The following is a 71,249-nucleotide window of genomic DNA, read 5'->3' as shown; positions in this document are numbered from 1 at the left end:
TAATGAAGTGGCTGTTGGCAGCTTGGCAGTATCATTTCTCAGTCATCATTTCTTTCTCTGAAACCAGCTGGGCTCTATTCTGTTCTGAACATAATGGAAATGTTATCTCCCTTCAATTATATGCACCCCTATACGTGAATGATTCTCCTTTCAGTGTACTCCTCACACATTCACTTTCTTTAAACTAAAAAATGCAGGTGTAAAAGTCAGTTGCAACTTAAAGTAATAATGATGACCATTTTGTAGTGTAGAATTGGCATTTGATCGTGCACTTGATTTTTCTCAGGCCATGAATTCTATTCACAACTGGTTAATGTGCCCCAAACCACAACTAGCCAGACATTCCCTTTAGTGTCCACAATCAATCCATAGATGAGAGGAAGAAACTGTAGAAGACTGGACAGATAGCATAACATAATAAAGAACCTAAGGAAATTGCAATCGTCTCTGGGACAGTCCACAAATTGAAAAAGAAGCTAGATTTGCAGAATAAGTAATTCATTGCAAAGTTATTCACTGAGCTATTGGAATCAAATAAAAGGAGGGAGAAATGCCCAGAATATGCTAAGGTAATAGAAGTTATGATGCTATTGGCACGCGAGGAATACACTTCCTCGGAAGGATGACAAAGAGGATCTGGCTCTTTAATAGCATTTTTCAGAAGCAGAGCAAGAAGGAAGAAGCTAAAAGAAAAATAGAAGCAGTTTTTATCCACAGCCCATAGATCCTGGGGCCCCAGAGCTGAGCTGTCACTTCTTATTTTTATATCCTACTCCCTATGTGTGTGTTTTACCAAGATGTTTTTTTTTTTCTCCTATTTCGTATTTTCAGCAATTGCTATTGTTCTGCAGCCTACATGCTGGCTCTGGGAACCCAAGGACAGTATGAAAAGCTGAAGTACAGGAAGCATTATGCCAGGAAAGGGCAGAGCAAGAGGGCTGATAGGGGTGACATAGACTCCAAGGTCTTCTGGAAATGCGGCGCCTAACCATGTCTGGTGCAAGTGCTGTGCTCAGATGCACTTCAAAGCTTAGGTAGCAAGTTTAAAAAAATTTTATAACCCTCAGATGTTGAGTGTCAGTTGTTTCAAAAGACTGTAATAAGTGGTGCTAGACTGTAGTGAAAAGAGTTGTTTTGCTTTTTCATTTTTTTTTGACGGCTTCTGAGCACAAAGAGTTGACCGTTTCCACTGCTGTTCACTCCTACTCTGGCCATAAAGAGAGAGGGATATCAAGGCTGGAGCACCTCTCCTATGAAGAAGGTTGAAGGAAATGGGATTGTTTAACTTAGAAAAGAGAAGGCTTCAGGGAGACCTCACTGTGGTCTTCCAGTATTTGAAGGAAGCTTATAAAGAGGAGGGGAAACGGCTATTTGCAATGGTGGATAGTGATAGGACAAGGGGGAATGGTTTTAAACTGAGACAGGGGAGGTTTAGGTTAGAGATTAGGAGGAAGTTTTTCACACAGAGGTGGTGACACACTGGAACCACTGGTTGCCCAAGGATGCTGTGGATGCCCCATCCCTGGAGGCATTCAAGGCCAGGCTGGATGTGGCTCTGGGCAGCCTGGTCTGCTGGTTGGCAACCCTACACATAGCAGGGGGGTTGAAATTAGATGATCATTGTGGTCCTTTTCAACCCAGGCCATTCTGTGATTCTATGATTCTATGATCAGTAAACATAATAAACTGTGTTACCTATTGCAAAGGTTAACTGGAAAAGAGGAGATGATCAAGGTCACATTCATTTATGGATAACCCGGACAGTTTAAGAGGAAGACAACAATAACTTGGAATGAATTGGGCTGTCTTGGAAAAGTGTCTGTAAAGTTTCCACAAGAATGACATGTGATCATGTCTGCTCAAGACGGTGTGATATAAAAATATCAGGTAGCAAAATAAGATGATTGGAGCAATCTATTCTAATTGTGTTTCAGATTTGCAGTTATTTCCAAAACCTGATAATAATTACCAGAAAACAAAACAAAACTAAACTAAAAAGGTTGCTTCCTGTCAGCTGGTAATTAAAGCATCCTGATTTGAAACTAAATATAACCTTTCCACTACATTTAGTAACTTTTTGCTGGTTGGAGCTCTCTGTACATGTAAATAGAACAATCTAATCACTCCCATTTATTCAGATCCATAATTTGCATTTAGTTATGTTAGAAAGTAGTGAATGGCTTTGCTTATTTACATGATAATTATTTTTTTACTTTTGATTTGTGTCAGTCTATCTCTGGATGAGAATAGGAATTCAGTTAATGAGCAGAAAAGCAGCATTTAAATTCTGCTTTTCATTAGATAATGAAGCTGTACAGGAACTGTGCAGGATATGCAAGACAAGCTGATCAGAACATTAATTAATGAAAAGACATATTATTCATAGGTAGTGAATTCAATTGTTTGTTTTTGGTCAGTAAGTTCCACAAGATTTTTGAGCTAGAATAATTTTAAAAAAGTCTTCCTTAGAACTTCCAGAAGAGTCTATCAATTATACAGAAAGGAATCTTTTTTGACTTCAACAAACTTCTCCCAGACCCTGTACTAATGCCTCAATTCAGTGGTGAGGGTTTAGGCCTTAAAAATACCAACATTTCACATTCCTTTTTCAAACAGCTCCATGTTCTGAATGGAATATTCACTTCATTTAAAGGCCAAAAGCCACAGCTAAAAGGAAAGTTAGGCAGCTATGGTTCGTCCCTAGCAGTCCTCCCATTGCTCCTCCTCCATTTCAGTTCCAAACTACGGCTCCTGCAAGAGGCTCCTCCTGGAACAGAGTCCACCATACAGCTTCTCAAGGCAGGGTTTTGCCAGTGGTCGCTCAGATAATTAATTTCATCTCAGCAGCCCTCTTCTTGCCACCCTTGAGCTTCTCAGAATGTCATTAATTCATCTTCTTCCCCGGTCTTCCCAGCTGGTAAGTTTTTCTGCTTCCCATCCAGTTGGAGTTCAGGAGTTCCTCCACCTGGCCTTCCTGCCACAGATCACAAGAAGCAGTGTGTAATCTCCTTGATTTCAATCAATTCCTCTCTGGCTTGCTTGTAGGTAAGGGGCTGCAGCACTATCTTAGAGAAGTCAGAAGAGGGAAGTGGCTGCTGGCCAATCCCTCTTGCATCTCCTAAGCAACCACTAAAATAGATGAACGGTCTTTTCATAGTGGCATTGTGATAAAGTGATTTGGCAAAATGAGAATATAATTTCCTGTTGACTGTTGAGGCTCCACAAATGATCTTTAGTCACTGAGCACAGTGGACCTGTGTTCTGCAATAAATAGCAAGTATGAAATAAACTGCTTTATTACTGCAACATGAACTAAGAGGATCCCAGATTTCTCGACCAGACTGTGTGTACCAAATAAGGAGCTGCTATAGAGACAGGCCTTTGTTTTTTAGCTCGCTGTCCAAAATCTCCCAAGCTTTTCAAGTTTGTGTCTTCAAAATTTCCCTGTGCCCTGAAATTCTTGCAAGAAGTCCCAGGACTCCAAGAACTGGTACTTTAGCACAACTGCTATAGATGAAAATAAAATTGCCACCCAGAAAACCTGACATGTATAAAACTTCATTTCCCTCTTGAAAGGGCCATCCCCAAATGACTCCTTCAGTCTATTTTATTAGTGATGTTTTTCTGTTATTCAAGTGGTCTGCATTACTTTGAAGTGAAGCAGTGCCAGATCTTGTGTATTTTATCCCATAGATCCTGTCTGCTAAGGGTCAGTCTAAATGCAGCCTTTCATTGATGCACTAGCTTCTCCCTCTTACATGATTTGCCTGCTGTAATGCCTGAATTACTTTCTTTCCACTCTCAATTTCTGCCTAAAATTGCTGTCCTACAACACCTATCAACTTGTGCTGGGTGCCCATAGTGTTAAAATATTATTACCTACTTATTTTCTCCCCTAGCTGCATTTTTCCTGCCAGCATGCATTCTCCTAGGCAGTTCTTAGCGTTGGTTCCATTTTCAACTTGCAAATACTTGGCATGATTGCAAGAAAGATGCTACATGACTAGAACTCAAACCTTTGGATTTGTCCCAATGTCTCTTAAATTTGCCAGAGAAAAGTACATACATGGTGACTGGTTGGAGTGAAAGCACAGCATTCTGGCATTGGGGACACGTGCTCCCTCTGTCCCTCTTCTCAGGCAGGAGAACCAAATGCTTGTGTGGTTTGGGCAGATACCTTTTCAGCTGATCACTCTCTTGCCCTAAATTGTGCTCCAATACTCAGCAACTTTCTTCCCCTTCTGGAAATGTTGATTCTTGTTGGCATCTATTTTTTGCAAGCTTTGACCTCTCTGATGCTTTATGGGCCTAAAGGAAAACCCAAACCGCATCCAGCTGAAGGACGTTCCTGGAATTTCCCTCTGGGACACACATCCATTTCTGGTGAGAGAGGATTTGGCTTAGGAGGACAAAAGAAGCAACAAAATTGGAACCTAAGATAATGGAACAAAATCTACTTTGGATGGATATCTGCAATTTCCAAGCTCTCATCATTTAGGCTGCTGAGGATCAGGCAGACCCCTCCTCTTAAAGAAATCTCTGCTCATTCTCTTTTTTTCCCTGTCTGGTGTTTTTTTTTCTTTCCATTCTTCCTCACCCTCCTTTTTTTTTTTCTTTGGCTCCATTTGCTCAAAGCGAGCCGGAGGAATCTTAGCATGGCTCTTGCTCTGCTCACCAGTGGGGCTAGGGCTGCTTTTTTCCTCACCACCCAGTGCTAAGGTTGCAGAAAATGGTAGCCAAGCTCCACAAAAGCACAGAAAAGAAAGACAGAGTGGTGAGTGAGAATGACATCTGACCGAACCTGTAACCCTATATGTACACAAGCAGCTTCTGCTACAATCAAGGCAGATAGCAAAGGCTTTCCAGGAACAACTTGATGCTAAACCATGCACTGGCAGGAGTACAGGATTAGGGGTGAGAGAGAACAGAGAGCAGATCTTCCATTGCCCCTCACCACCTGGCTTTGTTTTCTCTTTGCCTTCACCCTCCCAGGCCTTCTAACACCCCTCAGAGATACGCTTGGGGCTGGACCATACCACAGAGCTCATAAGCCCATGCTAGACCTTGGAGCTAGAGGGACAATCGCTTCCCATTTCCCAGTACAGTACGTTACAAAGGGCTGTTGCAAAGCTTGGCTGCCTGACAGTTTCGTTTGCAAGAGCGCTGGCCCCTTTCCAAGCAATTCTTTCAGGTCTCATTGTTTGGTAGGAAACAAACAAGGGGAACAGCACTGGGTGGGCACACTAGAAGAAGGGTCTAAAAATAGCAGGGCAGCATTATGGAGCCAGGCTTCTTAGCCAAAGCTTATTCTAGAGATAACAAAGCCCCTCTGCTCTTCTGCAGAAAAGACAGCGGTCCTGCCACAGCTGCCCCAGTTACATGGGAGATGGCTCCTGCCCATATTGGCCTGCTACTGTGATGTTCAACTAGCCATAAAAGTTGAAAGCAGTCAATTAAGCTGTGTAAGTAATTGCAAAGTACTCAAAGCACGCTATTGGTTCCAGCCTGAAGTCTTCTGAGCACTTTCTGCTGTAACTTACACCCAATGTAACTTCAGAGTGAGTCGGGAAATAATCTGAACCACAGATTTAGACAATGTGAGGTGTCAGAGCCACGGCAAGCCAAGCACGTTTGGCCTGTGATGGAAAGATGATAAGTGTGCCATCTTTTTCTGGAGGTGTTGAGATCCTGTAGGATTCAAGCAACACAACGCTGCTGACAGCATGGCAGCTCTGGTGACATTTCCAACAGCAGAGAAAAAGAAAAAAGGAAGTGGGCCAAAGAAGTTTAATAAAACCAGAACAGCCTGGCATGTCACCCCAGAAAAAACCACCTGCTACAGTGGCCAGGTGAAGAAATGTTATAGGAGAGGTATAGCTTCCCTAAGGGAGAATATGGGGAGCTTTAACAATGTGTACATCCTGAGAGGAGGGCACTCAAACGTCAGGACTCTTCCCACATAGCTGATTTCTCTGCTCAGTAACATCAGCATCCGAGAGCAAAACAGAAGGGCAAGTTGTTTTTCCACTTAACTTAGGCACATGCCTGACCATACAGAGTGATGTGGTGCAAGGCAGGAAGGGAAAGCCTGGAAGGGAGAGAGGATATGGTCAGCCTTGTGGAGAAGACAATAGGAGATGACTTGTGCAGACCCACCACTACGCTCCCTACAGGGACGTAGCCCAGCACACAGAAACAAGAAACAATAAATGTACCAGAGCCACCACTTGCAGGAACACCTGGCCTTGCTGGCCACAGCTGCTAGCACTCTGCCCAACACAGCTGACATCCCTCTTGCAGAGTTGTTTGCAGAGGGTGCATGTGGCTTTTGCAAACTTGTATTTCCTCTCCTGCCACCAAACCCTATTTTGCCTTGCTAGAGACAGGGGGAGGGGGTGAAGTAACAGCCTGCCCTAGCTGCAGACCATCATCATAGGAGCTCTTCCCTGGTATGCTAGACATTCAAAGACAAAAGAGGAGTCATAGCTGAAAGCTGGTGCTAAAACAAGATGCAGCTCTGTCATGGAAAAGAAGTTTCTTGTATGTGATCAAGAGAAGGACCCAAAATAAAAGAAATCAGATTTTAATTGATTTCTTAAAAAAGCACATAACAGGCTAGCTTTTTTCCCTGAAATAATGAGCATCTTTTGAGCAATGTTTTTTCTTTTTTCCCAACAGATTATTACAAAATGGCTCTTCTCTTCTAGAGAAAGTGATCAGAACTGATTATTGCTTGAGTGAACACCTCTGTAAACCCATTCGTTCCTTCCATCCTATCTCTTACAATAGGGACTATTTCTCCATCCTTAGCCTAGCATCATCATTAAAATAAAGGAACTGTAATGAATTGCTGTTTTTGTGGTTAACCCACAACTTCTTTCTCCCAGTGCAACAGGCAGATCTGTTAATAAGAGGGTGGGAATACAGGCAGTGGAGAGGATGCTGGTGCCAGTGTTCCTCAGTGGCTGTAGCTGTGCTAACCAGAATTTCTAAGCATTGGGATCTCTGTTGTGTTCTAGCAGTGCTGTTGATTCTCAGAACTGAATGTAGGAGAGACTAAATAGTTTCTTTTTCAAATGGTATAGACCTCTAGTTCTACAGATTTCTCATTTCTGCTAGAACAGTGCCTATACGTAAACACTGGTGAAATTCCTAGAACCAGCAAGATACAAATGTGAAGGAAAAGATACTGAAAGTCATCTGCTCTCTTTTAGGCTGTAGTATAGCAGTTGGACACAATGATTAAGCAACAGATGTCTGAAGTGATAGACAGACAGGATTTTCTTTCCATGTTATGTTTTCTCAGCTCCTAGAGATGCTGGCTATGCTTGAGATCCTGGTTATCACCTGTACTCACAGGCTGGTAGCACATGAGGAGTGATGGGATTCCATTTAAAGTATTTTCCACATTCATAGATGCTGTCAATTGGCTTTTTGCTTTCCTGTAGACTCACACAGTAGCTTTAAGGAAGTTGTTCAATTACTGTAGGCCTCTTTGCTTACTTAATTGGGGAAAATTGGTATTATACAAAGTGGGGGATGATCTCCTTGAGACCAGCCCTTTGGAGAAGGACTTGGGGGCCCTGGTAGACGAGAAGCTGGACATGAGCCAGCAGTGTGCACATGCTGCCTGGAAAGCCAACTGTGTTCTGGGCTGCATTAAAAAAGGGGTGGCCAACAGGGAGAGGGAGGGGATTGTTCCCCGCTACTCAGCTCTTGTGAGGCCCCATCTGGAGTACTGCATCCAGGCCTGGGGCCTCCAGTATAAGAAGGACATGGAGCTCTTGGAGTGGGTCCAGAGGAGGGCCACTAAGATGATCAGAGGGCTGGAGCACCTCTCCTATGAGGAAAGGTTGAGGGAACTGGGATTGTTTAGCTTGGAAAAGAGATGGCTCCATGAAGACCTCACTGTGGCCTATTTGAAGGGAGCTTATAAACAGGAGGGGGAACGCCTGTTTACAGTGGTGGATAGTGATAGGACAGGGGGGAATGGTTTTAAACAGAGGCAGGGGAGGTTTAGGTTAGAAATTAGAAAGAAGTTTTTCTCACAGAGGGTGGTGATGCAATGGAACAGGTTGCCCAAGGAGGCCGTGGATGCCCCATCCCTGGAGGCATTCAAGGCCAGGCTGGATGTGGCTCTGGGCAGCCTGGTCTGGTGGTTGGTGACCCTGCACACAGCAGGAGGGTTGAAACTAGATGATCAATGGTCCTTTTCAACCCAGGCCATTCTATGATTCTGTGATTCTATGATTCTATGAAAAAAGGCGGCCAAAAAATTCCCATGTTGGTGGGAATGCTCATTTGCATTGAGGCAATGTGTTGAGGAATCACCTCTCTCCGTGACGTGCTGCTTTGCTTGTACCCAGCACAGGGCTGCCTCTTCCATGTTATCCAAAAACTGCTGGCAAGATTCTTATGAGAGGGCATGTGTGTTTGGAATGGCTCCATGGAATGAAGTTTGTTGCCTTCCTGCCTCACTGAACTTATCTTTGGTAAGATGCTTGGAGAAGGCTCAGAGCACATTTCTGAGAAAGAAGCCTTTGCTAGCTGTGTGTCTGGCCTGGTAGAGTTTTTCTCTGAACGTTTTCTGTATAATACTATTGCATATTATTGCACTATCAATGGAGTTTTGCACTGGGAAACATAAAGCTTTCTATAATGGTTTTCATATTGTTTAAGTAAAGAGCAATTAGAGTCCCCAGTCAAGAATTAGAGGTCCTCTGTGCTAGATGCTGTACAAACACAGAATGAAGCAACCATCACCGTTCAGGCAAGTTTATGGTCTGAGCAAGGGAGTAAAAAAGGTGAGTAGAACTAAGGGAATAGGAGGATTTAGGAATCAGAAGCGGTAGGTGCCCTGTGGCAAGGGGAGCCCCAAATCTGTGCTCTGATGGGCACCCAAAGAAACAAAAGCCTCCACACCAGCCTTTAGGCTTCACAATGTGATGGGAGTAGGCAGGAAATCCAGATGGAGAGGGGCAGGGGAGGAAAGAGTGTGCAGAGGGGAGGGGAGGGAGGTTGAACTGGCGTGTCAGGGTCTAACAATGACCCGTCTGTGTCAGGAAAACAGTCGTACTCAGCAAGGCTATTTTTAGGGGAATCCACCCCCTGGTCCTTCCATTCCCCCCCACCCCCAGCCACCCTTTTGTGCTGCGCGGCGCCTGGAAGGTTGGTGAAGATTTCAAAGCCATGGGTAGGAAAGAGCTCCACACGATGGAGGAAACGCAGTGGGGAGGGGAGAGGTGGGTGACCAGAAATAGCATTCGTGAGGCCTCTGCAACAGGCTGGGCCTGGAGGAGGAGAAGCCTCATGGCCAAGGCTGCTCCCCAGGCTCTCTGGCTGCTTCTGGGATTACAAACACCCCACCTGTGTGGATGAGGCAGAGCACAGTCATTACCCATGCCGTGTTAATCCGTACACACGTGGGGGCTTGCAGGCCAAAGGGTGAGCACACTGTTGGTAGGGAGGTGGCCCACCAGCCCACCTTCATGCCATCATGCTGTCTGTAAATTCCTATGAGAGCTCCTGCTTGGCTTGGTATTGTTTTTATTTGGCAGACTCACTTTTTTTTCCCCTTCTTTTTTTTTAAAGTGGGATAAAAATTCCCCCATTTTTTTGCCAGCTGTTTCAGCTTTGGACTCCTTTTTATCTTTCCATGCATCTGGCCCAAGCTCTTTTCCTCTCTGGCTTTACCATGTTTTCATCTGAGAAAGCTTTTCCAGGAGGGACACTGAACTATATCTTAACCCCACTGATCACCCCAGCTATTGCAGACTTCCCTGCCTCCCAGACTGCACAAATCCAGGCATCTTATTTTTTCCTCTGTGGAGGAGAACATTGCCTCTTTCCCTCAGAAAAATCCCCTGGCTCGGCACTGATTTCAGGCTGTGATATGAAATGCTTAGTTTGTAAAGCCTCCCTTGTTTGGTTCTCACTTACCTTGCCTGACCTCCTCTTCCCAGCCTGGGCTCTCCGGGCAATCCCTTCTGTCCTCGTGCTGAACCTTGTCCTGCTGCAACACAAGCCACACTCATGGCCCAGCCTCTTCTGGTGCTCCTCACATCGTGGCATGACTCTGCTTTCACACTGCCTACCCCCACAGCGTTTTGGACTTTGAAGAAGATGACATGGTGATTTCCAGTGGTGTAGCTGCTCTGGGTCTCAGCATCATGTGAGATGTCAGTGAGAGGATGTGCTTCCCACAAAAAGGGCAAGGAGATGGGTTTCTTTTCCTACAGAAGACGGCCAGGCGAGACACCCAGCTCTGAGTGTCCTGTTGTCTGTCTGACCCATTGGAAGCCTTGGCAGGCAGGCAGGATGTCCTGTGGCACGCAATGGGTTTGGCAGCATGTTGTTACAGGGAGAGATCCTGACATGAGGTGTTGGGAGAATCCCAGGATACATTCAAGGCATTTTGAAGTGTTGTGTGGGCTTGGAGGGTTCCTGAGAACAGCCATCGGGCTTGTGGAATGAACTCAGGAGCAGGAGGGTGGGAGCTGACAGGCAAGATACCTTCTCTCTGATACCCTTCTGCAAATCATCTTTCAGTCAGCCAGCTATAAAACAGGGATACTGGTGATAATTACAATGATAAGCTGCACAATAGGATTTATAATTGCTCAAGGTCCTTCACTAGGACTGGTGGAGTTTCTCCTCACATGCAATGTGATAACATTCAGCCTTTTTGAGGAATAATTAATAAAAAAAAAAAAAAAGTCACCACATAAAGGGACAGAAACTGAAAGGATTTTGGCAGCAGAAGGATTGCAATGGAAATTGGTTTATCTGAGAAACATTGTCAAAAGCTTGTCAGAAGGGGTGTGGGCCTGTGGGAGGAGGTGGGAGTTGAGGCAGGAGGGATTTTGAGGGAGTCCATTGCACTGTTTCCTGGCCAAATTTCCTTAAAAAAACAAACAAACAAAAACAAACAACAACAACCAAAACTTCTTGAACTGATTATAGCTGTTTTTTAGTGAAAAGCTGCAAGGAGCTGTTTTTATTGGTTCATTTTCCACCAAGATCCACAGAGTGTTCTATGGCATAGGGCAAGAAGGGGGCAGCGAAACTCTTGGAGAGCAAGTTTTGCCTCCCTTTATGGAGCATGCATCCCATTGGCATCCCCAGCCCTGGAAGGAGCTCTGAGTTTCTGGGAGAGAAAATACAGGAAAAGAGTAAGGGGCTGCTCTCACAAAATATGTGTAATGAAGAGAGGTGTTGGATGGGTGCAGGAGCTGGCGCAGATGGAAGAGCTGCCCCATTTTCCTTCTTGACACTCCTGGGTGATGCAGCTTCCTGGCTCTGAATCTCTTCTTCAGCAAAGGGCAGCTTTCTCTGAGAGCTGACTGTACAGCACAGGAACGGCATCTGTTTCTGCTTGCCGAGAGCCAGGGAGGAGGGAGGACGGTTCCCGCCTCTCCGTCTTTCGTTTCCCAACTTTATGCTCCCGTCTCATGCTTTGCCAATCCCAGCCCATGCCTCTAGAGAGGAAGGCATACCCTGAAGGGACAGAGCCACGGTGGAGGGATGCCTCAGAATGAAGGAACTGGCCAGAGGTGGCAGGGATTTCTTGGCCGCCCCTCCCAGGCCTTTTTGGTGCTGAGCCTCGGCAGCGCAGGAAGCGCCCGACCGCGGGCCTCAGCAGTGCCGAGGGAGCTGTGATTTCCTCCCTCAGCCCGTTATCTGCCCATGGCCAGGGCAGGCTTTCCCTCTTCCTCCCCCGTCCTCCAGCCCCTCGTTGCCTTTCCTCAGCCTCTCGCTCACAAACGCACTTTACTGCCAAAAAAACGTCCTCTGCATCCCTCCACCTCCCCCCCCCCGCTCCGCTCCTCCTCGGCGAACTTCCTTTCAGCATTTTTTTCAGCTGGATAATCCTAGGATTTGTCAAAGGCGGGAAAGGAGGGAGAGCGGGCGAGGGAGTCAGGACAGGAAGCTGGTTTCTCATTCCTCCCGCTGTCCGACGGCAGGAGGAGGGGAAGGGGGGGAGCCAGCGAGGAGCCTCGCACAGGCTCTTCCCCAGTCCCTTTCCATTAGCCCGCAGGAGGACCCGCTCTCCTCCAAAAGCTGGGAGAAGGAAGACCAGAGCGGGACGCTTGTGGCTGGCGGCAGCGACAGCCTGGCTGAGGAAACCCAGAAGGGTGACTGCAGAGCGTCCCAGGGCTGCTCTGAGGGACAGAAGTCCACACTGCCACCACTGCCTGCCCTCGTCTTCTCCAGCTCGGATGCGGGCACCCGTCCACCAGCCGCTTCCCCTCGATGCGAAGCCTTCCGGGAGTGAGCTATGATCGCTGCTGGGCAGCCTCCTTGCACCCTGACCTTCCCCTGCCACCGGAGCAGCCCAACATCTGGTGGGGATTAATGTTGATTTCTCTGTCCGGACGCCGTGTGGGACCCCTGATGCTACCTCCCAGGAGCGGGACGCGGGCGGTGGTCTGAGAAGAGCCAGTTTTTGTCACCCCGCACCAGGCCAGGGGCTGGGGGGGAAGGCAGGAGGGGGGTGAACCTCTTTTGGGACTAACCTCATGAAGAACAAGGGAGCCAAGCAGAAACTCAAGAGGAAGGGAGCCGCGAGCGCATTCGGCTGTGACCTGACGGAGCATCTGGAGAGCTCTGGGCAGGATGGTAAATGCCTCTTTATTCTTACTCTGGTTGTAGATGAGTAGAGTGCGCATCCACGGTTTTGGGATTTAGTTTTTATTGGCGGGACTGGAAACTGAACCTTTCCCAAAGGTGAGGGGTAAGCAACCTGGATCTGTTTTATCTGTGGGAAGTGGAGTCACTGCCCAGGCACTCACAATGAATGAACAAGTGGAAGATTGCTGTGGTGATGCGCCTGCATGGGTCTTGTTTGAGAAGCACGGTTTGTAGGGATGAGGGTGTGCCAGTGAGGACACAGATGGTCCATGCACATTGTGATGCCCTCTCCCATCCCCTTGGCCTTGGAGAAGGCAGGCATTAGGGAGCTGGACTTGCAGAGGAGTGTTGCCCCACTCAAATCCAGTATTCCTGAAGACTGTGGGACAAGAGCGCAGCAGGACCTGTGGAGGGGCTGGGGACTTCCCATCTACCCGTTCTTGGTTCCATATCCCGTATTGTCCTTTTCCTGGGGGACTGAGGCAGGACAGAAGCTGGAGGTGGTGCAGGGCTGGGTGTGAGGTGTGAGGGGCAGCTGAGCTAACATTTTCACTGCTCTGCTTCCCTCTTCTCCTCCTCCCCCTGACCGCTGTTTTTCCAGATATGAGATCGAAACATGGTAGTCAGATAAGAGGTAACTGTGATAAGAGGGTCCTCAGCTGGAAGCAGTCAGTCTTGGTTGTGGGAGGATGCACGGTGATTTTTCCAGGAGAAGGTTGGAGGACGAGAGAAGCAGCAGAGAGTTTGACTTATGGAATAAGGAAAGATAAATACACGCCTGTTCCCATCCCTGATGTTAGTACTCTGTGCCAGTTGGAGTCAGTTAACTTAACCGATGTCAGGCTGCTCCGAGCAGGAGAGCTTCCAACAGCAATGTCGGTGCTGTGCAAGCAGGGCTGTACAATCAGGTCTTTCATTTGCTGATGAGCATGGCTGATGGAGTGAGGGGAGGAATGGCACTGGCAGCGGGATGGACTATGTAGTGGATGTCCTTTCCACGGCACTGGGAAGAGGACAGAGCATATATCACTGAGATAAACCGTTATATACGTGCATTTATTCAGGTATGGGGGAAAGCCAGTCATTCAATTTCATTGTGAGCTGACAGTAACAATTACCGTATCCTTTAACTTATATAGCTCTTAATGGCCACTGAATCGAAACAGCCAGAATAACAGACTTAATGAACTGATATTGCTTTGGCAGTGGAAGATACAGCTAGATAAACCCCACTCAATGCTTATGTGAGCGGCAGTGGTGGAGGGACAATTTACAGCTGTTTACAGAAACACTGAGAAAGAGCATGGGGAAGGCAGGTACAGGCAGTATATTCAGCTGGAGCATCAAGGGGGATTTTTAAGGCTGAGACATAATTACTGCAGCTGAAATTATGCCAGAACAGCAAACTTTATTACCAGAAACTCTGCAGTTCTTTAAAATGGTTTGTTTGGGTGCAAGAAAGAAGGGCATTGTCTCATCTGTGGGATGGTTCACAGTGCCAACCTCCTTTTCCCTCAGAGTTGAGGAGAACCAGGGAGGACGTGAAGTTCCTTTCCCTTTGTACAGTGCTGCTATTTGCTGAATAGCACATCCCATGGCCCAGTGCTGTGGGATCCAGAAATGAAAGACTCGGTTGTTAGAAGTTTACTGAGAAGTAAGTTGTGTTGGATCGGTAGGAATGTGACCAAGAGTGCCAAGGTGGCCTTTTGGGAAGAAATGAACATTCAGATGTCACCAGCACGTCGTGAATTTGCAACCTGTACTTTATGAAGCAAAATCAGAAGAGCAATAGAGCATGAGAGATAGCTGGTTTGGGGATAGTTATATTGTCCTGCCTGTTCTCAGCGACAAGCCAGCACTTCTGCAGGCAGAGGTTTTGTCACAGATGCAAAACACTCTCTCTCTGCTTTACGTGTGTTTAATTGGTGGAAGCAGGCTCTGTTCGTTCCCTGCTTGGAGGCAGTTCTGGTACCTGTCTGCTCATGGAAGCTGGCAGCTGAGGATGGGGAGAGCATGTCGGCTGCTCTCCAGGAAAGGGTTTGCTGTGGATCTTTGTGAAAGCAGGTTCTAGCGCAGCCAATTCAATCTGGCTTTTTCCCTTGGGATTAGCTGTTACAGACAGGGGGTGCTGCATTGTACGCTTGATGCTCTGTGGAGGAAATGCACAACTTGAGCTCCTGCATGCTTGTGGTTGTTGAAGAGCGGCTTGTGCTTTCTGCAAGGACCTTAGTCCCTGTGTCCCTGCCAAATTCCAGTGGAGAGAGTTATGTTCTGCTTAAGGTATCAGCATTTCCTCTCCTGTCATTTAACTCTTTAATAACTAGTTGTGGTCTGCATCAGAGATGGCTGCATTTCAGTGGAAGGTGGTGAGATCCCACTGTTTCCTGATCAGATGAGCTGAGCCCAGTGTAGTGAGCCTAGTAATGAGCTTTATGATAATACAGTAAAAGCTGTGTCAGACTTACAAAGTATTTAAGAGTGGTGTAGAGGTAAATTCTTCAGCAGGTTCAGTGGAGTAGTTCAGGAGATTACAGACTGTTAGCCCTACAAAGACTCTTCAGACCTGACCCAGCTCAGTGATGTGGACAGATGTTGCTGTCTGGCGGCTGGTTTAAAGCTCGGCTGCCTTGAATTTACCACATTTCAAGTCAGTTCCTGTCACTGCTGCGTTTGACCCTACTTGGCCTTTTCCTGCCAGTGGTCTAGACACAGAGAGTTGTTGTGCTCCTTATGGGGGCCGGCTGTTATCAGTGCTCCCAAGCATCTGTAGTCATGAGTCAGACCACAAAAATCATGAGATGAAAAAAAAACAGTGCTGGACTTCTTAACTGCTTTCTGTTTTCTGAAACTTCAGTGCACATCTGAGTTATGTTTTCAGGTCTTTCTGTTGGCAAGAGGGCTAAATCTCTGCTGAAACATTTCATCGTGTCAGACTTTGTTAAAGTGCTGTACTGCTGCAATGGATCTAGCGAGTTATTAGCCCTGAAGGGTTAACATTAGAGCCTTATTTTGGCCTCTTGATAACCATCTAGGTGTCCAGCGGGCAAAAGTACATAGTGCTTCTGCTCAATTCAGTGGGAGCCACATGTTGGGACCCCAGTTTCCTTAATGACAACTATTTTATAGTGATGGGTGGGCCAGTAGAGAATAGGTGATGCAAAGCTGTGCACAAACCTTAACTGAGGCAAGACATTCTGATCTGCTTAAGAAAATAGTCAGAAACAATAGTCTTGCTTTTGGGCATATCACAGAATGTTTCAAGAGAGGGCTGAAAAGCTGTTAAAATAAGAGGAACTAAGAAAAACTGAGATTAATACTACCAGTACTTCTAATGTGGAAGACTCAAACTGGGTTACGAGGTACTCAATCAGGTACAACTTCCATTCTTTTTAAACAGCAACAACTGCAGCATCTATAAAAATAGGATTGTGCTGGTAAAAGACAGTCTGTTCTTTTGCATTGGAATCACTCCTGACTCAGATCTGCCTTTGCATCATTTGTTTAGAGCCACATAGATCTCAGAAAAAGGCTGAGTCTTTCTCTTCCATCTTAGTATGATGGGCAAGGATAGGTTATCAGGACAGCAAAAGCCAAAAGCCTCAGACTAGACACCTTATTCTCAGCCTGCAGGTCTGATTGGCACATCCTAGTCTCCCCCATCAGCCATTAATAATGGTGTCAGTGTACCCCTCTGTGTTTTGCTGCACATCTGTTTCCTGCCTGATGTTGGGATGCAATGAGCTCAGCTTTTCCCCTTAACCCCCTCCCACACTCCCTGCAGCTCCCACAGTGGCACCCAAGCACTTTCTGTCACTCTGCCCAGCACTGGTTATTGCCTTTGTTGTTTGCTGCAGAAATAGGGCCACTTCACTGGAGGAGCTTTGAAACCACCAGCCCCCTCATACTCTCCTTGCTATGGCCAAGCTCGTGGCCAGCCAGCATCATTCCCTGGAAGGGAGCTGTGCTTTGCAAATGTAGCACAGGGAGACGTTATCAGCTTTTGCAGAGTCTGCTCCTGCCTTGTCACAGCTGCATTTGAATGTGAGTATGAAAAGTTTTCATTTAGATCTAGTGGTCTCATAAAAATGTAGAGGTTCTGGCTGGCACTAGTTCCCCAAATTCTAACAGCTTTAGAGAGCCGCAGCAGGTCAAGACATTACTAGGGGATTGGCACGGATTTCTGAGGGGAAACAGTAACAATAATTCAATGGTAATAAGTTTGTCCAAGGAAAGGTGGCCCTGGGTGCTCTCTGACTGGTTTGGGACAGCCTTGCCTGGTTCTGATGCAGTGTATTTCATGGTGAAACTGCCTCGTCTGAGCTCAGACAGATGAGAGCTGCCACTCGGGAAGAAAGTTTGCTTTGAGGACAGGCTCCCTTTGGAGCCAGCCCTCAAACCTGCAGCCCAGATGTGGAGCAACTTTTCTGGGTCATAGGGCTTTCCTTCCTCATGTGTGCAGCTGCGTGTTTCTGGGATAGGAGCAGGCGGGGCTGAGCACGGGTGTGTGCAAAAACCATAGCACACATAGGTGTGTAGCAACTGGTGTGTGCTTTTGCCTAATGCTGTTGAACATCTAAGATTTACCCCATGTCACAGAGTGAATTTCTGGGCTCCAAAGTGGAATTAGATGCTGCAGAATTACTTTGCCAGAAAAGATGCATTTGTGTCTGCTTACTTTATTTCTTTTCAAGCTGCTCTTGTGTTGACATACTGAAGTGAATGCATGCCCTTGCTTTTGATTAGGTGCTTTTGGTTAGTGATGCATGCAGAAAGGCCTGGGAAAACTGCTGAAGGATCATTAATGGCGATGTGGAGGAAAAAGACAAGGCCATTATTTTAAAGTCTCCTTGGTAAAATGAAAACGCCACATGCTCGTTTAATCTGCTGCAGAAGAATGAAGAGCTGCCTTCATCCCGCTCTTGAAATTAGAAACTGTGGCACTGGGGAGTTCTGTCTGAAGGACTGATCTGAAAAGAAACCTTTCTCTCTTTTTGCAGACAGGTTGCTCTCAATCCAGATCAGCTCCCTGATGCACATCGTTCTGGGCTATGCAAACGCTGCTTGTCACCTGGTGTGGGAAGAAGTAGCAGGGGCTGGGAGGAGAAGGGGACAAGCAAAGCCTCTTTGGGTTGGCTGGAAAGGCATTGGATGTGCTGCTGCAGTCTGCTCTGCATTTCCCACTGCTGATGGACCAAGCAGCCTCATGACTTGTGCTCTGTGGTGTCTGCTCCAGGTTGGGAATGTGATGTCTGCATGTTAAGGCTGCATCTCCTCATCTTTGTGATGGGAGCCAGCAGGATAGCCTGGTTCTGAAATTAGAGGCAAAAGAAAAGGATGAGCACATGAATCGGAGGTGGGCTAGGGCCACCATTCCAGGGTGCAAGGCATGTGTAGAGGACAGAGAGGTGAGATGCTGTGCTGTCAAAACGGAGAGTGCAGGGGGAAAACTGTTAATAACAGAGTTTGCTTTTCTCCACCCACTCTCACAAGCGGAGCATCATGTTATGGGTCCCAGACATCAGCCTCTATGGCAACAAAGTGAGAGCAGCAAGACATTGGGAACAACGGGAGCAGGAGCCATCTGTCTGCTTCTGCTGCTCCACTGTTCCTCCTTGCTTTGGACGATGTTTGTGTTACTTCCTCAATCTGTTTCTGGTTCCTGAGAACTGGAGATTTGTGTCCCTGTGGCACGGTGTTACTGCAGTTAAGCATTCTTATCGAGATCAGCTCCTTGCTCTGTATTGACTTTTCGTTGTTAGCTCTGTTATTAGCAGAGAACTCTTCCATGCTGCTTCCTGCTTTCCCTTTCCCTCACCGAGCACTGCGGGAGGCACACGTGTCGTCATCTACATGCACTGAGCCCCGCTTTGACCCGGCCTTCTCCCCCATGCTTGGTGAACAGTGTGAACCATGTCTTCCCTTCAGATCCTAGATGAGAAAATGTATTTTGATTCAGCAGATGCTTTCTCTTTGTTGGTGACAGCTGATTTCATCTGGATGTGGGGCAGCAAGGATCTCAGTGCCTGTGATGTGACAGCTTGCAGTGGCTCAAGCAAATACCCATGGTGGATGAAACGCTGGAACTGCATGAGGTGAATGTGTAACACAGCTGGTGTAGGTGTGAGAACAAGCGATCTGAATGATCTCAGTGCTCAGTTCTAAAGTTTTCATTCTGGGCCTCGTTCTGCTTTGGAGAGTCTGTTGCACCCGTAGCTCAGATTTTGCATATATGACACCGTTTTACAGCAGCAGCATTTGCTGGCAGTCAGAGCTGTGTCAAAGACATATGATTCAGTGTTTCTCTTTTAACAGTATTAGGGGAAATGAAAACAGCCCCATCACCAGCAGCATATCCATCCTGCTGGGTGTGAGGTGAGGTGGCTGTCACACTGACCACCCATGTCACTTCTTAGACCACATCTCTGATCTGCGTCAGATGTTGTTTCCCTACATGTGAAGCACAAATTGAGGCTGACTAAAAGGAGAGAACTACCGGTGTCTGCCTCCAGTCTTGAACCACCAACAGGGGTTGGGTAAACTTGTGACTTTGACACAGCAACCTGTGTGTGGATATGGTGCTCAGGGTCGTGGTTTAGTGGTGAACTTGGTAGTGTTGGGTTGATGGCTGGACCTGATGATCTTAAGGATCTTATCCACATTATTCTAGGTACCTAGCACAAGATCAAAGCTGCTGACTGGCTCCACTGATAGTTATTTTAAGGGCAACTTTCCATCCATTCCCAGGGCCTCAAGCCCCAGTTATCCTTTGTTAGTATGCCAGAACCTTCAGCTTCTCTGCTGATAACTTCAGTGGATGTGTTTTGCATTGTCAACAAAAAAAATCTGCAGCATGTTTACAATGGACATGGACAGAACAAAGCAACATAAATTGAATTTACTCTGGAATTAAATAATGTGGGGCAACTGTGCTGACTGTATTATTAACTTTCATATGTAATTCAATAATGTAACCCTCTGTTTTCTATATTTATCTGAAGCCACAAGCAGACTTTCTGGTATTCTGCACCAGTGTGACAGCAGATGTGCAAGTGCCTACCACGGGTTTGAGACTGATCTTGCTGTCACAGTTGTAGCCTTTGCATATAATGAAGTTCAGGACACTGATACTAAACTTCAGTCTCACTAAAGAGCAAAACCAATGCTTTGATGTATGGGAATGAGGAGTAGAGTCCCTAACCCTACAAGCCTTTTGACGTGCACCACTGATACAGATAGTGATGTCCTCTTCTGCCTCCCCTCTTGCATTAAGCATGATGACAGCTGGATTGGATTCCCAGTTCCCATCCCAGTGGAGACTTCTCTTGCTCTTAACAAAAGAGCACCAGAAAAGAAAGAGCAAAACACACACCTTTTGCATTTTGTTGCCGGTTCCCTGTTTGCAAAGAGAAGCTTAGCCTAGGTTCAAAGCAGCCTGCCTCTATCCTGGTGCCAGCAGCTGTGACAGCCTCAGTTCCCAGCAGTGCTGGGTTAGCTGGATGGATTTGGACTTAGGTAAACTTATGTGCATGTGGAAAGCAGCAAATGTGACAAGGGCACTGAGTGGGACTTGCTCCATGAAGTCCTTGTCTTTCCTCTATGGGGTGCCTAGAGCTGGACTCAGTGCACCAGACATAGCCTCACCAGTGCTGAGCAGAGGGCAAGGATCACCTCCCTCCACTTATTATTAGGTAATGCTTTTCATGGTTTTTCTAATGTTCCTAGTAATGTGCATGGTTTCTGTCAGAAATTGGCCTTGGCCTCCCAACATAGGCTGAAAATGCAGCTGGGGCAGTACTGAGCATCCTTTCTGCTCTGGTTAATACTAAAAATGAATTACCTTTTCAGAAAGAAGCCCTGTTCGTTAATGCTTTCTGCAGTCTTGCTGCTGGCCAGCTTGAGCAACTTAATGTATGCTTTTTATAATAGGCTGATATGCTGTATCTTATGAAAGCTGTGCATGCCTTGGCTTAATAGAATGCCACAAACAGTGCTGCAAGGCAGCACATCATCCTCAGGTGTAGACCCATGGAGCTGGAAAGCTGGGGACTGGTGGTCTTGCTTGTTCTTCTGCCAGTGGCTGTGTTGTGCGCCCTGCTCCAGCACAGGGACTGGGCAGGGCTGGGAACGTGTGTGTCCCCATGCAGGATGCTCAGCTGTGGCTGCTGTTCTCACAAATATGCCCCGAGCAGCTGAGCTGGGTTCACGGCCATTTATCTCCTCCTCCTCTTTGCTCTCTTCTACACTCAGGGCTCAGCTAACTAAATGCCTTTGGAAATGCTATTATCTTCTGTGCTCTCTGGAGCCAAGAGCAGCTTGAAGATTTATCATCTGGAACAGGAGGCTTTGTTTAGTTCTGTAAAGCATAGAACAGTTAAAGAAAGAACAAAAACTAACCCCCAAACAAAATGGAAAACTCTCTCTGCATCTCATGTCCTTACTCTGCTTTCTTCCACCTAGAATGGTGTGTGCATTTGCTTTTGTAATGTGATTAAATACTGTCAGGTGGCTAAATGGTTAGAGGAGACGTACCTGCATCTCTAAAACAGGGAATGAGCATCCAAAAGGCCAGGGGATATTCCTGCTCTAACTCTGCTGTGTAACTGGTTTCCCACAGATGACAGACAGGAGATTGGCTCAGGATCTCTGGTACAAACTTCATGCAGAGAATATCACTGTGGTTTTCACCAGACACAGCAGCATCAGTGCTGCCTTTTTTACCTGAAAGGTGCTGACATGCTCACAAACTGTCCCTAGGTGTGGGGTGCAGGGCACAAAAGGCAAGATCCAGTCTAGAGAGAGCTCTGCAATGCTCACTGCCTGTATTCCTTGATTAATCAAAAATACAAAAATAGCAAACCCAAAACACTAGAAGGAAAAGGCCAGGTCTGCCATCCTGAATCTGAGTATTTCAACTGAGACATTCTTGCTGCTGGAAGCATTCTGCATTTGCCATCTCTGGCAGTGAGTGGACTGTCTGTCCTACTGCAGACAGGTGGCTTGGAAGCAAGCAGGGCCAACCTGTGTGTAAAAAATCCCTTGCTCCATGTGCACCTCATGCTTGTTTTTCTATTCGTCCCTGCACTCATCCCTTGTGAGGCTCAGTGGTGCAGTGGGAAGATGAGCTCTCCTTCTGGACCCCAAAGCTGCAGTTCAGATGAAATAAATAAGCTGTCAGCAGGGCTGAATTGCTTTCTTTCCTTGTGCAGAATGAGAGAGGGGAACAGCTTCACCATTTTGCTCTTTTTATCCTCTCTACTTGCTATAGCATTTGCCTCACCCTTGCTCTGGTCAGGTAGTCTCAGATCCACAAGACACTAAATGAGGATGAGCTCTCCCGTGAGATTTATTGCACCTTCTGCTTATAATCAAGCCAGAAAAATAGCACAACAGCCTTCCTTACATAATCCCATTCTCTTTCTTCCCATCCCATTCCAGCTGGAAACCAGAAGTGCAACAAGGTAAAGGAATGAAGCAAAGAAAAGATAAAACAAATGGCCCGGATCCTCTGAAGAGATCATGGAGTTGGCTTGAGCTGACAGCTCCAGGTCACAGAAAAGGCAAGGGGGATTCTCCCCTGTTGCTAGAAGTTTTGATTTCCCTTCCTTAACTCTTTAGTTTTCATTTTTTTTCTCCTTCCATTCAAATACCTTAATTGCCAGGATGGCAGTATGTACATGTTGCCAAAGTCAATATATCAAGGAACTGTGCCTAAGGCAAGCTTAAGAGCAGTAAACGAGAAGGGATGGTTTTGATCTATTGACTCCATTATTCTTCCTTGCTGGCTCGATTGTGAGTGTCAGTCACACGCTGCTGCCCGGGGTCTGCTATGCAAAGCCACAAAAGAGCTCTAAGCCAGGAAATTGAGTTCCAGATCCCAGCAAAGCTTGGATCTGGGGTCCCACCTTGGACTTGGAAGAACCTGGAGGAGGTCCTTCTGTGGCCCTGGATCAGCCAGGCATGGGGACCTGGGCACTGCTATCAAACCTGTTTCAGAGCCGGGGAAGTGTAACAAATACAAAGCAGGGTTAGGAGTTCTAATTAGTCCTTATTTCTAGCCTGCTAAAATACCCATCTGTCACTCCACTTCAATAATGGGATTTGAGAAGATTAACTGGATACTGCTTAGGCTCCTAAACATGACAGCTAAATAAGCATGCTGCTATTCAGCCTCAAGCCTTGCTCGCAGCAATTATAGCCTGAGCAGGTTCACATCTGATTAGTGCTTGCATAGGAATTGCCCAAGAAGGTCTGCTGCAGGCAGGGGGTGATGATTCAGGAGATGGCAAGCTCATCCTCTCTCAGCATCTTCTATGGAAAAGCTGCTATTTGGGCACAGAGTAAAACAAGGGCACCAGCCCTTTGCTTTTTAAAAACTTCCAGTTTATCTTTTGTTTTTAGGGAATGGGGACCTTTTCACACGCATACATACTGCACTGCCTCCTTCATTTCCCAAAAGCAATTTCATTTGGAGCCGTGGTTTGTTTGGACTCAGTGTCCCATACTGTCATGTAGTGGGGCTCTGCCCAGTTCAACAGCTGCCACCTCCCAGCCCAGAGGTGGGTGGAGTGAATCTTATTTTCGCAGTTTGTGAAATATTTCAGGATATAAGGCGCTCATTAAATTATTGATGTTAGCTGTTGGCCACTAAAGAGAGACCTGAACTGCAGCTCTGTAGCCTTTGAAGCTCAGCCCTGCCCTAACAATGGTTCATAGAATCATAGAATCACCAAGGTTGGAGAAGACCTTCAGGATCACCCAGTCCAACCATCCACCTATCACCAGTACCTCCCATTAAACCATGTCCCTCAGTACATCATTTAAATGTTTCTTGAGCACCTCCAGGGACAGTGACACCACCACCTCTCTGGGCAGCCCATTTCAATGCCTGACCACTATTTCAGAGAAATATTTCCTTATGTCCAACCCGAATCTCCACCGGTGCAACTTAAGGCTATTCTCTCTACTCCTATCACTAGTTACATGGGAGAAGAAGCCAACTCCCACCTTACCACAGCCTCCTTTCAGGTAGTTGGAGAGAGCAGTAAGATCTACCTCATGCACCTCTTGTGACAGATCGGAACTCACTGCAGGATGGTGCAATGACCTAGCAGGTGGACAATGGGTGACAGCAGGGGTTTTCTTTATAAAACTGTGTACCTGTGAAGGAAATATAAGTGAGAATAGTTAGAAAAAAAAAACAAAAACCAACACAGGGAAAAAAGTTGTGCGTGTTTGCTTCAGAAAAATGGGAAAACTAGGGAAGATGTGTGCCCATATTACTTCAAAGATACTCTAGCCTTTTAGTCTCTGTGGTGACACTTCAGTCCATCGTGGAGGTGATGGCCATCCCAGCACCCTCCTTCCTGAGGCAGGCTGCATGCTAATGAGCCTGTCCGGCCTGCAGCCTGACAGAGCCATGATTCAGCAGCCAAACAATGTCCAATTATCCAATTCCAGCAGCATGGGGACAATCCCCAGCATGTGGGCTCTCCGTAGATGAAAGCTGAGTTCCCAGATCGGAGCTGGAACTGCATTGAGCGGGGAAGGAGGTGAAACTCTGTACTGGTGATGTGCCATAGGCTGTGCGCTCCTGACGGCTCAAGGCAGTGAGGATCACCATGGTGGCATCACGTGCCTGGAGATGAGGGCTGCTGGTGCTTCCTTCTGAGCTAGAGACAGGCTTCTGCCCTCTGCCCTGATACGTGATGTTTTAGCTTGGAGCAGAGCATGACATTTACTAGCTGACTTCTGCAGTTAGAAGATGGAGAAACAATCCAGCATCTGTCCGAGCTAGCAGAAGGGATTACCTAAACTGGAATTTGGCCAGGATGCTGTCTTTATTTCTGCTAATGTTGCAAAAAAAAGTATTGCTACAAAAACTTTTTGCAAGATTGCAACCTTCATTTTATAGCCACTGATTTAGAAGGGAGTCTATGCTTATAGGGCAGGTTCCTCTGCATGTTGTGGGACATGGCTTGTTACTGGCTTGTGGAAAGGACTGCCCCTACGAGTCACTGGCAGCAATTTGAATTGATTCTGATTTGGAGACCAGGCCCAGCCTTAGGCTGTTGATAGAAGGTGATAATGCATCCAAAGAAACAGCTGGGAGGGGAGGAGTGCGGCAGAGAAACGAAAAATAGACCAGAAGGAGTGAATGTGGAAAGGGAATGAGGGCGAAGATGGAATGGAGAAAGCACGTGAGGAAATCTCAATATGCTTGAACTGGAGAAGAGCAAGGTTGGAAAAACCAGCCTGGCAGCAAAACTGACCATATGGATACTGCCAGTGAATGGGATAAGAGAGGGGACCATAAGTGGGTGTAAGATACAAAATTCTGGCAGCTTTTCAATGGGGGTAGACCAGATAAACAGCTGGGAATAGTGTTCAGCACCAGCCGCAGTCAGCGAAGGAAGATGCTCACAGAACCAACGGTTCTTGTCCCAGACTCCTCTTCCAGATTCTTAGGCAGGACTGATCCAGTAACAGAGGTGGAGGAATTATGTCTTGCGCCTTTCAACCCCTGAAACAAGCTTGGATTTGGAAAGCAGAGATGCCACTGAGTTACTGCATTGCTAGTGATTCGGTTTTTCATCAGCTCATTGCATTTTTTCATTCTCCCTTTGGTGCCTAATTGATTTTAAAATGAGCTTCATTCTCTGTTCCAGGGTCTATGGGCGTGAGCAACAGCAGCTTTGTCTCGCTTGAATAAGCTTGCAATACTTAATGTTTCAACATGCTCATGCTAGGAGCATGCAGTACATCAGTTCCCTTCGTTTTGGAAGCCTGTGCGATGGTGCTATGAATCAAAACTTCTCCAGTTTTACAGTCTTCAGCAAGTTCCTGCGTTTAGATTGCGCAGCCTTGTACCAGCTTTGGGTCTTGGCCTGATGCCTTGGCTGGGAGCTGCAAAGGCAGAGAGCTGGCTGACTTCTACAGCAGCACTGTAGCTATTAAAATGTAAGGAAGTTTGATTAAGCATGACCTCAATGCCTTTTTCCTGCAACACCCCTTCTTGTGTTCGCAATGTGTTTGTTAGTGTCTCAAAGCCCTTAGTACAGCAAGATCCAGCAGACAGAAAGACAAAGAAACACAGCCCAGAAAAGCAACTCCTTGGCATTTGCCTTTGAAGAAACATAGAGCATGAAAGGATTTTTTCTTGCTTCCTCTTGCCTCGCTTCCCCCAATCTTTGTTATTCCCAGCAACGACTGCCTTTATTTATTTGCCTCTTCCCTGATCGCTGGACAGACTGGGGCTTCGGCGGGGAGCAGTCCAGCCCTGCTGCTAGAGAGGGAGAAACAATGGGGCTTTAAGTGGGGTTTCTCCGGGTTCCCAACACAGAACAGTTGCCTCTTTCATGAAGTGCCTGTGGGATGAGCCCGGGATTGCTACACCCAAAGCGTTTCCATGCTGCAGTGGCTCTCCGCAATGAAATGCTGCTGAGAACACTGCCTGCAGCGCCCCGAGCTACTGGGGTGTCCAGTGTGAGAGCCTCTTTCTTCCAGGCCTGGGCTGTGTTTGCTGTCCACATGCAGTCTGGGAGCAGCTCAAGTCTGGAAAGCGTTTAAGAAAGCATCTAACTTATAAAGGAGAAATGAAAGGGGGGGGGGGGAAGGGAAAGAAGAAAATGGCAGGGGTAATAAAATAGAACCCAATGACTCGATGCAGTGCGGCCAAACTGTTTGTAATAATTTCCTTTAAATTCCTTTTATATAGAAAGAATTAATTACGAAATCATGAAGCAGGAAGCAGTCATCCTGCCAGCCAGTGACACGTACAGACAGATCAGAGCAATGCGAGAGAGATGCAGAACAGCAGGAGACTTGAGAAAACCTTTTTTAGTTCTCTCTTCTTCTTCCTCTTTTTGTTTAGTATGTGCATCCATGTCGTGCTAGCATTTCTTGCCCAAAAGGAGCTGTGGGAACCTCCTGCTGTTCCTTGTCTCTCCAATGGCAGCACCGAACCTTCCTGCCATGACGCGCCTCATCTGTCTGGGCTTCCTGATGGATTTTGCAGTCCCCAGATGTTTGGATACCCGATTCATCTCAAAGCAGGCTGTGAAACATGAAGTATTTTTAAATACCCAGCTTTATAATTGCTTTGTTTAACTTTACAGCATTTTGAACTCATATAAGGCAATAATAAAAATCACCGCTGTTTTCCTTCAAAGGATTTTGCCATTGCCGCTTCTGAACTTCTGTGCTCACAACGGCTTTTGCCTTTGCACTAGCAAGGTTATAACATTCCTGTTGGCCAGAATCGTGTTTTTCCAATTCTCGGTTTCAAAGCTTTCAGACAGGAGTGCTCAGGCTATTGAATAAAAAAGGATTGGGGCTACCCAAGTGTTACTAGATCCAAAGTACAGGCTCCTGAGATCAATTTCCCTGAAATCTGGAGTGTTGGGCTGCAAGGTTTTTACCTGAGTGTGTCACTAGCTTGGCTCCAAAGGCAGAGTGAACACTACTGGCTAGGAGCCTACAGAAGCAAAAAATTAGAGGCTTTAAAATGTCACTAGCTGAGCACATAATGGATATTCTTTGGATTTTATGATTAGCTGTTGCGTTTAGTTGGCCAATGCTGCCTTCCTGATGCGATTTATAAAGTAGTCTCAGGTCATAGCCAGGCAAGCCAGATTCAGAAGTTGCCTGGATTCACTTGGGAAATCGCTGTCTTTTGCAACCTTTCCTTTGTGTGTTTGCTTGTTTGTGAGCAGGACAAGCTAGCTGATACATACCTGTGAGTTCCATATTCCAGCTCCCTTTCCACCCTGAGTCCATCAAGACGTCATCCACCCAAATGTTTGCCTGCATACTGTAAAACCAAGGGGACATTAATAAACCAGACTGTACTGTTAAATCATGGCAACGTGCCCAGCATTTCATCAAGGGTAGTGTGTTATGTGATTCATACCACCATCTCATGATCTCCCCAGAGCCATCCTAAAGCCTGGGATGGTCTGAATACCATGTGTGTGTCTAACTCTGTATGGGACTGAGGGCCCTCTGTGCCTAGAGGACCAATGCATTGGTCTGTACCCCACAACACCTAAATCTGCACTGATGTCTCCATGCAGCCTCCTCCTTTCTCTGCCTGGGTGGGCTGGAAGCACAGCTGGCCTGACTGGTGTCCCCTAGGGGGTCAGCTGTCCTCTGATGTAAAGCTATGGAGTAGAAGGAAATGTGCAAAGCTTTGTGTCAAAGCTGGATAGTACAGGGCTGTGCAAGCCAAGGGGCTCAGCTAAGAGTGTGCTTGGCTTCATGCTGTCCCTTGGCTTCATGCTGTCCCATGGACCCTTCCTGACATGTGGCTCTCAATACCCAGTGTGTTTTTCTAACATTTGGAATCTCTACAGTAGAACACTAGCAGTAGAAGGGATTCACGTGCTGGCAAAGAAAGTGTCTTTCATCTTGTTCCTGTGGCTCTGAAAAGTTTGTTGGTTTTTCTTTTTTTTCCTTCCACCCAGCACTTTAACAGTGTGCCTCCATTTCAGTATGCTGTCTTTTAGCACTGAGCTCCTCTTGAAGCACAGGCTGTGTGGCACTGGGCCAGCTCCTGACCTCAGTGACACCAGTATAAATCTGGGATGCTGCAGCCAACTCGTGTGGAAGTGCTTCAAATCTGCATATATAGCAAGTGTTCCCTGTTGTACAGGAGCCATGATTTTGTTTGGCAAAACAGCAAAACCAAAGTGATGTGTACGTGACTTGGGTAGATGTGAATCTGTCCTGTGACACACTGTTTTGGTGGCACCCACATTTACCTCGCTATCACCAGAATGAGGCACAGGTTAGCTCCAGAAAAGCCCAAGGGTTACACCAGAACAAACCCGGCAGGAGTGAGAAAAAAGAATTAAATTTTAGGTGGGTTTGCCAACAGCAGGTAACACTGTTGTTATTCACTGATGTTGGCATTGAAGATGGTGGTACCATCATCTCCCAAAGAAACAGATTGTGTTGGCCTGAATCTCTTGTGGGACAGAGTGGTGAGAAAGCATTGGTGAGATTGAATATATATCAGAGGAGCACTCAAGTGGAAAGCCTCAATGACAGTGACTGGTTGGGATGTTCTGGGCACCTGGAGATGAGGTATTGTCTGTTTTGAGAGTGCTTGACTACAGAATGACTTTAAATGAAGCCAAACTTCAGACAAATATTCTGAGGCTTGCTGCAAAATTCTACTTTGATCAGGGCCAGGGCCCTTCTCTACTGTAATTGGAGAAAATGAATTAGTTATAAACTGTGGGAAAAACAACATCATGTCAGAAGGTCCATTGAACCTAGGAGAGATGCAGAGTAGAAAGCATGAAGAGTCCAAATTCATTCCTAAACAAAACCACATCCATAACATAATAGATACTAACCAGGGAAATGCAGCAAAGCTTTGAATCTTCTGTCTTCAGACGGAAGCCAAACATGTTATGTCAGAAAAACAGAGAGCTCAAAGCTGGTATTCTGCAGCAATTGGCAGGCAAAGCGGGGAGAGCAGCACAAATGTCCAGAAGTTCCATGAGGATCCACTGTGTTAGAGATATTTCACATGGGCAGGGGAGTGATGCTGAGGCAGTGGAGGTTAAACATGGGTCCTATGATGGGGCAGAGAAATATGGCCTGGGTTTGGTAGCCGACTCACAGCATATCTTTGCTCTCATCTCTCCCATGAGCTGTCCTGTGCTGCTGTGACAGCAGACACATTCTGTGGGTATTCCTCATGGCTGGGCTCTTCATGGGCTGTCCCTTAGCTTTGTACGGAATGACATGAGCCAGCATGGCCAGCAGTGCTGTCTGCCTGTGTCCCACTCTGGAGTGGCCCCAGGGGCCTCCAGACAAAATAGGGAATATCTGGAGGAGTGAGCATCCATCCCCATACCCGAGGAGAGACACGAGCTCTCAGCATGGTCTCTGGCCTCTCGGCATCGCCAGCTGCAGGCTGAGAACAAAGTCTGTGTGTCCCTTAGTGAGCCAGGGCAGCTGGAGGTGGATTTGTTTTCTGTTGATTTCATGGCAGTGTTGCTGCTTCAGGGCACTGCTGTGGTGTGAGGAACAACAACATCCCAGAGGAGGCACCCAGTGAATTGCTGACTGCTCCACGGCTACCCAATGTGCATGCCCGGCATGGGAAGCGGTCAGACCACCCTCGTGGCATCAACAGAGCCATCATGTTTGCTGACATTTCAAGGGAATGCAGAAGGGAACAAAAGCTGGGAACAGATGCCTTTGATCCAGTTTAGAGCTGCAGCTGGAAGATATGGGGCTGAATCAGAAATGACAGACCCAAATCCCTTTTTGCAGGGGAAGTGTTATAAACCTCAGTTCAGACCCCAAAAGTAGGGTTTGAGTTTTTCTCGAGTGAAAAAGTCTACACAGAAAAGTGAAACAAAGATCAGAGGTAAAGAAAGGAAACCAACGGTCAGTTAAGAGAAGAGGATGGAAAAAGCGAGAAGTTTGGGATTACTGATCTGTGAACAGACAGGACATCACATCTTCACCAGTGAATTCAACTTCTCTTACCACCCCCAACCAACCTCCATTCCCTGAAATGATCAGAAGTAACACATTTTCTCCCCAGATGGCCCCTGCGTAGCTTCTCACCATTATTGTGGTATTCACTTATGAGAGAATCATTCAAGAGGAAAAAAGAAGAGAATTGGAAAGGAGACCAAGCCGCAAGGCTTGGATCCCATTCCGACATTCCCAGCACAGGGGTTCTGCTGTCTGGTCTTTTGGTACAAGACTAACCCTTATAGCAACCAACCCAAAACACCACTTCAATAACCTGCTGGCACTCTCTGACCCAAATCTCCTGCTGTGGTTTTAGTCTGTGCCTCCAGATTTTGTCTGAAGGTTTGGGTAAGGAGGGTCCTTCTGATTTGTTAAGAGCCTGGGAAGAGTTGAGCCTCTCCCAGAAAAACACATCTGGGTGAGGTTTTCAGCTTGACCTTTGGGGTCAGTGCTTCTGATAAGCCAGTTGCAATCTGTGTGTGCTTTATCAGCTTCCGAACTTTCAGAGGTGAGTTCCTATTTACTCAGAATTTGGATGCAAGAAATCTGGCTGTGGTTTAGCTACAGTGCGGGTGTCAAAACTGCAAGCTCTACCCGTAGCTCTTCCACTAACTCACTGCATGACCTCAGGCTGCTGGCTCATTTCTGTTTCTCATTTTTTGCACCTATGGGATGAGAATGATACTTCTCCTGTGTGAATTTGCGGCTCATTGCCGAGGGGTTGGATTTTTGCTGATGGAAGCGAAGAGTGTTCTGTAAGGCCGTGCTGGGGTTTTATCCTCACAGTGGGGGGACGTGAGATACAAATAAGATTTCAAATGTGGGTTTGTTGTAACCTGAGGGCTGAAAAGCAAATCCTAGGACACTTGCCTTCTTTTTCTTTTCTTTGCTGACAGGAAGCACACACAATAGTCTGGACTTTGGCTTGCAAAGAATGATGCTGCCATCCTCGTAAGTGTGCAGAGAGCAGCAGACGCCAGCCAGCCCCTGTGGATATCACTTGATATCCATTAGAGTTGGCTCCTGTTTTGCACTGCGTTCCACTTCACTATTGAGAGATTACCTTTATCCCTAAAATCAGAATAAAAACGTAGAAACTGCCCATAAATAAAAGTTATTCTAAAGGTGATAGTACATGGGAAATAATGATGTTGAAGTACTTCACCTTCTGGAAACAACATATTTGGATGGGTCTTTGGTTGAAAAATTGAACCAAATCCCTGCATTTCTGTGAAACATTTTGATTCTGTGAAATACACTCTTTCCCACTGGAAAATCATTCTGCTGGAAGATTTTCAAGTAGCTTTTCTTCCTGCGTGCTTCAGTATCCAATTCAAACTCCAGCTGCTGGCTGTGGTCATCTCTTCTTGTAGCAAGTGCTGGCACTCTACACTTTCCTTTGCAATTACCACAGTGTGCTCTTCCAGAAGATCTTGCCGTGGCTTAGGGAGCATTACCTGATAACAACATGGGAAGGACAGTGGGATTATTCTGTCTTTGCTGCAGAGGCCTGTGCAGGACCATTCCCTTCAGAGCATCTCTTGCCTGATCCTGAGTATCCAGGCAGTGTAGCTCACGCCCCTTCCCTGGAGGAGGCAATTCTACAGCATGATTCTACGTCTCACTCCTAAGCTGTTTTTCCTACTGCTCAACCTACGTTTCCCCTCATAATTTCATTCTGTCATTCCCAGTTACAGCCTCTTGATCATCTGGAATGGGCCCTTTCCCTCCACGGTGTTTATACCCTCTGCAGACTGCTATTGTGCGTTCACTTCTCTCCTAATTCAGGCCAGCTGTGCCTATTTACCACCGTCACTTTGTTCTTCCCTGCGAGTCAGTCCCTGTAGATCATTAGTTTCTGTTCCTTTTCTCTTCCTCCTCCCCATATGCAATGTGGTATCCTGTTTTCCTTGTAACTGTAGCAATGCATAGGGCTAAAAGATTCAAGGATTTTTCCATTAATAATCCCCACACCCTCTTCCTGGTCAGTACATTGCTTAAGAGCGATTGAGGTAACTCATTCACAAACAGCAAGCCGTACTGAGAGAGAACATGAAGGGAAAATATGAACTCGCTGGGATCCTGGGCTGTGCTCCTTCCTCGGAGCGAGACTTTGCTCAGGAGCAGACCTGGAAGCAGAACGCAATCCTGCGGCGTGCCTGGTGTCCTCAGTGAGGTTTATCTCTACTGGGGTTTAGCTGCATGGGGTTGGGCTCCAAGTGTCCAGCATCTGCTGCCCCGGCCAGCTTCTGCCACAAGAATGTAGGTGGGTTTTTTTGCCTTTGCATCTTGCCCTCTCACCAGCAGATTTTGCAACTGCACCTTGAGTAAGAAGCCCCACTTTGCTCTCTTGCAACTCAGCTGGCTCTGCCAGGCTTGGGGTCTGTTGCATAAAGCTGGAGTCATTTTGTCAGCCTCTGTGGCAATTTACACGCAGTGGCTGGAAGAGTAACCCTTTATTTAGAAGGTGGCCAGGCAACAAATAGGAAAGGAAGGAGAAAAAACAAGTTACAACAGTGAATTTTATTGAAATACACATCGAACATCCCCAGAGGACCATGACTTAAAGGGTCTGGTCCTGTTTTGGTTATTGCTAAGCACTGGGACCCCACAGTAAACCCTCTTCCCACTTTCCCTCTTTTGGCAGTACTTTTAGGTACAGCGTAGAAAATGCAGGGGGACCTATTTCCCTGGTCATTCCCTAGCTAAGGGAAACCTCAGTTTGCAGAGGAATGTGTCCTAATGTAAGCCAGCTCCTCGCCCAGTGCCGGAGGCTGTGGCAGCCGCGCAGCTGCAATACTCCGGAGGGCAGGAAATGCCATTGCGAGGGCTGGCTCTGCTGCGTGCCCGCGTTGCGGTAAAGCCTGCAAACAGGCGTTTCCAGGCTGCTTCTTGCACAGTGCAGAGCCTCCTATCACCCTGGGTGTGTTCATAGCCTGCGTGGGTTGCAGTAGGTGCAGTACGTGCTTCACAGCCCAAGTCCTAAGGGTGGTGTAAATACACACACGGGCTCTTCTGCACCCCGCATTCTTCCCTGTGCATGCCATGGTGCCCAGAAGGCAGGTTCAATGCGCTCAGGCCACTTTGTCCTCCATAACTCTTGGTGGGATGTGGGGAAAGCCCATCAGCTTCTCTTTGTGGAACAAAGGCAAACTTTAAATGCTGTGGTCCAGGGGAGATATAAAAAGGTGTTGGGTCAAGCTCTCCTTCGTCTCCTGGGGCATGCAATGGCAGTGTGCCAAGCTGAAGGGCTTCAGTCTGGTGTAAGCCATGTTCTGCATTCGCCATCAGCTTCTCTGCTGTTGATGAAACAGCGCTGGCAGCAGCAGAAGTTCCTCCTTTTAAAAGAAGAAAATCGAAGGCCATGATGTGGCATAAAGGTCTTGGCATTTCCTGCAGCTTATGACAGTGCTGCTGGAGCATGGAGGCTGTGGCTATAGCTTTTTCTTTTGTGAACCTGCGCTGCTTAGCAGTGGGAAATTGGCAGTTGTAATTAGTCTCTGATGTTCTCTGCTAATAAGTGATTTCTCCGGTACTCACAAATACCGGCATTGCTGAGACACAGCTCTATTGCTTTGACCTCTTCTCCCCTTCCTCCTCATGGAGATGGGCTCCAGATATGTCCTGATGTCAAACATCCCCCCTCTCCTCCTCTTTACATCCCTACTTTTGTTTTTATTCTCAGCCTCAGTAGAGGAAAATGGCTCCTGCTGGTCCTGGTGGAAAAGGATACATGTGCGGGCAGGAAGGCCATTTGCTCTGGGAGGAAGAGGGGCCTGACATCAACAGGAAGCGCGTCCAGGCGAGAGAGGCCTTGAAAACAATGTCAGCCTGGGGTCCAGGGCTCAGTGGCAGGAAATGAAGGCACGCTGGTGTTTTCAGTGCAGAGGAAATGATAAGCACTACCTGGTCTGACTTGGAGCAGAGATAGCGTGGTGAAAAAAAAAAAAAAAAAAAAGAGAGAAAAAAAAAAAGAAAAAAGAAGAGAAAGATTGTTTTTCTTCACACTGGTTCAGAGCCTATCCTTTGCCAAATGGAAAACAAAATAAAGAGCAAAATATGGAATGTATCAGGAATCCGTTGGGGGGCTTGGGAACTGAGGAGAGCAGTTGTGAAGTGACGAGATTTACTGCTTTGGTAACAGCTGGATATTGCCTTTTTTTTTTTTTTCCCCATTGTTAGCACAGAAAATGACCCTCAGCTCGGTAACTGTTGCCATGCCTATTTATTGAGAGATGGAGGGAGGGGGAGGCTATATCCCAAGTCGTTTTTTGTGCAGGAGGAAAGTCATGGGGACAGTTCTTCCCACAGAAGAGCCCATAGCACCCTATAGACAGATACTTCTCCTGAATTGTCCCTGCCAGATGAGGGAATAGAAAGCCTTTTTTGGGGAACGAGAAGGCAGCTTTATGCTGGAAGAGTTAATTCAGCTTGATTTCTTTTCCCTTCTTGTTAGGAGCTGTAAAAGCCATACCATGCCTCCTTTCATCAGTTTTCCTCTGACAGCACCAGTTTCTGGTTCTGAAACATTCACCCCTCTGCCCTGCAGCTCAGCTTTGGAGAAACCAGGCCTTGTGGTTGGGCTGTGTCTCATCAGTGCTGAGTCCTGGAGTGGAGGCAGCCACAAGGAGCATGGTAGAAATACTTTTCTTCTAAACCATCCTGCCTAGCATCAGCCTCTGGAAGGCTTGGAGGCTGTGTGACACCATCTGCAAATGATGCTCTGCCTCCTGTGCTGCCCTTGATGAATCTTGTGAAGGTCAAAGAGCCTTCTTGCAACACAAGATCTGCCTCAAGACTGGCAGATGGTGCAGTGCTGTTTTCCCTGTTGCCTCTGCAAGAAGCCCGAAGGTGCAAGCACCAGATCCAGAAGTTGGGGCCAGGCTGCTTAGCAGTCTCCTTTAGGGCTCTTTACGCTTCATGACGGATGAAATGGAAAATATGATCCCTGAGATTAAGGCTGTAAGACATACCTTGGAGGGCTGCAGCTTCCAGAGGTGGAAAGGTACAGCCAAAACGCCTTCTTTCTCCTGGGCTACTCTTCTTAACTGAGCTGCTGAGTGAAACCAACCCACTGAGACATCCCAATGCAGAAATACATGCATGCATGAGGAATTAATCCCCAAACAAACCGCTTTCCTTGTCTAAGAGCAAGTACTTAATTCAGAAAATTCTTCAGTGTACAGTAACAATATGCAAGGCAAGGAACTAGCTAAATGAACTTTGTCTGGAATGAGAGAGCACAGAAAATGTCTGTGGCAGTGGCTTACTCCCTGGCTAGCTGAGCAAACTGCAACAAATGAGGGAACCAGCCCATAGTGAGGCATGTCCCAGACCTATGACATCAGCCTAGCAAGGCTTTTGTGGCTTTTTACTTGGTAAACACCATCTGTAGGCCTTTGGATTTCAATCGAGAACTTATTTAAGTTCTTTAAGAAGAATTTCCTGGCACTATATAGGAAATCTCTCACATACATGTACATGCATGCATACAAGCATCTATTTGTATGTACACACAAAATATACATATATATATATATATATGTATGTACACACCCATACATTTACACCTACATGTTAATATACATGTAGATAGACTAGTATTTATATATGTGGGTACGTGTGTCTGACCAATAACTGCTTCTGGCAGAATTTTATACGTTCCTCTTGAACACAGCTACCAAGTCTACTGACTGCAGCAATCATACGCCTTGGGCAGCATTACTTAGGATGGATAGAACAGCAGGTCATTTCATCAGACAAACATCAGTGATCCAAATCACTCACAGCTTGATCCTCTTGGAATGAGGACTAACTTGTCTTCATTCTCATCTGAGCAGGACTGGGAGGAACATTTAGAGATGACCTCCCAGTGCCAGCAGCAATCTCTACTCTCCATTCTGTGTTGAACGTCACACCGTCATACCATCATTTCATGTTTGTGAAAAGCTGCTAAAAATGCTCCTAACAGTCCTACACTTAGTCTTCTAGGATTTGAAAGCCATGGTAAAAAGTAAGAGTTGGATGTAGAGTTTTTCTCCTCTTGTGGAAAATGCAGCTGAATTCAATGGGATTTTTTCTATGAGCGAGGTTCCTTGGGTCAGGCCCAGCCAGCCTTGCAGTGAAAACACTCAGTCTAAATATATGCTTCTGCAACTGTGCAAAGATGGAATGAATTTCATAATGCTTGGCTTTAAACTGTAATGTCTGATTATTGCTAGTGTCTTCACACGTTTGTTTTCAATCACTTTGACATCATAAAGCTTTATTTACTTTTTTGGAAAGTCTGTTTTAATTTGCCTTTCACTTCTCATTGGCAGCCTTTAAGGGTTTGTTATTTAGGCTCCTCATCTGTCTGTCTGTAATATATAATGATTCTCAACAATTTCTCCTGCTCTTTGCCCTAAGTTGTTGACTCTCTGTAAAACAGCCCATTTGGAGTAACCACTAGAAATTGCTGTATCCAGTCTTCACCAGGAGAGACCTAGAGGCAAGATCAGTGAGTAGCCTGAGTGAAAGAGAATTGCTGCATGATCTAGTGTCAGTCTGCATCAGCCCGTCAGTGTAACAGAGGGCAAAATGAGAAGGAAAGAAAAACATAGCATTATATATAAATACGTGCGGTGAGATTCAGCCGAGCAGGTTTTCATCCAGATGAAAGCTTCACCCAGGACCTGCTTCTCAGTGACTTTGCATTTTGCAAAAAACAGAGACCTGGGCTCTCAGAGGGGTGACTGATCCCAGGTCTTCTTTTAAAATACCTGAGCTCACTGGCAGTGCCATTTTGCATTAGCTGACATCCCTGGATGTGTACTTTAAGGCTGGTGAATGGCTGTCATGTACACATGTGACCAACTCACTGTGCAGAAAGCTTGGAAAGGGAACCACAAGTACTGATGGACCTCCAGCCTACCCCTGAGTGCTCAAAGTGACAGTAGTGATTTGCTGGGAATGAACAGCAGGGAGAACTGCAGATTGCCTGGCACAATAAAATCTAACTCAGAAAGGATTAAGGAGTAAGCTAACACTGAGAGCCAGGCATGGAATATATGAACTGATCACCTTGGATTCTCCAGGTTTTGTGTCCTAAGTATCTTTTGTAAGAATTCCCAAGCATCAGCTGCACTGTTTCTATGCTCTTTACAGCCAAGAAATAGTTACAATAGTATAGAATTGCTCCTAGCATCGTTTTCGTGCTGTAAGATGGGCAAGCCAGCATCAGCTTGCACACTCAAGTAGAATATGGATACTGTGGACTATTTGTTACCTGACTTGCTGCTGAAGCCCTTCTAAATGAAAGCATTCAGGTTAAATGAAAGCAGGAAAAGCTGCTGAGAGCAGGAAAAAACTTAGGAAATCCATTTTTTTTCTTTGTTTTGTTACCAGCGGCAAAGTAGATTAGCATGGCTTGCATAGATGTCTGTGCTTGAGAGTGGAGAAAGGAAGAAAAATAGGATACAGTGTGACAGCTGCAGTCCATAAACTTGTTGATTGATTTGAATGAAAGGTAGTCAGTGAGCACTCAAGAGACTAGTGCCTTGAGTACTGTCCATCCATTCTTTTTGGCATTCTTTTCTTGCAAGCTGCTACTCCTGGATCCCCTGAGCTGCAGCATCGATGCTGTCCCACTCGCTCCTGCCACAGAGTTATAAAAGTTAGGAGTGGAGATATCCTGTTTGGTTATCTGGTCTGTTTTTTTGTTGGTGTTTTTTTTTTTTTCTTCAGGAAACCCACAGCAGGATGTTTCCCTAACAAAACTATTCTTGTATTTAGTACAATCTCTTCTCAAAAGTGCCTGCACGACAGAATTTGCTGGCCATGTCAAGATATGAGCTGCATTTCAGAGGGCTAGGGTGACTGCTGGAGTTGAGAGTCGGGATTGAATTTTTGCTTAGGCAGTGCTTTCTCTGAGGTTTTCCTCGGTGTACCGGTCAGGTCTGCCGTGGGCTCTTTCATTTCTTCCTGGAGTATCCTGGTTGTCAGGTCTGCTTTGGAAAATCAGGTGTTCCCATGTATCTTATCCTTATAAATTGTTTAGAAATGTGACATGTAAGCTGAGTATAAGACCAGTGGGAAAAAACCTTGCCAGTGCTGCCACTGACTTCATTCAAAATCACACGGCTTAAAGGCTATGCTGAAGTGCATTTGTTGGAAATCCACCTGCCCCAGTCCAAGCAGCACTTAGTGTTCCCATGTCCCACACCAGCCATGGAGGTGGCTGGCTCACAGCATCTGTGTTTGAGCCCATTCAGGATGGTGCTGTCACTGCAAGGAGTTGTGCTGACCTTCCTGACGTTGCAGAGATGTTTCCCACAGAAACAGAGGGGAAAAAAATAGAAAGAGTGTGACTTACACAGTGATTCAGTAGTGCTGTCCATGCAGACAGGGTCACCTCGGCACCAGCTATTCATCCCTTTTTAAACTGTGTTTATGGCAGTGAATGGGGAAGAGAGAAGGAAAGCTCCATCGAGATGATTTGGTTTTTAAGCTTGTTTCAGGTTGTTTAGCGACCTCACACTGTTCAAACATAGGTGTGCATGTGTGTGTTCAGGGTGGTTCTGGTAGCTTGGTGCTTGCAGCCAAAGTAAACACTAGCAGTTAATGATGAGACCATTTTATTATCTCTTCATATGTAAAATGAATTTATTGCTGGGAAAAAGCATGCGCAAACAACCCAGAGAATTAAGTCTCCTGTTTGTCCTGGTAGGCAGAGCACAGTTTCCCCATCCCCAGTTCTGCACCTTACCTCTGGGCAGAGAAGGTCCTCTGCAGGGGTTCCAGGCACTGCAGCCCCATCCATCCCTGACTGCTGCTGACCAGGGCACTGTGGAATGCAGAGGAGGTGATGCCTGCAGGCAAGGCAGGATTCATTCCTAGCTTTTATGGGTTGGGACTGGGAAGTAGGAAGCAATCTGGAATCCTGGCTGCTTTGGTGAACCAGGACTTGAGTGAGCCGTGGAGAAAAGAGCACGGTTTGATCTTTGGAATCTACTTCTCAGCCAACCTTGTGCCTAGTAGAAGTCAGAGGAAATCAGCCAAGCAGAAGTAATAATAAAAAAAATAATCCAGTGAATCAGCATTTAGGCTCGTGATTTAAAAAAGGAATCATCAGGAAATGAAGAAAAATGTCACACTTCATATACTAACTCTCAAGCTCGTTGCCACTTATACAGTGCTGTTCCTTTCCTATGATTAAGTGGCCAAGTTAATGTATTGGTGTGTTCTAAAACGTGTACTGTTTTGTTATGTTTGTGTGCACAAAGAAACATCTCTTGCTTCATACAGACTGAAACACTTCCTTTCTAGAGGGAAACACCTCCTAGTTCAGTAATGTAAGAAGTTGAAACAAGAGACTGTTTAGATCTTTATTGTTTCACAAACTGACATGATGTGATAGGAAACGTGCATTATTGTTAAGAGCAATGGAAGAAAACCTTAACAAAAAATGAAAAATACCTAAATACTTTAAAAAGTGAGAAACTGAAATGATGAAATACAAATGCCAACAACTTTTTTATGGCACAGGATTCATTCTTTGGGAAATTTTTGAAAAAGAAAACTACAGTTTCTTGCAACTCAAACACCAAAAGTTGATCTTTCAAGTGAAATGAAATGCCTGTATTTATTCCTCTAGTTCCTTGAGCTAAAATTAAAATAAAATTAAACTCCTTCCATGTAGCATAAACAAAGCACTAAGGAGAATCTGAATAGCTGTCATTAGTTTTTATCCATGGCAGGAGATTTCGGAGAGAATAACAGAAGGAGAAAATCAAAAAGGAAGCCTGCTGCTATTCAGAGTTCAGTTTTGTACAGTGTGCTCTGGACAAGATGACCCAGTCCAGGTTAGCTAAGTATAAGCACAACCTCATTGGATGGCATCCACACTGACAAGTTTGTGTGGCTAACTCAGCAACCTCCTCCCTAGGATCCTTCTATGCTGCATGAACACCAAGAGTTTATTCTAGAAGGCATCACTGAAGAACACAGGCAGTTGTTTGCATCTCCTCCTGGATTAGTATCTTCCTTGCTTTTTGCTGTCTTTGTAAGATGGGGTAATTCCCTCTCTCCTTGTGATCCTCTTAGGGCTGATAGGTGATTTAACTGAGTACCAGCTGAAAGGTCGTTTTGGTTTTGATCCTTAAAGATCGGCCCAAAGACAGATGAAGTCCTTGCCGGATAGAAAGAGATCTCCTTGCTTACTGGTGGGAACCTTTGCTACACCATGGCTTGGAAAGGTCAGGAGAAGGATGAGAGCTCTTGTTCCACACTAAGATGTGAGAGGCTTAGTGCACATCGCTTGTGCTGGAAGCTTATGGGAACAGAAGAGAGAGAAGTAACACCAGGCTTGGTGGGAGTGGCAGACAAGTAATGAAGCTGGCATGAGCTGTGGTCATGGAAAAGACCCTGCTGAAGATAAGCGTCTGTCTGCTAAGCTTGGAGGTGATATCTAGTGAGAGTTGAATGAGTTACTGTGACTGCTTTTCTGGTTTATTTTTGTCTAGGGGAAGAGAAGTATTGTCTTTTGTGTGCAGTATGTTTATAACTCAATTTCCCTTCTGACTGATGCTTTGCTCCACACTCTCCTCTCCTCTTCCATCTGGTTTCTATTGTAGTTTTAAATGAGGACAGTTTGGCTGTCTGGCAGAACAAGCGGGGTCTGTGTGACACCAGCTGCCTCTTCCAACTTCTAAGCTTCCAGCACAGTTTTAATTATAGAAGCGTCAAGAATTGGAGACCATCCCCCCTCCCGTTCAGTGCCTGCACGCACACACAGCTTCTGCTACAAATCCCCATCCCCATCTGATCTTCCTGCAGGAGACACCCACAGCTCTGGGACTGTTTCGTTCTGCACCTATGGTTGGTAGCCAGATCCAAAATGATCCAAATATTTCAAAGATGGCTGGAAGTGGGAGGGGCGGCCACTCAGATCCCATATCCCTCAAGTGCACTGAAGACCAAGCTTTATAGGAGATCAGAGCTGCTTAGGAATTTCAGAGCTGCAGGTTGTGCTCAAAGAAAACACTTATTCTGCTCCAGTTTCATACAAGTGCTGCATTTAGGGACTTGCTTTGCAGGAATCTGATGCAGTCCTTTCACCTCCAAGGATCTGAGGTCAAAGTCTGTAATTTCTGGTTGCAAGTGAAATACGTCCTATGTGGGATTTTATTGACATCACGAAACTGCCACACATTTTGGCATAACTAGCTGTTTCTCTTCACAAGAGTCAAAGACCTGGTATGGCAGAAAGTCATGTATATAATGAATGAAGGGCACTGCCAGAAATACAGGAGAAGCCCAGGGCTGGAAAAGAAGGGCGGGTTGCAGGGCTAGAGATATTGACAGAGGTTGGTGCACACTGTCCACTTGGAGTCTCTAAGGTCATCTCTATTGTGGAGTCTTCACTCACTTTCAAAAATGAGTTGAGTTTTATATGTTTGCTGCAGATTATTCTCCTTAGATCTGTTTTTATCTTACCTCAACAGATGGAGCTGGCCTTCTCTGGTCTATGTATAAGAGGTTTGCGTATGTGCCTGAGGCCTTCTGACCTAATTTATCCCAAAGAAACTTAAACCTCAGCAAAAAAAAAAAGATTATTTAATAGGTCTCACTTGTGAGAGGTCAAATTAGATGCAACAAACATCAGTGTATGCATTTTTATTTGGCTCACTTGTTCTTAACACTGGGGTTTTAAAAAGTATCTAACAAAGGGCGCTGTTGGTACGGACTGTAGTCATGTGGCTACATGAAAGTCTGTTTAATTTTCTAACAGACTTTGTCACATAGCTTTCCAGCTCAAATAGGATTTCTGTTCAACTAGTCTTCTTTTTCCAGATAGCATGGAGTGCTTCACCTCTTGTTCCACCCCAGTGGTTCGGAAGGGAATAGGATCAGCCTAGCTTTCATTTGACTGCTTACTTCACGTTAGTCCCCCCAAAGAGACCTCAGCCAAGAAGGCAGTCTTAATGCGCCACGTACACATAACTTCTGCCACAAAGACAGTGCAGACTAACCAGACAAAAATGAAGAGGAGGCCTGATGTCATTTGCCTTTCCTTCTCTTTATTTCTAGCATGCTCATCATCATATGATATAAGTTCTCTGTTACAGTTACAGATAACCAAGACTTATTTTGGGATAGGAAGGTCCTCTTTTTTGATGTGTCACTTGGGCTTTTCTCAGCAAGACATTTAGGAAATCGTATACTTTTGGTTTGCTCTGTATCCTTCCACATCACCCAGTTCTCTTAGGAGTTGGGTGCTGGAGGCACTGCAAAGAATGTTTTCCATGTTCCTCATGGAAGTCACTGGTGTAAAAAAGTCCACGACTGCTTGGTGAAAAGCTTTTGCCCTGTAACTTCACCAGTTTCCCATGACTGTTGTTGTTGCAGTAGGGTAAGATCCCTGCCCGAGACTCAGCTGCCAGTTAGTCTGAACCCAGCAGTGTGAAGCTCTTAAAAATCAGCATGAGGACTTTAGGTGTGATCCAGCGTGGCTATTGGGCCTGCATAATGAAACCATGCTAAAAAAACAAAACAAAACAAAACAAAACAAAACAAAACAAAACCCACCCAGTCAATATTCTCTGTTCCTCTGAACAGACTTCTTTGGCCTCCATTTGGGTTGGCCACGCTAAGGGACACACAAGAAGGACCTCTTTATCTCCCTCAGTACGAGCTGAGAGGCAGAAGAGTAGCGCTTCCCTGACTCTGGGCTCAGCAATAGCGTGTCACCGAGGCAGGTCCCAGCCTGGGAGCCCTCCTCAGCCAGGCCTGCAGCCTGGTCTGTGTGGTAGTGCAAGCCCACGCTTCTGAGAAACCACGAGCTGCCTCCAGCCTCAGTGGCACCTTGGAGAAAAACAACAATATGCCAGCCTTTTGTTTTTCAGGCTGTCCTTGTGGTGCTGTCTTTGGATCCTGTGTGATGAAGCATGTGCTAATATGTCATTATAGCCCTGAACTTGAGCAAGAAAGATCAGGGAAGGTCCAGCCAGAGGCATTATCTCTGTGGTGTCACAAAGATGCAGTAATTGCTATGCCTGGTTTTCCAGTAAAACGTGTGGCTTAGCCTGTTTTCTTCTGTGCAGCTTTCCGAATGCGCAGTGCAGCAGAGTCAGCATTACAGCAAGGAACTTCAACTTTTGCATTTACTGGCTTCTGTGCTTATGGCTGTGTGAAGCACTGCGTTAAATACACAGTAGTTTCTAGCACCTAATAAGGAAGGACTCTCTTACTGTTATTGTTATAGCTGGGGTTGTTATAGAACTGGGGACAGGGAGGCTTGGTCTGACCGAGAGAATGGGGGGGGGTTCCTGTGCCTATATAATGGGAAAAAATAAACACAAGCTTTGGATCCAGGTCTGGATGTAAATGTTGTGCCTCAGATTCCTCTCAGCTTGAAAGCTGTTAAGTCCTTGGCTGGTTATGTTGATGGAGTACTTTTGAAGCCAATGTCAGATTTTGCCAGTGTGCAGATCTAGTCAATATTTGAACTTTATACCCCCTCTGTGGGAGTTTATGAGCAGTAAACCATGGGTATGTAGGCTTATATGGAAGTGTGAATGCTTCTCTGAGTTTTATCCAAGTCCATCAGTCCTTTTGGCTTGATTCAGCAAGGCTGGAGCTCTATCCTGGGGAGCGGGGATGTTCCTGGGCCCTCACGCTTTACCTCATGCTTTCAATTAGAGTGAAATTGCCTCTTTTTCTGGAAAGGAAAAAAAAAAGAAGATAGAGAAAGAGAGAAGCCCTACCTTTCTTCCCACAGGGTTTCTATGGCTTCAGGCTCAATAATTGTCTCAGGTCAGCATGATATGGCAGAAGCACCGCATATCCTCAATCCACAAATTAGCCATGGATATTTTGTGGGGTTTATTTTTCATTTGCCCTCTATTTCTTCTGTTATTGGACCCTTCTCTGAGTCTGCTGAGAGCCTCTGCTAAGTGTTTGATGGAATTGTCTCCTCTGCGGTGACTTATGGAAGCTCTCAGTACGTATTCACTAGGGATCACAAAATAATAGGGGCTGAAAGGGACCTCTGAAGATCATCTGGTCCAACCCCCTGCTAAAGCAGGTTGCCTACAACAGAAAAGCATCCAGGCAGATTTTTAATATCTCCAAAGAAGGAGATTCCACAATCTTTCGGGGTTCCAGTGCTCCGTTACCCTCAAATTAAACAAGTTCTTTTCCAAGTTCAGGTGGAACTTCCTGTGTTCCAGTCTGTGGCTGTTTTGCCCCTCATCTGGTTGCTGGGCACCACTGAGAAGCGCCTGGCTTCATCCTCTTTTTCAGATATTTGTAAGTATTGATAAGATCTGCTCTCAGTCTCTTGCTTGCTTTTTCTCTCCTAGTCCCCTATGTGCTGAAGAGCTGTGCGGAGTTCATTGAGACTCATGGCATCGTGGATGGGATCTATCGCCTCTCAGGAGTGACATCCAACATTCAAAAGCTGAGGTAAGGTTTGAATGCTGGAGGGATTCAGTGACATTGCTCTGCATCTTTGTGTTGTTAGTCCCTCAGGCACATACTGGGGTCAACAGAGCTCTGCACTGATGCAGAAGGGAAATGGTGTCCAAAGCTGGTAACAGGGAAATGCAGCATTTCAGGGATATAATACATGACTAAGAAAAAAGCCTCCCTTTTACATCTGTTAATGGGAAAGGCCCGGAGGGTCTCAGCACAAATGCTGAGTTGTTCTCTCTCACTTTAAAACAAAGCAATCTCTTTATATCAGTTTAGAGGCCCCTTGTGGAACTCTGCTAGGGAAACCAGAGACTAGTCAAAGTCTTGAGGCCTGGTCCCAGAAGCCAATCTGGCCCAGGCAGTGGATAATAGAGACATCTTCACTTTTCAGTTTGTTTCATCCTCTAGATGAAATTATTATTATATTATTTATTATTATTTTATTTATTTATTATTTTATAATTATAATAATTATAATTATTATTATATAATAATATAATATAATAATATAATATAATAATTTATTATTATAAAATAATAATTATAATTATTATTTTATAATTAATATTATTATATTATTATGAAATTTCTAGAAGAAATTATGCAGAGTGGAGTTTTGACATGATACAGCTCTTACTCATCTACACTGCTGCCTCCATGTTGTTTCAGACAAGAGTTTGTTTCTGACCAATGCCCAGACCTGACACGGGAAGTTTACCTCCAGGACATCCACTGTGTGGGGTCACTCTGCAAGCTGTACTTCAGGGAGCTGCCCAACCCTCTGCTCACTTATGAGCTCTACAAGAAATTCACGGTGAGACCCCTTTCTGCCCTCATTCCTAACCAGCAGCATGGACATGCCACAGGTTCCCCTGTGACAGCTGTTTGGGTTTCAACTCCAGTGTCCTGGTTTCTGGTGCGTGCATCTGTATAAACACTTCTCAGTGCTCTTCCCTTCTCATGTTGTGCTGCCTCTCTTTCTCTGTCCTTGCTTCTTCCCCGCACTGCATGTTTATTTTTCTCATTTTCTCTGTAGTTTCCTTCCTTTTGTTCATTTTTTCCCCACTGCATTTCTTCCCTGGTGTTACTCTTTCTTCCCACTGTGCATCTCCTCCCAGAACTCCTAATTCTTTTTCTTTTCCTCATTACTGTCCATCACTGGAAGCCTCTTGGGTCACCTGGGGCTTGTGATCATAATTAGTAGGAAGTGATTTCCTCTTCCCTTTCCCTCCCACAGTCCTTGACACCTGAACAAACGGATTGCTCAACCCACTTGTAATGTACCAACTTTTCTGCACTGTAGCATTTCCTCAGAGGTTGTCAGAGAACAAATGACAGCACAGATTATGCCAGCTATGACATATCAAATCCATCATGCTCATGTTGTAAATACAAACAGCAGAGGGAAGTGGCAGCTGGCCAAACAGAAATCTCCAACCTTGTTTAAAGGGATTGTAATTCAAAGAGTAGTAAGTCAAACAGACGTAGATTATACATGGATACAGCAGGAGACTGCAGGGAGCTGAGAAATTAGACCACGAAACCTGAATTTTTAAGAGAGTTGGCTAATTTTGGTGACAGACAATATTTTATTAAAAGGTGGCACAGCAGGCTACACTTGTCATTAAGGTTGCCTGGTTCTTACCCTTCTAAATCCATTTTCAGTTGTTTGTGACACCAACAAATATAAATCCAGTCATTCAGGCTGAAATCGTCCGCACTAAAGGTGTGAATTTTCAGCTACAAACGTTCACCATCTTCTTCAAACAACTGCTACGGGGGGATGGGAAGGATTGTTTTTTCAGAGTTAGAAACATCCGTCCTTTGTTAAGAATTTCTATCATCCTACTCTTCCTATTTTCTGGGCGGTGGAAGGGACAAACACTGCCAAAAATGTTGGATGTTACAGAGAAGACATTTTGTTGACAAAATCATGTTTAAGCAACTTTAGCTTCAAGTGCTGCTATCTGCATTTTCTCTACCCTCTGTCAAGCACTTGCAAACAGCACTTCACAGCAGGCACCGGGAGAGACCCACAGGGTCCACACAAGAAGACATTCTTTAAACACTCCTTGTGCAAAAGGTCAGGGAAGTCAGGTAGATGCCAGGGACTATAACTGAGCTGAGGAACACCAATTTACTAGTCTTCTATGCTGCTTGAGACGATAGTGCTAGGTGTCCTGCTATTTTGATGCCAATTTTTAAGTAAGAGTTGGCTGTGTTTTGAGGTGGTGGATAGTAAAACCTAAGTCAAAGCAGATCTGAAAAACTGTTCTATACTCTCAGGATATGGAGATCCTTAGTATGTAAGACAGGCTCTCCAAAATGGAGACAGTGAATGAATAGGACCTTGAAAATACAGAGTATTACTCATTCATAGTAACTGATGAGCCTCATTCTTGCTGGAGATATTTGGCTAGTGTCTTTCTGGCTATCACTGCTGATTTATGAAAGAAAAGCGCTATAAAGGAAACGTGAAGATTCAGATGGAAACCTTTTTTAGGAAAGAATGTTTGCTGAAAAACACAGTTTTGAGCTGATGACTTGCAGATTTTGGTTAGATACATTTGGTAAATAGTTTTACTCAAAAACAAAAGGGAAAACACTTCTGTAACTATCCAAATGTTTTTTTTACGAATACTTTCTAAAGGAAATGTTTCAACATTAAATCAACACACCCAACTCTCAAATAAAGCATATTTCAAAAAAGGGGTTAAACAGCCTCAAATTTGAATGAAGTTTTCTTTCACTTTTAGTTGAGTATGATGCTTGGTCAGCATTGAACAACTGTCTGTTAAAATCTCGTGCCAGCTCCCCAAAACCTTATCACTTTGAATTGACCTAAAAGTGATGTTTTTAAACTCTGGCTTCTTAAGTTTGTCCTCTCCACCACAAGATCCATTATTCACATAATTCTACTCAGTATGGATTTATAATGGGTAACCCAGCTGACAGGAAACACAGTCAGATACAGGGAGGAAAGAAATCAAAAAGGCCAAATCCCCAAGGAGCAGAAAAACCGCTAGTGGAGTGTGCATGTGCGTGGGATGTCTGAACAGGGAATGGTGGCAGCTGTGCCTAAGCAGAAGAACGCTAGTAGGAGTAAAGGATGCATGCTAATCCCAGCCTGTCTGACTCACTTGGAGCTGCCTCTGAGATGGGATAAGCTCCACTTTGAGTCACCGGAGTGATTCAGACATTTACAGCTAAGGAAAGTCAAATTCTTAATGACTAGAGAGGGTTTGGCCTTTTGGTCGTCAGTCATAGATGTAGCATCACAGTCACGACCTCAGTGGCTACCAACCTTTGCAGAACAGTGCCCTCCCACACTCATTAGTTTGCCATCTGGTATTCTGGTGATATGTACTTGTAATATGGGATAGATAAGTTGACTTTGCTTGGCTTGTTCCAACCTGAGCATAGAGGCTGATGATCCCTCATGACAAATCAACTAGGTAGGAAGCCAAGCCTACCTTTTCTCACTGATTGCTATTCCACTTACTAATCAGGACTTGTGAACTGTGTATTCTAGAAAAACCATTGAAGTAACAAAAAATCCAAGATTTTTAGTTGCTTCATATACCTTCTGCCATCCTCAGAGTGCTTTTATACTGCTTGAAAGATGAAAATATAGATGACATTAATTAATGACACGATTCGTGGGAATATAGTAAATGGAGTTATTGGTTCTTCCTTGAATTCTGTTCCACTGTTCTAATCCTGAGCTTGGAGAGGGCCTTGGATTTCAAAGGCACAACAACAAATATGGGTCAGAAATGTGGCTTGGAATCTAAATGGGTTACAAACTCAGGAAGTCTGATATTCATATGCTAAGCATTAGGTCTTTGAGACCTGGAAGTTAAATGTAGAGATGAAAATCAGCATCGGGCGAAAAAATACTGTGTATGCTCCAGTTGAAATACAATGTTTAAGATGCACCAGTTGAAGTTCATATTCCTTGAAGCCTTGTGCAAAGATCACGAGAGTGCTTACAGTTAGGTTTTCCAGGTTTATAGTAATAAGTTTTCTTTTTCTTCTTTCTTTTCTTACTTTTTGAAGTGGAAGGTCTGCCCCTAAACATCCTGATGAGTCTTATGCCTCGGAGAGGATCTTTGACTCGGTGCTTCCTCCATTCCAAGGCATCGTATCATCAAAATAATCAGAAAAACAGGAGGAAAATTAGCACCACTTTCTCAAATTTCAGAATAGTCTTGTTTCCTGCTCATAGTTGGAAATGAAGCTTATAGCCACATCTTTTCAGTTCAGAAGGGCTTGTCCTTTGCAGTTCAGATATTTTGCAATTGCAGGTGACCTGGCACACTGCTACTATGGATCACTCTCCTAGGCAGAGATCCATTTCATGCCACGTACGTGTGCAGCTGCCTGTGGGGACATGGCAGGTCATGGAAGAGTTGTAGTAGTGATGGCAGCATGGTGACACAGCCCATCTGTGACACTGAAAGGCTTGATTCCCAGCCTCCTAGAGATGTTGACATTTGGACATTTGTGTGAGTGTAGGCTTGTGACTAGGATAAGTATTTGGCACTCTGCTGTAGAAAGAGGTATATTCTACCACAAAGAGTTAAACTATCTTTAATTTAGGTAAAAGAAGGACATCCACATCTCATGTATACCAAGCTTGTGAGTACATGCATTTTTCTTTGCCGTGATACCAGTGAGAAAACTAAAGCTATAGGGCATAGATCTGAATTCCAAGTCTTAGGGAGTAAAACAAATTCCTGTTCATCTCTGACCTTGAATCTAGCAAGATTTGACTTGGTTGCACATAAAGGGGTGGTCTGCAGGGAAACAGACGGTGACCTGAATAGGAATAGCAGCATGGTTACCATGGATGTTGTTGTGGCAAGGACAAGAAGATATTTCTGCAGTTGTGCCTAATAATTTCAGGTTCATGATGTTAAGGCAAAACTTCTGCTAGCAGCATAGTTCCCTACATCTTTCTCTGAATTCAATCCAAACCCCAGTGGCAGCAGTGTAGGCAAGGGGTTCCCAGTCACGCATTGTTTGAAGTTGCTGCTGATTTGTCCTCCCCCAACAGAAAAATTGAAAAATAGTAGCTGAACAGATGAATACCAATGCAGTACACTCCTAGAAATGCAGACAAAAATTATCATGTCTCTTCTGGCTCTTGCTCTGTAGACACTTGATCAAGACCAACTTGAATAACCTTCATTCTAACTAATCTAGTCTAACCTTGAGTATAAGAATACATTAACCTACCTGGACTGTGATTTTACTTCTCTCATCATAAAAGATGCAAACTCACACATACTCCTTCTAGCTATCTTTAAATGTCAGATAAAAAATTGCTTATTTTTATGAATATAAAACATGCACATCCAAGCTGTTTTCATAACACAGGACCTGAAAGACCTATTATTTTTCAACACGGTTTTGGGTAAGAGGGATTTACTATTTTTCATTTTTCATTATTTTCACTTCTCTTTTTCCCTTCATTTCTATTTCACCCATTAATACACAAATTTAAAAAATGGACAAAAAAAAAAAAAAAGAGAAAAAGAGACAACAAGCATAATTCCTAATTGAAGCTCTCAGTTTTCAAACCCCAGCTCTCCTGTAAACATTGACCATCCTGTCCCAGGGTTTGGGGAAGGCGTACCAAAATTTCCGCAGCAGATTTCTGCTGTTCTGGGAACACAAAGCAGTGTCTTCTACCAATAGCTTTGCAAGGTAACAAGAGAGCATTCCCTCGGAGACAGGCTGTCTCATGTAATGCTCCTTATCCCTCTTCCTTTTCCCCTGAGCACACTGACAGGGTGGACTATTTCCTTTTGTCTCCACAGGAAGCAGTATCACGCTTCCCCGAGGATGAGCAGTTGGCACGGATACAAAATGTCATCCAGGAGCTACCACCATCACATTACAGGTAGGAACATATCCACTAAAGCTCTGTGGAACAAGATGGTGGCCTTCAGCATTAGGAAATATTGACTGAAACAGCAACAGAGTTAATTTCCAAAAGTTAATTCCCAAAAGCTGACTCACTGTTTCCAAATCTGACAACAATTAATCTGGCATTTAAATGCCATCCAGGAAATTGTTGTTAAATAGACTCTCCCTGTCTCAGTCTATCCTCCTCTTTCTTGGGTACAAACACCATGGCATTCTTGGACAGTGTCCTGGGTGTGGTGAGAAGCAGATTATCTGCTGTAGGTACTTGAGTTAAGCCATCAACCTTTTCAGGACCTTCCCTTTCTCCCATCCAGATGCCATTTTCCTTGCCCTCATTATGATGAGGATTGTTTAGTTCGTGTTTAATTCTTGGCCACCTCAGAGCAAGGTTGATCAGGCATTCACACCACCCCATGCAAACCCTGGTTCTGTAAATCCTCTCCTATAAAACCTGTTGGGTCATTGCAAACACTGTCCTCCTTGAGGAAGGGACAATCCTGAGATCACAGCTGATTCTGAGGCCTGCTGTCCCAGTAGACAAGTATTGGTCATCTGAGTTGAAGGGAGAAGGCATAGTAGGCTGTACTAACAGCTTAGAGGTGACATTACCATGTGCACGCTGAGTGATCTGACACTTTTTTCTCTATTTGTGTGAAACCACTGTAGAACACTGGAATACCTGATCAAGCACCTGACTCACCTGGCCTCCTTCAGCAGCATGACCAACATGCACACCAGAAACCTGGCCTTGGTATGGGCTCCCAATCTCCTCAGGTATGGTAGAATCCTCTTAGCCAGAGCACTATGTTAAGCAGCAGTGTGAGTGCCTGGAAACCCCATCCACTGAGAGAAATGAAAAAGCAGGAAAGAAACTGAACAACTAAAGGGAACATCAGAGCAAAACAAGTAGCTTTCAAAAAGAGAAAGAGTTCTTTCAGGTTGAATAATCTGAGCTTTTACTGCCAGCATCCAAGGAAAGTTGTGGTTTTGCTTTTTGCAAAAATAAAGCTGTTATTTGTAAGTTGAGTACACTGATTTAAAAATGAGGAGTTAGCTCATCACTGTGGAACGGAAATGACATTTCCGATGGTGCCAGTACTTCTGCAGTGCTGTGGTGTGAGACATCAGTGCTTGGAAGACAGGGAGACAGAGCAACAATATCACAGTCCTGTGTCCAGCACTGCTTGAGTATAAGTGACATAAGGTTGGTAGGCATAACTGGCAGCTAGCAGTGCATTGCAAGACCACCAGATAGATTTTGTTTGCCTTGCCTGGCACTCTGGAAAGAGGCCCAGATAAGATGCAGGCAGATGTTTGGCTGATATGCTGTAGAGCTGAGAAAAACAAGAAAATGTATTACCTGAAAAATTGATATTGAAATATTTTGTATCTTGGTGAAGTTGCCCTCTCCATTCATCCCAAACCCATGTGTTCAGAGGATGGAGCTATGCAGGATGAGTCCAGGACTGCTGCAGGGCAAGTAGAAGGGACACTGCAAGAGTTACAGGCAAATCACAAAAAAGACAGAGCAGCTTCTGAAAAGGAATCAGATGTTGGCTCTACTGAACATCAAAAAGTGAGAACATCACAACTGAGATGTTTTCATTCCAGCATCTGTCCTTGTCAAAAATCTGGTCTGTTTCCTTCTGCAATCTATTTTAAGTGCAAATCTTAAGGAGGATAAGAAAGGGGAAAGCAATGCAACTGCAGTTTCCTTACATGGTTATCCTATTGGCAATGCCCCAAGCTATTATCTAACACACCACTCATTGACTTTACAAAGGATCCATTGCCCAGTGATTATTTCTTCAGCAGCACTTTGGCATGTCAAGATAAGGAATGTTTCTTTGCTGAGAGCAAGAATGAGAGTGTGAGAGTGCAGGGGGCAGTGAAGAGCCTATTGGGACACGTAGCAGAGCATTGTCAAAACTTACACGGGGTTGACATGAGCAAGCTTCTGAGAGATTTCACTCAAGTCTTCCTTGGAGAGATGATTGAAGCATTGCATAAGGGGTCAGGAAGTAGTGCTTGAAGGTTCCTGTGTTATTTTTCAGACTCATCTGTGAACGTGGTAAAAGAGAACCAAAGTTGGGAGAAAGAGAGCAGTTTGAAAATCAGTTTTATCTTCTATTGAAAGACAAAAAGGAAAAATAGCATGGGGCGGAAAGAAAATAACAGAAATGAGAGGGAAAATGGAAAAGGATTTTGAACAGAGTGAAAAGGCAGAGAGAAGAGCCTGGTGAGGAAAGGAAGGATGCAGCAAGAGCAAGGGAAACATCCTTGTTCCAAGTCTTCCAGGCAGAAAGCCAGTCTCTCCTTCTCAGAGGTCACATGTGGTAATGCTGGCTACTAGTATACCTCTTTCTCTATGCAGGTCAAAGGAGATAGAGGCTGTTGGCTGCAATGGGGATGCAGCTTTCCTGGAAGTGCGAGTCCAGCAGTTGGTGATAGAGTTCATTCTGAACCACGTGGATCAGATCTTCAGCAACAACAGAAAAGCCAGCTCTGCTGAGAGCATTGGTAACCACTTCCTTGCACCATCTGACCTATCACTTGCCCTGTTTTCCAGCTCTAACTGTATCTACTGTACACTAGTATTTCAAAATCATCAAGGTTACCATGTTCATACACTCTCCTGAACAAACCTTGATCCCAGTTCCTCACTAATCTAGTCATCCTCACCCCATTTCTAGCTTTTCATTTTTAGAACTAGCTTCTTTCAGTGTGCTCCTTGATTGCCCCACAGCTCATATTTTGCGTGATCCCACCTGGTTTAACCCTTTCTGCAAAAGGAAGACTGACTAGCTTCTTAATCTGGGCCCAGATTTTCTCTCTAAGACCATCAGCCATACCTTCAATAACATAGAAGGCAAGGAATGAGGGACTGTGTCCTTACTGCGGCCAGCAGTACAGCAAAACACCATTTAGCAAATTCTAAGGCTTCTGGTTGTACTGCAGGTTCTCTCCATAGCCATGAAATGCATTATGTCAGGGGGAAGTTCTTTACAGAGAGAGTGGTGAGGTGCTGGAACAGGCTGCCCAGAGAGGCTGTGGATGCCCCGTCCCTGGAGGTGTTCAAGGCCAGGTTGGATGTGGCCCTGGGCAGCCTGGTCTAATATTAAATGGGGAGGTTGGTGGCCCTGCCTGTGGCAGAGGGGTGGGAGATTCATGATCCTCGAGGTCCCTTCCAACCCTGGCCATTCTATGATTCTGCAATTCTGCATCAGAAAGGTATAGTAGTCTGGGTTTTAGAACAGCCCCCTTTCCTAGAACAAGACAAGGAGGAAGATGTGGAAGTGAGGAAGAATTAGTCACCAGGCATGGACTGGAGACTCAACTGCTCCAAAATCTTGGGAAGAAGGAGAGAGGGGAACATGTATAACCTGGTGCTTCTCAGGGACGCTTCTTTCTCACCAAAATATCTACAGCATATGTGTAACACAGCCTTTGACTGACAAGTGTGGCCCTGCTGGTAATGCACTCAGATGAATAAGGTTGCTAGGGAGATAGAAGGCTTATCTGACAAAAGCCTCTCTCTCTGCACGTGCCTCTCCTTTCCCCTCTCCAGAGGAGCTGTCCCAGTGAAATAAAGACATGAAGCTCTTGCTCTCATCTCTTCTCACCCCACAGCTGGAATGTACTTTTTTTCTTTACAGAGAATGCACCGGTTGTGAAAAATCTGACTCACCCATCCACCTCCCTGCCAATGAAGCTGGTGAGCCTGGAAGAAGCACAGGCTCGGAGTTTGTCAGCCTCCCACCCTGCCCGGAAGGAGAGGAGAGAGAACAGCTTGCCTGAGATTGTCCCTGTAACAGGGTCCTTCTTCCACACAGTTGTTGACCTCCCTGACAGCAAGTAAGTGCTAAGAGGGATGTAAAGTGTGAACAAAAAGAGCAGGTTCCCAAGCATGATTAGGAATGAAACTTCTCTTAGAGTGACAGCCCCACACCTGCACACATGAACGGAGAGGAAATTGCATACCCTTCTCAAGTGGCAGAGTTGACAAGCATTTCAACTGCTGGGTTCGTAGCTTCACTAGTCCACCTCCCTCCACGAGGGCAGAGCCTCCTGGAGGAGGAATTAATTTCTATGCATCCTCACGTGAGCACAAGGTTTGGCTAAAAGTGGGCTGGGCATGAAGCAGGCCAGGACACTGCTCTGCCACGAGTTCCACCTGCTGGTGGCTGGTTCATAGCACTCTAGGTGGCACTGACCTGTGTAGCTTCATTCTTCTCTGCATTCCTCTGCACTCATGGCCAAGCAACAAGAAAAAAATTCTCTTCTAGCCCTAGGAGATATTTACACAGTGGCATAAATACTGAGAAGAGTCCCATTTCAGCTGATGTTGCTGCATTTGTTGGTACTGCTGCCCAACCTAATTATTTATCTATTGGTCTATCTATCAGTTGATATATGGCTACTCAGCTGCCTCATTCTGAGAGATTATAGCCCCTGCAGCAGGAGACTCATTAATCTACTGACCCATAAAGCACTGTAGCAAAAATATTTCTTCACACTTGATATATTACAGGAAAAATGAGCTATCTAAGAGAATACAGGCTAAGAGGATAACCAATTTAAGACAAAAGGGTGTATTGGCCCTTTACAGCGTGTTTTCTTTTCTCACTTAAAGAGAACAGTCCTATCACTAAGATGTTAATTGTCTTTGTAGGACTGATTTGTGCTCTTCTGAGTATTGTAGTGAAAGAAAAGCAGAACTGTGGAGGTAGAAAACCCGTTTTGGGGAGCAAGTCAGACAGGTAAAATGATTCTTGCTCTTGAAGATTGAAAGGATAGGAATCAGGATAGGAAAAGAGGAATCAGGATAGGAAAAGAGGAATCAGGATAGGTTTGTGAAGGAACAAACAGCTGAACTAAACAATATTCACAGCAGAAAACTGGCTTCGGGAACAGCAGCTTCTTTCGTTTTAAAACTGGGATTTCCAAGGAGACACAGGGAACTGGCATTCCACTTCATCTGACATTTACAAGAAATTGATTTAATTCCCTTAAGCTTTCTCATTTCAGTTATTACATTATACCAGCATATGATCAACACTTACGATTAAATTCAGATTGACTTGACAAGCATTAATAGCCACTTGTATTATGGGATCCTTTTATTTTTGCAAATCCATAAAAGCTATAACTCACAAGGACTTTAAAGGATAGCTCTGTGCACCACAGAATAGTACACGTTCTATCAGTTCTAGCTGGAATTTGTCTTGCATTCTGTCATTAAAACCTGTCTAAAAGACAATTTTTCTTTACTGTGTTTCAAGACACTTTTAGCCTTGGAAACCTCTCCTTTCTGGAGACAGGCATGGTTCATCACTCAGTCAATCACAGTTGCTGTAGAATGATGCCAGAGCCACCTCTGTGAAGACTTGGCTTAGGTATCTTTCCGTCCATGACACAGTTAAATCAGCAATACAGAGAAATCACATGCAGAAAAGGGAGAATTATTTATGCAGCTATCTATGCTTTGCATGCACTAGAATTAAAAGAGGTGAGAGGAAAAGAGGGGCAGCATTGAGTAGAGCGAGCTCAGAGGCTTTTATGGGATACCAAAAAGATAAAAGTCTCTGAGGTTAGGTAATTTCCTGAGCAGGATTTTTTTTTTTTTTTTTTTCTTTTTCCAGGAGAAAATTATCTACCAAGTCCAAGAAATGGAAGTCGATATTTAACTTGGGCCGTTCTGGCTCAGAATCAAAGTCTAAGCTGAGTCGAAATGGGAGTGTCTTTGTAAGGGCACAGAAGTTATCTGGTAAGAACACAATATTCAGTTCACTCTTTCTCTCCACAGCTTCTCTCTTGGCACTGATAGCAAGGGGAAACCTGTACCCACATGACACTAATGCCATTAGGCTTCAGTCTAATGGAGTCATGTTTTTTTCCTTGTTTCATGGACGTCTTATTTTTGCGTGATGGCAAGAAGCACCCTAAAGGATGATATGCCTGGCAGCTACAGCAAATATTCCATCTTGGTATGTGATAAACAGGCTCCCATTGCCCAGCTGTCAAGCCGAGGGGCTAAGAAGTGCTATGCGGTATATTGGGTTGGAATTAGCCCTCTCCAACCCAGCCAAACCCTTACATTCCTTACACAGCACTGATGAATAGTTGTCCTTCCAGACTGTCCATCCACCAAAAGGCACTAAATAACCAACTGTCTTCAGTGCCTTCATGAAAAATAAAGGAGTTTCTATGCGTCCTGTATCTCTGTACTTTGAGTGAATGGATTACTTTTGTAGCATTGACAAGGGAGAAGATGTCTTTCCTCCTGGCTGCAATCCCAAGTTCTAACCCCTCCTGAGCTTCAGTATCTTAAGTGCTGTGCTTCCTAGAAAATTACCTGGGAGTGTAAATTCTAAGCATTCAGAAATGATGACTGAAGTTCTAAAAACCATGAAGATAACTTTAAAATAATTATTATTTTTGAAAGAAATCATAGCTTATTTCTACCTAATTTTGTAAAGAAGTGTTTTGGGCACATATCTCCTAGTTTTTGTGTTGGTTCTTTTTTTTAACTATCTTCAAAATTGGGAATTTACTTATAAGGAAGATGAAGGTGTGAATTTTTGCATAATCTCATGAATCCACGAGCTGGTGTTTAGAGGAATGCTACCAAACACTGCAAGACTTACAATAGTTAATGTTGACAACGTTACCTACCATCATATATAAGTGAGGCAGTCCTCAGATCAAATACAAGTGTGAAGCCAAATTCTGGATCCAGTCTTTTTTGGATCCCTGCCTTCTCTCTGTTTTGCATGTACAGATGGCCTCACATAGGGTGCCCACTGCAGACCTTGAAATAGCTCTCCATCCTATTTTGATCATGGGATCACTTTCTCACTTTGATAAGGAATACTCTGTCCCAAAATAGCGCTAGCTCAAGGATGCCCAGGAATGTTTGGAGCCCAGTGATTTTGGGGGCTGAGCCTTTTTTCAAGCACAATACTGAATGACAGGAGGCTGTATATTTTCACCAGCAGTTGCACAGAAATGCTGAAGCACGTAGAGATTTAGGCACAGCAGTAGTGCAATAAAGCAACGCTTTAGTGCTGCCATGTTGTATTTTTATGCACTCTCTGCTTACAGCATAATGTGGGGGAAACACATGAACTTGCTGTTGAAACTCAGCACATGCTTTCCCACACTTTGTGTCTATACACAAGTCACATAAAATGTGAGCTCTGCTGTTTGAATTCTGTTCCTCTGGGAATGCAGCGCCAATGCTCAAGACATCATGCCATATGAATGAGAAAGGTAGCCAGGATTCCATACAAATGGGAAAGGTAGCTGGAGTTTCTCCTCTGCTCATGTGAAAGTCAGTCCCAGAAGCCTTAATTAAATAAACAAATGAAGTCCAATAAGCCCTGTCACTTTCTCCCTTACCTACTTTGTGCACTATTGTAAATAGCAAAGTTTGCTCCCAGATGTTTTCCAGAGCTCCATACATCCTTTTTGGGTTGCCAGAAACTTGCTGTTCTTGCCAGCTACTTTCCCCTCCATCTCCTCTTTCAGAGCAGTAGTAATCACATGTCTCTGAAACCTCTCAGGAGCAGATGTGTAGAGCGTTTGGTGACAAATGGCAGATCATTTCTGGATAAGTAAGTCCAGTGAGAATGACCAAGGAATAAGTTTCTTAAGGCTCTCATGAATTTCCTTCAGTGCCTACCGAAGGCTGGGTATGCTCATGCCAACAAGAGTCGGAGTGGAACACAAAAATAACTGAACATGTACTATGAGGAATGAGAGGTGGGAAGGCATTTATGCCAGTTGAGTTAAAAAGTCCCCACAGGCAATAGTGTGGTGTGACTGGGGAGGGCAATGGTGCATGATGGCTTTGGGGACGTCAAACTGCTACACAGTGGAGATGATGTTGACTGGCTGGGTTAAGCACAGCTCTCCATATGCCTGGCAGGTGCAAGGCTGTTGTTAGCACTAGCAGATCCCCAGCTGTGTGGACAAGTGTTGCGGGTAGTAAACCGCATGGTGTACATACAGAGGGGGAATGCTTGGAAATGGAAAATAACTTTGATGTCTGTCTGGCATGCCCGTCTATATGCAGCCTTTGTTCTTTATGGGCTGAAGCCTGCAAAGCCGTGGGATCTGAAGCCTGTTTCTAAAACTCATTTTCCACAGAAAAAGCAACTATTCGTCCTGCGAAGAGCATGGACTCACTTTGTTCCCTGCCTGTGGAAGGTGAGACATCCACAGTCTATGCTGTAAGGGTGAAGGGTGGCACCTCTGCACTCAGCTCTCTCTCCACGCCTGCATGTGGTCTGTCTTTCCTTATTTCACTGTGCTGTGTATCTTTATGTGCTCATGCTGCTGACATGTCCTCACCCTTCTGTGCATGCATTTTTAACCTTCAACTGTGCACCTGACAGTTATCACTGTACCTAACTATGTCTCTACTAGAACTGAGATTGCCTTGATTTTGTTGTTGGTTGTTTTGGTGGACACAAAGTTCCCATTTATAAGGAAAAATAAATATACAGGAATTTAAAATGCTTGTAACAAACCAATGGAGCTCTGAGCTGTGATCTCTGTGGGCAATGCATGCTAGCTGTAGAGTTGGATGCATTTTATTGAAAGGTGCCTCTAATAAAAATCCTAGAAGATTTCCAGAGGCAGGCATCCTATTCAGTCCTACCTGCTCAGTGTGAAGGAGGCCACATGTCTGGAGCCTGGAAGTTGTTTGGTGTCTTTGATCCCTCATCCCTCTCATCTCTCTAGGGATATGTGGATGCTCATGATTCATAGAATCATAGAATCGTAGAATCATAGAATCGTAGAATCATAGAATCATAGAATCATAGAACAGCTCAGGTTGGAAAAGACCTGAAAGATCATCAAGTCCAACTGCAACCCATTCTACCCTACCTCTAGCAACCCTCCACTAAATCATGTCCCTGAGCAACACGTGAAGGGCAGAACCCATTCCTGGAGGGTTGAAGGGGGGCTCCTCTCAGAGAAAGACTGATGCTAGTTGTTTGTTTCCCACTGACTGCCTCATATCCTGCTCTAGGGGAGGATGACAAGAGCAGATTCAAACGGACAGTGACTACTGGAGGGTTTTTTGTCCCGGTGATGAAAATTCGGACGGGAGGCACAGGCAGCTCATATGACCTCAGCAAGGAGAACGAGTGGGAGCGGGAAGGATCTGCCATGGGAGCCAAGGGAAACTCAGAGCTGAGTGGGGTAAAAGCTCCCTGCCGGACATCGCAGGCCAAGTGCCCCCCCGAGCAGCTGAAAGTCTTCCGGGCAGCAGAAGATGCTGAAAACGAGCAGACTTCCCCCAAAGGTGGTCGCATGTTCTACACTTCTGAAACAGCTGCCAAATCAGGGTTTCCCAGCAGTCTCTTTCCCTTGGAGGCCTCCCCTCGGCACCAGAGGAAAGCGCTGAACATCTCAGAGCCCTTCGCTGTCTCTGTCCCACTTCGGGTGTCTGCAGTTATCAGCACCAACAGCACCCCATGCCGCCTACCCACCCGGGACAAGCCTTCCCTCTCCAGCCTCGAAGAGCTGACTTCCCTGGTGCCCGAGAGCCCCAGCCCCTCTACACTGGAAGGTGGAGTCCACATGAAGATGGAGCAGGCTGCAGAGAGGAAGGAAAAGTCACCTGGGCTTCTTCTGCCAATGGCAGCATCCAGAGGTAAAAGTGTGTGGGGTAGTGGAGCTAAAGCTTGGCTGTGGTGACACTCACCCTGCTCTCATGGCCGGGAAGAAACTAAGCTGTGCCAGGGCAGGCATAAGTAGTCACAGATTGACTTGGCCCCTGGTGAAGTACTGGGGCTGGGTAGGTCGTTGTCCTCACAGCACCACCCTGTTCTGCCTGGAGGGATCTCTTCAGTTCTGTTTGTTCTTCTTGGGTCACAAGAGCACCGCTTTGTTTCAGGGAGCGCTGCCAGATGCACGCTTTTTGCCACAAGTAGTAACAAAGTTCATTTGTGTTTCTGATCCAGGTTCTCTCTCTGAGGAACCGGTAGTCGCCAGAAAACCTGAGACCTTAGAAACTGCGCAGCCAGCAGCAGAAAATCAGGAGATGTTACATGGGCAGAGCAGCAGCACAAACAGCCTCCAGCAATCCTCAGAGCATTGTCCTACTGTGGAGCAAGCACCAGCCTCAGACGCTCATACGGGACCGCTCCCTGCCGTTAAGACAGAGCAAGAGAGGCTCGAGATGAAGACCATCTCCCCAGAAGGCAGCTGCAGCCAGCAGGAAATCCAGAAGGCTAAGCAAGAGGATGGGTCATGCGTAAAGGATGTGGTAAGGAAGAAGTCATAAGAAAAAAGTTGGGGAAAAATGTCATGGTGGTGACTGGGAGGCTGTTCATAGTTTCACTGTGTGCCCATAGTTGTGAAAACTTGGTCTGTGATCTAGGCTAAGCAGAGTCAAGAATTGACCTTGCATTGATTTCACTTCTGTCCATTTAAGCACTTGGTGATTTATCTTTGCAGCTACCTACTGTCTGCTCTTTATTTTCCCTTCCTGTAACTATGACTGCAGTCAGTACAATCTGTCAGCTGTGAGACTCTCCAGATGTGAGACTGTCCAGGTGTCTGATACTTTTGACCCAAGGTCTCTGAACTCTTCTTCTATTTTTGCTGTTCTATTTTACTGTCCCGTACAGCTTGAAAATTTCTTTTTTTATTTCATTTTCTGGACACACTTTTTTCCCCCCCACTTCCTCTGTATTTCTACCAGACCTTTTTCATCAGATTTCTTACAGTGGTACTCATCGCAGGACATCTATTTAAAGATCTGTTGGCATATATTCTTAAACAGATTATACATTCCAGTGTGATTTGGGAATGTAGAACCCCTGGCAAGGCTAAGTGAGCACTGAATGGGAAGAGCTGAGAAATAGGCTGAGATATTCCAGTTCCTCATTCACCTCACTTTTTCAGTTCATCTTCTCAGGCCTCATTCTGGCCTCATCTCAGATCTTCTCCATAAACCTACTTGTTTATAAATGTATTTCCTTCACTGGGTTGATTACTGTATGTGTAACCATGAACATGCTTATCCAGGAGCCTGTCTTTTCTAAGAGACTGTATGAGGAAAATTGAGGAGTATTTGCAGTAAGTTGTGAACTGCCAGGTCATGGCATTTCTTCTGTTTTTCAGACTGAGGAGGATCCTGCAAATGCCCTTCTAGAACCACTGTGGCCAGAGATACAACATGAATTGAAAATAATCGAACCTGAAGAAGAACTCTTGCTTTTTCCAGCAGCTGACCCCAAGACAGTTCCAGTTTCTGAACCCTCTTCTTCAGTACAACCAAATAATTTTTCCTCTGGTCCAGAGCAATGTTCTACCCTGTCTGAGCAGAAATCTGCAGGCAGAACCCCACAGACCACAACTCAGGTGCCTTTATTTGGTGCCACCAACACAGAACAACCAGACAGCCACCAAAACTGCCAGTCTGAGGTGGCTGCACAGCAGAGCTGTGCTTCAGCCCTACCCAAACTGGGAACTCCCCTGACTGGCATTGCTGCTCCAAAGAACCACCACCCAGTAGTGGAAGACAGTATGAGTGAATGTGTCACTCCTCCCTTGAAATGGAATTTTCGTAGTCAACCAGAAGCTAATGAGCTTACTCCAGGAGATGAATTTTCTCTTTCCAAAGGAGCAAATTCAGAATCAGAGAAAGGAAAAGACAGCACTTGCCAGCTGCAGAAGGAAAGTGATGATCATACCAGAGTGCAGACTCAGAGTGAGATGCCTGAGATAGTGACTGCTGATGGAAGGGACACATTTTCCTCCAAGGCACTGAATGGAGCTGGAATCCAGGAGCTGAAGGAGGGCAATGCTGTCAGCAGAACTCATGATGCTGGTGACCAGGATGATGAGGATAACTGGGCAGATAATGTGCAGAGCTTAGAGCTCGTGGAGCCGTGGGAGGATCACCAATGGGTCACAAGCCCACTCCATTCTCCAACCTTTAAGGACATTCAGAAGACAATACCAGAGTTTCAGCCACAAGATCAGAGATCAGAGGCAGGCCTTTCTCTTAGACCACGATTCAGTCGCAGCCTCTCTCTGGATAGTAAAGATACAGTGATGAGTTTGTGGACTATCCCATTCTCTTTCATAGATGCCCCTGAACAGCAGCAACCTTGCAGTGACATTTTGCCACTGGCTCACGAACTGCCCAAAAAGTCCAGCTCTCCAACTAGCATGGGCAAAGCTAAGCAAGATGAGAGTAGTATGTGTTTTCCAGAAGAACCTCTGAAAACTGATGAACTGAGGTATCCCATCAGCAGGGAGGAAACACCAGCTAAGCAAGAAGAACCCTCCAGACTCCCTCTTCCAGAGCCAGAGAGAAAAAAAATGGATGTAAGCAAGGAAAACCCTTGGAGGTCCAAGTTTGAGCCATCTTTACCATACCAAAATGCCCCCGACAGTTCTTTACAGGCAAAGATCACAAAGGAGAAGTCATCCATGTCTCGGGACATTGCCCTGGCAGAAGACAGTGTTACCAAAGTGTGCTCTGCCACTGAGTCACTTCAGAGTAATAAAGATGAAGAAACACCTCGTAAAGTGAAAACTAGGCCGTCATCCCTCAACTTGGATTCACTCGTTCCAGCTCCAGACTTCTTAACATTTGAGAGCCTGGCCATGCCTTCTGCCACTGGGAGCTTCCTGTATGGGCAGAAGGAAGTGAAAAGCAGTGATTCAGTCCCATCTCTGTCAACCACCTGCCCTGCTGGCAGTAAAGGCATTTCCTGGCGCTCCCCGTTCAGTGCCCATGTAGATCTAGATTTAGATTACCTGGCAGTGGCCCACGCCACCACTGGCCGTCGTAACTCTGCCCCCGTCAGTGTGTCAGCAGTCAGGACCTCCTTCATGATTAAGATGTGCCAGGCAAGAGCTGTGCCTGTGATACCACCCAAGATTCAGTACACCCAGATCCCCCAGCCCCTGCAGGCTCAAAATTCTGCTCCACAAGTGGAGAAGAAAGAAACAGAAGCCAAGCAGGCTGGCAGGCAGACTCAACGAGTGGCATGGGGCCATCTGGAGCCCCCCAAGAGCCCACTGACAGAGAAGAAAGCCAAAGCGGAAAAAGAAAACAGTGACCCAGCTCAAAAAGACTCAGTGTGCCCTTGGCACAGCAGCCTCGGCTCTTCACTGGAGTCGTCTCAGCCCAGCCATAACCCTAGCCTGGATGCCCCTGTTCTGCGCCGAAAGCGTACTTCTGAGGGGGAGACAGGTGGAGATAACCCCCAGTCTTCAAAGATGGAGAGGCCATCAGGGTTCTCCAAGCCTTCCTATAGATCTAGGCCTGGGAGGCCCCAGAGTTTGATTCTCTTCAGTCCCCCTTTCCCCATTATGGACCACCCCTCCTCTTCAGCAGACTCCAGGGTGTTGTTATCACCCATAAGAAGCCCTACTCAGACCTCCTCTTCGAGTTCCATTTGTGGTGATCTGTCTGAAACTTCGCGGACCACACATGAGGGAGTGATGCTGCGGAACAAAATGACCATCCCCAAGAATGGCCAGAGACTGGAGACTTCAACCAGCTGCTTTTACCAGCCACAGAGGCGCTCTGTGATTCTGGATGGACGAAGTGGGAGGCAGATTGAATAGTAACTGCTTCTCTAGCTCCTTTTCCATGGTGGATGGGATAGGAGTGTCCACACCAAGACCAACTCTGTTTCCATTTTGCTGTTGTTATTACTGTGTTGTGCAAGAAGAACCCAATCTTTACCATTTCCTGCAAAGTATCTTGTTATGGAGGGTCAGTCTTTTTGTCTTGCTTTTCCTTCCCTTACTTATCCCTTTCTGGTCCCTCACCGTCTACTTTTTTTTGTAAGCAATTCCGAAGATATATTCTTGTTGTCTAACAAGCCCTGTGGAAGCCTTATCCTATCTACAGAAAACAAAGGAAAAATAAATCTTGGAATAACTACAGAATGGGGCTAGGGAGGGACGCTGTTCTAAAGCATTGCATCTCTGGATGTAGATAAGGTGAGGAGGTAAGTTCAGATGTTTGGAACCTCCTTCTGTCTTTTCCTCACAGCCAGTGAATGGCCATGTCTATCTATCTCTGCTGTATTCTTTGGACAGTGTAAGTCAATACTGTAGGAAGCAGAAGGTGAAGCTGGCATGAGCAAGACACGAAAGGTGTAAGACACCCAGGGATGTTCCAGTAGCAAACATGCAACCCAAAGGTGCTGCCTCCAATGCTTCTGTTGCATTAAAAATGTGCTCTTTCTAGCACGTGCAAGGCGTGAAATGAAAGCTGAACAGGAAACGCCTAGTTGTTCTTTGAATTTTCCAAGTCATGGTTGTGAGATTTGTTGTACTCACCCACACCTTCCTTTGATAGGCTGAGGAGTGAGTGTCCAGCGAATGAGACTTCTCAGATTGGTATCAATGGAAGTGAAAATATGGTCATAATGTAGGCCAGTATCAATTATTTTTGTCATTGCTTAGAGCCAGATGACTGCTCGGCAAATATATCCAGCTATGCTCTACACAGCAGAGGAAAGCAAGAGGATCTTCTGAACTGCGTGTCCTTGGGCTATTGCCCTCTTGTGTCCTGACTGACATAATCCTTGACCCTTGGTCTTTCATTGCCACTGTGTGGCATGTCCCCAGGTGCTTCTTCCTCATTCGGACTCCTTGTCCTTACCATTTTACACTGTTTCTACGAGAGCAAGGCTGGTTTTCACCTGCCTGCTCCTCAGTGCTTTCAAATTGATTGAGGGTATGATAAAGAGGATGATTTGTGGGGCTGCAGAACAGATCACGAGCAATATTCTGAGGGATGCATTTGAAGTGAATTAAGCTCTCTCCTAAAGGCCCGTTATCATTACAGGCAAATACATGTTCATATAAGCAATAGCTGCCATGGGAATAGAATTAAAGCTTCCTTTATAAAGCCTCTAACTCTAAGTTTACTGAAGGCTCATCTGTTGCCTGGTACGTGATAATGGGCAATTGCAAAGCTGGGTACAGTCTGTACTGTCTCTGCAATTTAAATGCCACTGGTGGCTATGGAGGAGATGGGAACACAGGTATTGCTGCCAGCACTGAGATTGTCCTTGTAACGGTACTTACAGGGACCATCATTCATGGAGATATCTGAGTTTGTACATCCTCCATTGTGTATTATGGGCTATTGTCTGAAAGGTATCTGAGCAGCTGGTAGGAAATACTATTAGCCACCACAATGAGTTTCAGTCAGAATTTCCCAGTGGATGTATATTTAGGGCTTTTTCCCTAAAATACTGACATTTAAAAATTGTTAGCAAACTCAGCCCATGAGATCTTGGTCTGTCCTGAATGTGTCACTTAATTAGCGTCATTGTGGCTAAAGGGCCCAAAGTCTGTATCGTGCTTTGTCTGCACACTTTGATTGCTAAAGGAGAGAGATGCCAGGGTGCTTTTGAGAAGCTTTGGCATACAGATGCAGGGAATACATCTTCAGCAGGATTTTATCTTGCCAGATACAGAGGGAGCGTGAAAAAACAAGAGGGCTTTTCCCTGTCACAAGTTGCTGTATTTGATCCTCCCCATTGCACTCCTCACTTACGTGTTATGCAATACGAAAAGAAACAGAGGAGAGAGCTAAGCCTGTGCTGTCAGTTTTATTGAGGAAGAATATTAATTCAGAAAAGAACCTGGAGTTCTTTGGGCTCATGTTGTCTCACAGATGCCAGCCTATGCTTTACCTGGGCAAGCCGTGGATGGCAGATCCAGCACATGCAGCTTCATAATGATCATATTATCTTCCTCCCAGGCCATAAAATGCCTGTGCTGCCTGCCATTAAAACCAGGGACTGCCAATCCTCCATGTTGCTCATAGTACTGCTCTGTGCTGCATTTACATGCACCCAAGTGCCTTTCTTGTTGCCTTATGGGAAAACTTTTAAGCACCATGTGAATGTTAAATGTGAATGACTTGGGAAGGTGTGATACGATGTATTGTGGTAAGGTTTTCCAGAAAGTAAAAGTAACGGAAATGGTGCCCAGATTTTTTGGCGTCAACAAAATAGTTTACTTTAGGCAGGGATTTATATTCTCTCAGTTCCTAGAAGTTTTGACTGCCAAGGCATCTGGAATGGAGCCAGCCAAACTCATAAAATAATGTGTCAAAAGAAAAAGAAAATGTGATGAAACCTTGGCACCTTAAAACCATTCTTTCTTTTCCTTCTTGATCTCATATAAGCTGATCTATGAACAAGAAGTGAGGTCTGGCAATTTGTATATAGTATGTTCTTAGTAGCATTCCAGTAAGTAATAGTATTTTTGGCATAATTGGGGAAGTTTCTGCAAGAGAAAATTACTGGAAAATTATATGTAATATTAAAGATCAGCCGCAAATGAGATCTGTATCCAGACTGTACTTTTAAAAGGTGTTTCAGAATTTGAGCTCAGATTCAGGTCCTGGGTTTTCATTAAGCATGGATTCTGTAAGAGATTTTCATTATGTAGCTATGTACAGTTTACTCTGTTAACAACTTCAACTCCAGCCTTCAGCTGATAGATCAGACTTTCAAGATCCTAGCCAAGGGGGGTGTAATGCAGGCACATCACGATAGCTTTATGGCCACAAGTAGGCTTGTATCAAGGGCTGAAATAAAGCCCTTGCAGACCCTATGGAGCTGGGAGCACTTGTTTTGTTGCACAGGTGTCACCATCCACAGCTGTAGACTCAACTTCTGCAGATTTTCCAACACTTGGAAGTGGATCTGTATTGACACCACATCTGAAGTCAGCTTCAAGAACCAGGGCTTGGTAGTTGGACAGAGCCAAAAACCTGAAGCTATCGACCAATGAGTAATACTGACTGTGGTTGGATCTTCACAAGAGCCTGCTTTAGTGAGCCACTCCTGAGATCATCCGCAGGGTCAGACCTGATGTCATCTTCACATTAGGGCCACTAGCTTGTCCTCTGCAACCCTGCAGTATCAGATTGAACCTGAGACTGGAAGCTCTTCAGAAGTTCAGGGTTTTGCAATTGTACATTGCGGTTACCAAATTCCTGTCCTCCATCACGACTCTTTAAATACAAGGTTTTAAGGAAAGAATTTATTATTACTTTTTAATCGATCCTTGGTTTTGTTTGCTTGATTTTCTGTGAAGCATTGAGAGGGATAGAGCTGTGTAATGGGATACGGGCCTTGCCCCATAGTTGAAGTTTTGTGTCAGAGCTAAGTTGATTGTTCTTGGCATTGTGGCAACAACCTTCCTAGGAAGATGGTCACATCATCTGCAGATTTGCAAGGATTATTTCAGAAGCCCAGGAACATTTAATTTCCCGTGAAGAGTTTGAAGACTCACTAAGTCTGCAGATGGACTGATTTGAATCATGGTGTGATATCACAAGCTTTTGTGGACTTCTACTAGTGGGAGATGAGAAGTGGCTAAATTTCCCTTATTCTTCCCGTGTTTTGCGCAGCTTCTGTTAAGTTCAGGCGTGAAATGGTTGGGTGCGCAAAGCTTGGAATTGCCTAATGGAAAAGAGGGTCATGGATGGTGTTAGTCCTTGTGGGAGCTGCCTTATTCAGGCAAGGGTAAACAGAAATGAGGTTTATCTTATAAACCATATTGCTCTGGGGCTGCCCATCCTATGCTATCACTTCTGAAAGACCGAGGCACTTCTTTGTTCACCTTTAGAGCTTCAGAGGAACTTAGATCTGCAGTAGAGGGCATTTATAAAGCCCTGCAACATTTTCCCTCACCCAGAGTCCAAAAGGTGCAATCAAAGTCTTTTTTCTTTATGAATTCTGAAATGCCTGTAATGGTGAATATTGTGTTAAATTCATATATATATATATAAGAATATTATATATAAATATATTAAAAAGGAAATGTAATTAAAATGAAGGAATTGTCTAAAAAGAATCCTACACATCTGTGAAACTTGGGCTGATGCATGAAACTATTTTGTTTTGCAACTTTTCTAGCACTGAAAGCGTGAGACCAACTGGCTTTCTGCCCTTAGAGAAGCTAATTAATTCTGTCTAGTCTGTGGTGGGTAGAAGGTCTGAATCTGCCTTCCTCAGTGGGATCATATCCTGGGAGAGGAGGGTTGAAATCATGGGAGACGAGAGTGCAAAGACTGCCTCAGCTTTCAATGACAAGCTTCTCCCCAGCCCTTGGAAACACACCCGATCTACCAGAGCACATATTCCCTTTTGGGCACACCCAGGTTTTGCAGTTGTACTTTTTGCTTCTCTCCATCCCTAAAAAATCAAATAAAATCTCCAGGGGTGGGGGAGAAGCTGCAGCTGATCCCAATTCTGTTTAGCTTATACTTGCTCCTAATCGTATAAAGACTTGGTGGTAACCAGTTGTGCTCCAAGAAAGGAATGGAAAGCTTGTCACCAAGTTCAACTGGAGATGGAGTGGGACTTCCACATGCTTGGAAGGAAAGCAAATGGTAGAAAGCAAAGGCTTCCTATGGGCTCCATGCAGTAGCCCAGACCTTGGATATTGCTCTTGCAGGCACTGGTCTCCTTTGAAACACTATTTGCTTCCAGGTCAAGGGAAGAATTGGAAATCAGACACTGTGAAAAAGACTGTCCCCATCCCGCTGGCTCTGGTTTTGGATTATTTCTCCTGCTAGCCCTGTTGGGTTGTAATTTTGTTAAGCTTTGTTCTCTGTGTGGACTTGTCTGCCTTTGTGTATTGCTTAAAAAAAAAAAAGAGAGAAAAAAGGAAACATCCACAAAAAAAGATGTTTTGCCAGGTCTCAGCCATGAGATTAAACTGGAGTTTTTATAAAAACAGAGCTGTGCCCTAGTGATGTTTCGAAATATTTTGCATCTCCTGGGTTTGGTTTATGAATGCAGTGCCAATGTGTATGCTTTCCTCTGAGATTGGATTTGAACCTTTCTCTTGTTGTACGAGTGGCCAGGGCACTGAGCTGTGTTTTCCTTGGTCTGACTGGGGGGGGTGAATGTTAAGACCCTGATGATGCCTTTTTCTGATCAGGGGTTCTGAGAGCTGCAGCTGTTCTGCAGATCTGAAAATGAAGTGAGGTCTTGGAGACTTCTGCAGATTTGCCATTACCTGAAAAGCTTTAGAATTTCCAAGAGTATAATTCATCTTTTTACTTAGTATTTCAGGCTGATGTTTCAGTGACGCATAATCACGCATGCCCTCCTGTCTGCTGTCTGCAGTAATATAGAGCCACAGAGAATAGGGGACAAAAATACTCTGGGAGCCAAAACTTACAGAGTCGACAAGGGAAGATGAACAAGAAAAGTTACCATGAAGCTTTTGATGCATCACGTATGCACTTCTGTCAATTTGTAAAGGATAAGCAAGATCTTCACAAAACTATTAAGTTTCCTGATTCTCTGGATTCTTGCAGCATCCTCATTGATTCAGTCTCAGCTCTAGTGTGGAGGTGAATATTATTAGTGTGTGTTCATAATTCGACGCTAGGGGAAAAATAAGACAGCAACAAAAAAGACAGGAGTTCCAGTGGCTGTAGTGTCAGTGAGCATATCCGCAGTTTATCCTGCTCTGTGTTCCCCCCAAAACAACAGAAGAATCGTTAGGTTTAATGAAATGCATTTTTTTTCCTATCAGCAGCTGAACTCAGGACTTGATTCCCTTTCCTACCAACTTCATGACTTCAGTTTCCCTTTAGGAAAAGTGCCTGGGTTGTGCTTCCTGCTTTCCATGGCAACTAGCACACAAAATGGAACAGAAAACCTCTGAACTCCACAACTGTTGTTGGCTCCAGCCAATTATTAGTGCTGTATGAGAAACAGTGTTTGTGTATTCATTGTGCCACAGAGCCTAGCAGTGACTTGGCAATAAGGAGGAGAATCTCAAACTGCCCCCAGCACTGCTATTGTCAAAATGAAGCAAAAGAGGCACTGTAGAACTGGTTGTGCCCAAGTCAGCGCTGTGCCCCACGTGAGTGTGCCTTAACACATGGAAGTGCTTGAACACAGTTTCAGCCAGTTCCTTTTGCCTGCTTTCCCATCACTATGTGTCTGAAAGTCTGAGTCAGGACAAGCATCTGCATTGGCTGCGTTAGAAACACCAGTTGGAACATCTAAGATAATTTCAGAGAAGTCAAAACCAAGATGAAACTAGTTCCCATACTGATTGTTAACCAGGAGACAAGATAACCCAGCACCAGAGAGAGCCATGTGCTTGTGTCTCATGCATCACACTGTGGAAAGCTGGACATGCCTCTCCGGTATCTCACTGGTTGGAATCTGAGGTCAGCTGGCGGCAAAAGTAAGGCAGGCAGTGAGGGAAGGAAATTTATCCCAGTGGGGGAAACTTAAGTTGATCTGGCACAAGGCAGCAACAAGAACACGATGGTAATGCCCAGGATGGAGAAAGGCAGTGAGATCTTGGAGTACATTTTCTTTCTGAGCAGGATCAGTTCTTCAAAAAACTCATCTCACGTGTTTAGGCTTAGAAATGAACAGGAGCTGTGAAGCTTGCACCTGGCTGGGTCCTGATTTCCCCAGAGGTTAGGTAGAACATGAGTGTTAAAACAAGAGCGTTTGGGTCTTTCCATAAGGAAAAAGGGTGGCTGCTTTCACATGTAGTATTTGCAAACTGCGGAGTGAGATAAGTCATATTTTGCATACCTAGTAAATTCACAAGAATTATGTCCTGTACTTTGGGTCCAGATACATCTTAAAACCGGACCTGTTTTCTCACATCTGCTGCAGGGAGCACATATTTCTCTAGCATTCAAATCCCTTATCTGAAAAGACCAGGAAATATTTTAA

General features: G+C 45.2%; 1 protein-coding gene across 2 annotated transcripts; it reads left to right on the top strand.

The window, feature by feature from the left end:
* The first annotated feature begins 11,717 nt into the window (after positions 1 to 11,717).
* ARHGAP31 (Rho GTPase activating protein 31) lies at positions 11,718 to 69,272 on the top strand. 2 transcript variants are annotated; one of them, XM_042866771.1, is made up of 12 exons: positions 11,718 to 12,618; positions 44,469 to 44,571; positions 45,250 to 45,394; positions 50,406 to 50,488; positions 51,181 to 51,288; positions 52,889 to 53,034; positions 54,171 to 54,369; positions 56,157 to 56,281; positions 58,666 to 58,725; positions 59,555 to 60,181; positions 60,492 to 60,796; positions 61,657 to 69,272. In XM_042866771.1, exons 1-12 carry the CDS (start codon positions 12,519 to 12,521, stop codon positions 64,117 to 64,119), a joined length of 4,464 nt encoding a protein of 1,487 aa, XP_042722705.1. In that variant the 5' UTR covers positions 11,718 to 12,518; the 3' UTR covers positions 64,120 to 69,272. The 2 variants fall into 2 exon arrangements, with proteins under 2 accessions (XP_042722705.1, XP_042722706.1); XM_042866772.1 differs by lacking the exon at positions 59,555 to 60,181 and having other exon boundaries at positions 11,867 to 12,618.
* The last annotated feature ends 1,977 nt before the right edge of the window (positions 69,273 to 71,249 follow it).

The sequence above is a fragment of the Lagopus leucura genome, unplaced genomic scaffold (genome assembly GCF_019238085.1).
Source record: "Lagopus leucura isolate 7727_CA_CO unplaced genomic scaffold, USGS_WTPT01 Super-Scaffold_100001, whole genome shotgun sequence".
NCBI lineage: Eukaryota > Metazoa > Chordata > Aves > Galliformes > Phasianidae > Lagopus > Lagopus leucura.
The sequence above is the reverse complement of the archived record's forward strand: the minus strand, read 5'-3'. Positions and strand labels throughout refer to the sequence as shown.

Bases quoted from the DNA above. Each gene is read 5' to 3' on its own strand.
- ARHGAP31 (XM_042866771.1), top strand. From the start codon at position 12,519: ATGAAGAACAAGGGAGCCAAGCAGAAACTCAAGAGGAAGGGAGCCGCG. The intron at 44,572-45,249 runs GTAAGGTTTGAA...ATGTTGTTTCAG, and splicing joins TCCAACATTCAAAAGCTGAG to ACAAGAGTTTGTTTCTGACC. The intron at 60,797-61,656 runs GTAAGGAAGAAG...TCTGTTTTTCAG, and splicing joins GGTCATGCGTAAAGGATGTG to ACTGAGGAGGATCCTGCAAA.